The 72,089-nt window shown below is 39.7% G+C and overlaps 5 protein-coding genes across 5 annotated transcripts; 3 read left to right on the forward strand and 2 right to left on the reverse strand.

Annotated features, from left to right (window-relative positions):
- Positions 1-12,483: 12,483 nt before the first annotated feature.
- Positions 12,484-14,932, forward strand: LOC137293764 (uncharacterized). The gene is made up of 2 exons (XM_067824478.1): positions 12,484-13,105; positions 14,172-14,932. The coding sequence occupies exons 1-2, from the start codon at positions 12,868-12,870 to the stop codon at positions 14,720-14,722; spliced, it is 789 nt and encodes a 262-aa protein (XP_067680579.1). The 5' UTR covers positions 12,484-12,867; the 3' UTR covers positions 14,723-14,932.
- A 13,992-nt stretch (positions 14,933-28,924) lies between these two features.
- LOC137294390 (uncharacterized) lies at positions 28,925-30,654 on the forward strand. The gene is made up of 2 exons (XM_067825392.1): positions 28,925-29,279; positions 30,131-30,654. The coding sequence occupies exons 1-2, from the start codon at positions 28,925-28,927 to the stop codon at positions 30,652-30,654; spliced, it is 879 nt and encodes a 292-aa protein (XP_067681493.1).
- Positions 30,655-46,715: 16,061 nt separating this feature from the next.
- On the reverse strand, positions 46,716-48,205 carry LOC137294918 (uncharacterized). The gene is made up of 2 exons (XM_067826089.1): positions 47,824-48,205; positions 46,716-47,251 (listed from the first exon to the last, which is right to left on the reverse strand). Exons 1-2 carry the CDS (start codon positions 48,203-48,205, stop codon positions 46,785-46,787), a joined length of 849 nt encoding a protein of 282 aa, XP_067682190.1. The 3' UTR covers positions 46,716-46,784.
- Positions 48,206-52,692: 4,487 nt separating this feature from the next.
- On the reverse strand, positions 52,693-53,716 carry LOC137294355 (uncharacterized). Its single transcript, XM_067825362.1, has 2 exons — positions 53,359-53,716; positions 52,693-53,150 (listed from the first exon to the last, which is right to left on the reverse strand). The coding sequence occupies exons 1-2, from the start codon at positions 53,714-53,716 to the stop codon at positions 52,693-52,695; spliced, it is 816 nt and encodes a 271-aa protein (XP_067681463.1).
- Positions 53,717-66,697: 12,981 nt separating this feature from the next.
- LOC137293500 (uncharacterized) lies at positions 66,698-67,402 on the forward strand. The gene is made up of 2 exons (XM_067824074.1): positions 66,698-66,917; positions 67,059-67,402. Exons 1-2 carry the CDS (start codon positions 66,698-66,700, stop codon positions 67,400-67,402), a joined length of 564 nt encoding a protein of 187 aa, XP_067680175.1.
- Positions 67,403-72,089: the final 4,687 nt, after the last annotated feature.

Here is a 72,089-nt window from a genome sequence, read left to right on the forward strand (position 1 = left end):
TTCTGGGGTGGCTGTCCAACCGACCACGTCTATAAATACACAATGCCATCTTGAAAGTGGTCAAATGTAACACATGTTAAGTTTGGGATTACGCTTTATTAGTATAGTTCAAATCCGAGCACTTTTGAATCACATCCGGGATTTGAACTCACACCACCAGAGTCAGACACCTAATCGCCAGCACACAAAGTCAGCCGTCTAAGCCTAATCACCAGGACACATTCCGTTGTCAGTTATCTAACCCATCCAGCCACCGTGGCTTCCACAAATATGGAAGTCGGACAACCGTCGTCTTGACCGCAGACATCGTGTACCCCTCTGACATTGATTTGCTGAGAAAAAGATCATTGTAAACCCAAGTATACCATGTGGCATGGCCACATACACTTACGCTGAACCCACCTAGTTGACTGTGACTGTAGAGGATGGGAGGAACTCCATTACTTTTCTACGCGGCCAGTGTGACTAAAAGGGATAGGTATGCACCTGTGCTCGTCGTTTCCATAGTGATACACACGCTTGCGTCTGAGAGAGGTATGGGGTGTGTGCGAGAGGGACGGGCGTACGTCACTGTACTTACGTTTAACTGAATACAGTTAAAATGGTTCCATTCTTTCACTGGAGTTGGTTTTTAATAAGTTGTAACATCACTCTAAGTGAGAGAGTGAGTGACTGAGTGTCACCGGGTCTTCTGCGTGACGAGCGAACGCTTTGGTCTGTAGGCTACCCCAAAGCCCGACTCAACCTTACGTAAACTCACTTCACTGAATACATGAATACCGCTGCACGGTGGCCCAGTGCTATTTATTCACTACGGCAAACGCTCAGGTTGACTTACAGTTCAACCCAAATGGTATAGGAGGGCAGTACGTGATATTTAGGGTCAGAAGAGTAACTTCTGTCCACAACTAACAAATTAAGATGGCTGCCTATTGGAATCCTACAGAGGCGAACACAACCATAATGTAGACAAAAGACAGATTGTCATCGTTCGTCTTTAGTTTGAAGTGCATGGTCCGTCAACAATCGAGGCCGATATCATACATGACACTGTATCTATGTCTAGTATATTTTAAGTGTCCATGGAAAAACATTTTGTACACCTATACTTTCTATGTTTGCCACAAACAGTTTCCTAATTATATTTAATTGTTACAAGTCTATGATCAATATTCGCTTACAGTCTTTCCATAAATCAAAAGCGTTCGAGGTGGCGTTGATCGGTGCTCGTGATATCAATCACTGCATTATCGGGCCGAGCCTAAACCCCAAGATATGAGCACGAGTTCATATTGAGAGAGCGAGAGAGAGCGAGAGAGAGAGAGAGTGAGAGCGAGAGAGAGCGAGAGCGAGAGAGAGGGAGGGGGGAGTTAGTCACTTTCATCATGATCCCATGACCACTCTCGTAAAAACTCACAGACACAACTATAAACCTGAACACTTTCCGCCTTTCCGTTTGTTACTGCGTCATATTAACCACCTTACTATAAAACAGGCTTGCCCTTCGTTTCAGTGGCTTCCTTGAACCCCACACAGGTGAGTATGTCGGCTAAATATGTCACCGTGTGTATAGACAGCACAAACTGATGAATCATTGCCGAATGTATGCCTTGCATAAAACGTGATTGCAAACTCTGCATTAGTACTGGCTGCTATTGTTGTCATGAAATTCCAGAAACGTAGATAATTTACGGTGAACATTGGAAATCCCAGTCACGTGGCCATTTCAACAACTCGTGAGTATGAGTCATTACTACGTGGCGCACATTGCATCAGCCCATATAGATTAAACCTCCACTGCAGTTACCTCCCTTAGTGTATTAATTGCGTCTCGCTAACTCCCTTCAGTGCTGTGTTTATGTGGTATGTGACCACCTTTCTATATATATATCGTTGACCGACTTGTGACGTGGTGTTATTCAGACCTAACGACCAGGATGTTGTTTTGGTGACTTTTATATCAGGTATCCGGTCTGATAAACAGCGATAGGATTCCTCAGGATCAACCATGCATATAGTCGGGGCTTGGGTGAATTGTCTCTGGTTACCAGATGCGTGTACGGTCACACACGTGTGGTGCTCCGGAATATATACACCTACTTTAACACTCACGTGTTAGTGAAACCTTCACAGACGATTCACTTGTAATTCAAGTTGGTTACCTTTGATAAATGTTGATAAGTACACATGGTTTGGTAAAATAAAAATACAGAAGAGGACTGTCTTTTGTCTATTCTTGTTAAGAAATTATCATTTAATTATTAGATTTTAACGCAGAGATTTATGCAAGACTACGCTAAAGGGAATTCTACATTATTAACGTCGGTTAACGGATCAATGCGGGTTTGATATACATGTCTCATCTCCCTTGGGAGTATATACAGCATAATGAGTTGGTACAGACACCTCTTGGGATATCGCACGTCTTCGCAAAACTATTAACATTGCAAAAGTACATTTGGAATAAAATGCAGGTATGTTTCATTAAGGGACACGATAAGCCTCGATGCATTGTCTCGTGATTCCGCATTCCTTTGTTCGCCTTGTCAGATGGAGGCAAATCTCGCCTTGCTGATTGTGTATTTTTGTGCCCCTGGTATGGTCTGCTCATGATATCAACCACTGGCTAGAAGCAAGGGAGCTGATCAGCAAAGAACCTCTCTCCATGATGTATACGCTATCGTCCAACAGACTGAACTATAGGGCTATATTTTGTAGATATACACTCCATTATGTATACTTGTGCTAATAACTTGTGCTTGTGTCTAGAACTATCCTGATACTGTTGGAACACTATCCTATTGTCAACCACTTGCGTCTGCAAACTATCTTGGTACAGCTGGAACACCCTCCTATTGTCAACTACTTGCGTCTGCAAACTATCTTGGTACTGTTGGAACACTATCCTATATTGTCAACCACTTGCGTCTGCAAACTATCTTGGTACAGCTGGAACACTTTTCTATTGTCAACCGCTCGTGTCTAGAACTATCCTGATACTGTTGGAACACTACCCTATTTTCAACCACTTGCGTCTGCAAACTATCTTGGTACAGCTGGAAACTATCCTATTGTCAACCACTTGCGTCTGCAAACTATCTTGGTACAGCTGGAACACTTTCCTATTGTCAACCGCTTGTGTCTACAAACCATCTTGATACTGTTAGAACACTATCCTTTTGTCAACCACTTGCGTCTACAAACTATCTTGATACAGCTTGAACACTTTCCCATTGACAGCCGCTTGTGTCTGCAAACTATCTTGATACTATAGGAACTCTATCTTATTGTCAACCATTTGGTCTTCGAACCATCTTGATACAGCTGGCACACCTTCCTATTGTCAACCGTTTGTGTCTACAGACCATCTTGCTACTGTTGGAACACTATTCTATTGTCACCCATTAGTGTCTACGAATCATCTTGATATAGTTTGAACACTTTCCTATTTTCAACCGCTTGTGTCTACAAACCGTCTTGATACTGTTGGGACACTTTCCTATTGTAAACCACTTGCGTCTACAAACTATCGTGATACTGTTGGAACACTATCCTATGGTCAACCACTTGCGTCTGCAAGCTATCTTTTAATGCATCTTGAACACTTTTCTATTGTCAGCCACTTGTGTCTACAAACCATCTTAATACAGCTGCAACATTGTCATATTGTTAACTACTTGTGTCTACAAGCTGTCTGGATACAGCTACAACTCTGTCCTATTGTCGACAAATCGTCTACAAGACGCATCGACACAGCTACAACTCTGTCCTGTTCTCAACCGTCTACAAGACGCATCGATACAGCTGCAACTCTGCCCTGTTGGCAACCATTCGTCTACAAGACGCCTTGATACAGATACAACTCTGCTCTATAGTTGACCACTCGTCCAGAAGACGCCTTGGTGCAGCTGAATACTGTACGTTATTATCAACCACTTGGCCACAGGTCACCTTGATACAGTCGAACACTGTATTTTATTGTCAACCAGTGTTCACAGATTGCCTTGATATAGCTAGAATACTTCCAGCACCGAAACACGTGCCAACTGTCCCTGCTGGCTTTGGAAGAAAGCAGCATTCACTCGCACTATAATTTTAGGACGAAACGCTTTTGGAAACCTCTTTCCTTAGTCGTTGGTTCTCATGGTGTATTTATCAAAGGAATCATCGTTATCACATTAGATATTAAAATTAATATGATACAGGAGCTTGTGAACTGCGTTTATTCATGATCAGTCGCAGGATCCTGTATGGGACGCAGTGATATCGGTCCATAAACTGTGACCATAACCCGTGGTAGGTATGTTTTTTGTGTTTGCATCACGATACAATCTAGATAATCACCATTCTTTCCCTATATTTCGTCACAGTCTGATAGCTTCTCCGCCGACCCGTCCCCTCCCCACGCCCCACTCGCAAACGTTCTAGTCGTGTCACCTGGATTATCCCAACCTTTGCATACCCTCTCCTATTGATAAGGTTGGGAGTAACCGGGGTGGTATTCTTTGCCAGCTGTTATTATAGTCTGACTGTTGTGTTTCTGGTTTCGTTGAATTTGTGGGTCATGGGAAAGGTGTACTATGTAATCAGTTTCAGATGAGAACTGGGACCCTTTCCAGCGTTCTCATTGTTAAGTATAGGTGCATCGTTCGAAAACTCTCCTCAGCGTAGAAGTCATCCTGATCAGATGAAACTATACGTATTACACCTGAGTGTGTGGCGACTTTTCTGCCTGGGCACAGGCTAAAACCTGAAATTATGCGGGGTTTGTATATGTAAGACTACCCGCAATGGCACATTGAATTTCAGTGTTCAATGGACATGTTGGCATGGTATTCATAATATTCCACGACGCGATCGTAACGCAACTCTCATTAACCAAAACGTATGCGTAAGTCAAAATGTAATACAGGGTTTTTAACCTGGCCCTGATGCCTCATGGGTGTAATGTCGCTCCATTGATGTCCCGGTGTTTACCAAACTGATGCTCCCATTACCACACGTACCCACCCCTCCACCCCTCGATGTCCGCACGACCCTGCTATACTCTCATTACCCCCGATGTCCGTACCACCTCCCTACTATACTGTCATTACCCCCGATGTCCGTACCACCTCCCTACTATACTGTCATTACCCCCGATGTCCGTACCACCTCCCTACTATACTGTCATTACCCCCGATGTCCGTACCACCTCCCTACTATACTGTCATTACCCCCGATGTCCGTACCACCTCCCTACTATACTGTCATTACCTCCGATGTCCGCACCACCTCCCGATGCTCTCAATACCCCCGATGTCCGCACTACCTCGCGATGCTCTCGTTACCTGGGTATCCGCAAAACCTCGCGCTATATTCATTACTCCGACATTCGCACCACCTCTCGATGCTCTGAATATCGCCGATGTCCGCACCACCTCGCGCTGCTCTCAATATCGCCGATGTCCGCACCACCTCGCGCTGCTCTCAATATCGCCGATGTCCGCACCACCTCGCGCTGCTCTCAATATCGCCGATGCCCGCACCACCTCGCGCTGCTCTCAATATCGCCGATGTCCGCACCACCTCGCGCTGCTCTCAATATCGCCGATGTCCGCACCACCTCGCGCTGCTCTCAATATCGCCGATGCCCGCACCACCTCGCGAAGCTGTCAATATCGCCGATGTCCGCACCACCTCGCGCTCCTCTCAATATCGCCGATGTCCGCACCACCTCGCGCTGCTCTCAATATCGCCGATGTCCGCACCACCTCGCGCTCCTCTCAATATCGCCGATGTCCGCACCACCTCGCGCTGCTCTCAATACTGATGACGTCCGAATCATCTTTCGATCCTCCCATAGCCCATACTCTCTGCATAAAAAACATGAATCTTTAAAGCTTTCGTGATGTTTACATGTCAACGTCAGGTCCCTTACAGCCCTGACGAAAGCCTTAAGTGACAGTTTTACACAAAAAAAGTAATTTTGAAACACGAAGTCCAAAATTCACAGACACAAAGATCGTTACACTTGCACGCACACACAACTACTGTAGTTCTATGGGTATGGAGCCAATAGAGTATGATAGAGACGCGAGAGGGAAACAAAATTAGAAGGTATATATCTGAATGAATATGGTTTTGCGCCACCTTTACCAATACTCTAATAGTATCACGATGGATGGTAAGAAATGGGCCGTTTAAACACCCTAATATGAAGAGTACTCTGTGATACAAGTTCAAGGTCGGTTGTCCCAGTTCAATATGTTTTCGGACAATTCTGTTTTCGAAGAGCAGGTAAAAACACCATAGAGCTAAGTCAGAGTATGTATACAAGCATTTACTCCGTCAGCCAGAAAGCCGACGGTCCTATTCACATGCGACCGCATTTCACGTTCGCTTTGAGTGAGATCACGAATAGAGACACTGGATATTCAATAGTACAAACAGATATACTTCAGTAAACACATTAGTGCATAGAACTATCTCAAGGTTATTTGCTTCACCGTTTATCCTGACAAATGGTCATCAAAATCGTATGTCAGGTGGGACTGTCGACATAGTGGGCTTTGTTTGGAAATTGGTAAACACACAGAGCATTGGATATATCCCCCTGAGAAAAACACATAAAATTGCAACGCTGTTGTATAGTGCAAAGACTCTTTTTTCGTATTGTTCTTTGAGAAATCGATGCTGCATGAGAAATCATATAGACACTCGCAGCCTCACCAGGTGTCTAAAGTCAGTGAAAGGACTCCTCATTACGAATTTACATGTTCAGCTAAATTCGTATAACATCGAATGTGTTTCAGTGACAGCGTCATCGAATGTGTTTAGGTTGCATAGAATGTTTAATGAGGTGACACATTAAAACACCTCCCAAGATGTCCTTGGTTAGACTTGTTAAGTCATATTTAATTGATCAATATTGACTGTGCTGATGACAAACACATAAACTCAGGGTCAAAAGAAACGTTGGCTTCAAATGTTCTAATTCAATAAAACCATATGATAACGAATGTCAACAGATATTGTTTCACAAACAAAATTACCATCAGGATGACCGAGATCATCAACCGTATGATGATACTGTGGATAGTGAGCATGCTTGTAACAGGCGTTGGATTGTCCATAATTCGATCACATTCGATTGCAGTCATTACACAAATCACTTAAAAGTCACATTCCATTATCAACAGCAAGTGTGTCGACATGTATAGCTAGTATGTAATTCCTGACACGACGTCGTACAGACGTTACCAGTCTCCTGAAAATGGCTGGAGTGACGTGACGCCACACTTATTGCACTGCCTGCGTAAACGTCAATCTGTCACGTGGACGTTGCTGACGTTGGGGAGTATGTCTCCAAAGATGTTCCAAGGTATGTTCTGTCAGATCCATTTCAGGGAATCCGGTAGGTCAAGGAAGAACTTGTATCTTGTTGACACTGAAAAAGTATTTAGTAACACGAGCATTACTGTGGAGTGCCGTTATTCAATTGACACGGCACCCTTGGGTTATTTTCTGCAGGAATGGAAGAAATATTTGTGTCAAGCGTTTAGGGCGGCACCATTCAAAACCATCAGGTCGGTCTTCACCACAAATGTCGCCCCAGATTATAACACTTTCACCGCCATGAGGATATACTTCTTAGACGGACGATGGCGATATTTGTTTGTGTTCTGGCCAGGCTTTACATCCAATCAGAATTTTCTTATGCACTGTCTCAGAGAAGAATAAGAAGAAATCCCCCAAATACCCATATTGCACCTTAAAATCGTGATGCAGATTCAAAAAGAGGCCATTGTGTCTGAGAGAATGTTTTATGATGCCTCTAAGCATGGTTTTAGTTGTGAATTATAATTGTGTCAACGTTTATAAAAACAGCCACTGACTTTATACCATACAAAAGGCTAAGAACTGAAATCTTTCATATTATTAAAATAAATCTATCGGTCAGGTCTATCACAATATAAAAGATTCGAGTGGTCATTAATTTACATTGGGCAGTAAATGCACAGAATATTAGGTTTAGTTCATAATTTGATATGTTTATTAAGTGCATGTTCTTAGGGAATACTGAACAGCAAAGGAAGGGCAACTCTGGCTTTTTGTCAAGTATTCAAATAGAAGACATAAAATTTAACGATATGTGGAATGTCATTCACGTATCTTTAGTGAAAGAATGTAGACTAAAAACCAGAATATTTATCTGGATTGACACACCAATCTGGGGAGTAGTTCTAGGATGCGTTCATATTCTCAATTCAAGACTGTTTTCATAGTAGGCCTATATTTATTATCACACAATCTTGATAAGTTGAGAACAGTTTGGGCTCGCTTTCGGTATTGCTAACATCCAGCAGTATCGCGGGGCGGGTTGAGTATTCGACAGTAGCGAAAAGGAGTTACCTGACTGCCCCAGTTTGACGTAAAATTATGAATCTGAGGAAATCTGGACTTGCATCCTTTAAGGCTTTAGGGAGGGCTAAAGGAGTTAGGAAAATAGTGTGGTTCAGGTACTGTGAGACTGGCAAACACAAACACTTTGACCGCTTTAAAATACTAATTATCTTGGATTAGGATTTTCACCTCACCTTAGGTATTTCCTTGATATGACGCTAACATGTATAGTGAACAGGTTTTTCCAGACAAACAAATGGGTTTCCTCAAATTATGGTGATTATTCAGAGGCCCAAGGGCGCTGTAAGGTGAATAAATCGTCACATCTTGCCTCATTTCCTCGAGGGGTGATGTTTGTGTATGAAACGCACCCACTGTAGGTTTGATTGATGGTTATGTTGTTGTTTATGTCAATGGACACGTGCAAAAGATGTGAGCGGCGTCAAACATACCGCTCAGATAAACTTGGTCAGCATCTGGTCACTGGCCGAGATATAATTCTGTCAATGATAAAAAGTAGTGCGCATTTGGAATGGACGTGTTATACAGTATGTGAACATTTTATTCCACTATATTTTGTTTTAGCATAAACATTTCCATACTTCCGAAACTGAAAAATATTTTGTACAAGTATTTGAGTTGACAACTTCTGCTTTTCTAGCACAGAAATGTAATGTATAATAATACTGAAAAAATATCGATTTTGTAATTTCAGTAGATTAGCTATAAGTAAGCCCAAGGTTTTCTACTCGTGAAGGTCCCGGGGTAGAACAGGCCTTCAGCAACCCATGCTTGCCATAAAAGGCGACTATGCTTGTCGCAAGAGGCGACTAACGGGATCGGGTGGTCAGGCTTGCTGACTTGGTTGGCATATGTCATCGGTTTCTATTTGCGCAGATCGATGCTCATGTTGTTGATCACTGGATTGTCTGGTCCAGACTCGATTATTTACAGACCGCCGCCATATAGCTGTAATATTGCTTAGTGCAGCGTAAAACTAAACTCACTCACTCACCCAAGGTTTTCCTTCAGTACTTGCATGCTGAATAGCAAAACATACGCAAGTTAAGTTTTTCTGTCAAATTTTTGGAACAGAAGACAAACACATGAATACTTACTTTATGAGATTTCATTTTTTCGAAACTTGCGTTTCTATTGCTGTTCAGTATATATTATAAAATGTCTATCTGTTTCCGAAACTGTTTTATTCCTCTCTGGTGCATCGAGTTTAAGTACATTTTAATGTCATTATTAGACAGTATTTTGTGCTTATTGCAGGCACGTGTGTGGATGTTGCTTCTGGGATGCCAAGTCACATATTCCCATGTGTGGGAAAAATATGATAGATTAGCAATCATCTTGAAACTACTTCTCATTCTAACCATGGCGCTGTAAGATTTTAACCGAAAGACATGATATGATGAGAATCCGTGTACGTAAAAGACATGTGGAGTCCTTATCAGACTCCTTTAGGTAGATCCCTTTTAAAATACATACAGTACTTAAATGCTAACTGTTTGAAAATAACATTAGGGTGTTTTTAATATTGGAACAAGTGGACTTAAAGTACCTTCCTTAAAAATATACATGTACAAAATAAAGCGCTTATACTCAAAACGAAGCGTAGAACAATGCTTATTTTCATTTTGGCTGTCTCATAATGTCCCTGAACGATATTAGTTTCTCTACAGCCAAGCCTTTCCTGCACTGCTAAAGCCCTAATAGAAGCAAGTGTAGTTTGTCTCCCTGGGATTCTTTCTCAGTTTAAATGGGTTTATTTGTTACAATCAAAATCATATATATTCAGAGACTAATCGTTACTCTACGTAGGTCTGTGGGAGTCTACTTTGCCGTTAATACCAGGCCCCTTAGTTAGACCCCTTTTCTAATGTAGACCCTAGAGCCTCGGAGGTTACATTGTGCCAAGCCCATTCAGTCTGTCATTGCATTCATTGACAGGTCGCTATTGACAAAGTTGAAAAGCTGTTGTTCAGTTATCCCGTACTCCCTGCATTACAAAACACAGGAATAATGTTCGCCCGTTGTTACCGTCACCATGGCAATATTCACAAATACGACTATAGCATAAACAGCGTCTCTAAGACAGTACATATGAACGTCATGATCCCTTACTGAAAGGCCATACGTGTGAACGGGAAACCGTCGTATGTTATTATTATTCCGCCCCTTCATAGCAACAGGTGTATGAGTGAGTCATCGTTTGTCATCATGGCCATATTTGTCAATATTACTGCAATGACGTGTATAACACAACTGAGGTAATTGTACCAATAAATCGCACATGTTTTCATCTGTTACCTGGTAAAATTCACCGGGACTAGACCTGTCATACTCGATGCAGGAATATGTTCGCTCCGTTGTCCTCTTCGCCATGGCAATATTCACACATGCGACTGTAAACAACGTCTCTGAGACTTGTAAATATCAGCGGCATATACTTGTGTCTCACAGCACTAAGATAGTCATAAGTCAGTGTTAGTGTACGGCTCTTACGACTATCATAGCACTAAGAGAGCTTCGAAACTCTAGGCCCAGTAGTAGTAGGGAGTGAGTGAGTTTGGTTTTACGCCGCTTTTAGCAATATTCCAGCGATATCACGACGGGGGACACCAGAAAATGGGCCTCACACATTGTACCCATGTGGGGAATCGAACCCGGGTCTTCGGTGTGACGAGCGAACGCTTTAACCACTAGGCTGCCCCATCGCCCCTGTAGTAGTAGTAGTAGTAGTAGTAGTAGTAGTAGTAGTAGTAGTAGAAGCAGCAGCAGCAGTAGTAGTAGCAGTAATAGCAGCAGCAGCAGCACTAACAGTAATAGTAGTAGCAGCAGCAGTAGTAGCACTAGTAGTAGTAGTAGTAGTAGAAGCAGCAGCAGTAGTAGTAGTAGCAGTAATAGCAGCAGCAGCAGCACTAACAGTAATAGTAGTAGCAGCAGCAGTAGTAGCACTAGTAGTAGTAGTAGTAGTAGTAGTAGTAGAAGCAGCAGCAGTAGTAGTAGTAGCAGTAATAGCAGCAGCAGCAGCACTAACAGTAATAGTAGTAGCAGCAGCAGTAGTAGCACTAGTAGTAGTAGTAGTAGTAGCACTAGTAGTAGTAGTAGTAGTAGTAGTAGTAGTTGTTGTGTAGACGAATGCAATGCATATATGCCGATACACACATGTACGTACACATATAAAAGCACTGATACAAGCTTGTTCACAAAGTCATGACGACTGTGCCCAAGACTATGTTCAGGCAGTATCAGATAAAGATACTAACAATTACAGAAATGAGCACAAATAAAGGCTCATCACCACCTTGGGTGATAGGTAGCATGTCTTCTTTATCTGATATACCGTCACCAAGTTAAGCTGGAATATTTTCATAACAGACAGTTTAAAATCGAAATGGTCAAATGCCACACCAACATTTCTGCATTGTTTCCCTCGCCCTATCAGAAAGCAGTAGATAATTTTAAAAACGTGAGAAATAGGAAAATATTTGACAAAATACCTCTTTCATAACTCTGCACAAATCATTTCAAACGGCACATAATGTACACGTTTGCAAATGGAGTATTTATTGTACAGATCTTCATAGGTCACGATTCTTGAAGTTTTTTTAAACTCTGTGATTCAAATTAACCCACTTTGTGCAATCGAAATAATCACGTTCTTGTTGAAGGCGATTTCTGTTTCATGCAATTGTAAATGTTCTTCGCGTTAATGCTGTCTAATAACGGGTAGTCCATCCCAGAAGCCCCGTTATAGCACTTCTGGGTCTATAGGTAACAATACCAGAGAAAATCGAAATGCTTGGTAATGTACCGCCTCTACACACGTATACAACCTTTCGAAACTAACAGAATTATTTCGTACGCGCAGACAATCAAAGCCACAGATCTATTGCTATGTACGACTGATTGCGAAACACCTTGAAAAAGACCACAGAAGTAACCTTCAAATAATGCCATATGGGCGTTGATCGTTATAGCGTGTGGAATCAATAACTTAATCATACCTGTGATTAATATGTACAGGTTACATCACATTGATTTTATAACAAGTTCAACAGCACATGCGCAATACACACTGCGATTAGCATAACTAGTTGGTAAAATCCTAATATATCATATCCGTTTGTGGGTCGAGTTTCGTAAGGATAAACCTGTAAGGCGCTTGTAGATTAAACGGCTATTCCACGTCGGAAAATCTAAGTCGGGATCTGATATACCAGTGAGAAAACAGAGCCCCTCCCTCATGGACGCTCTCATTCGTTAAGGTGTTGGCCGGTCGAACAGGAATACGTTGAATGACAAGCCAGTGCGGCCACGTCGAGCGCAGAAATCACGTGCCTGCTAAGCGACCACGTGATCTGGTGTTTACAATGACGTGGAACAACGAGTATAAATAGCAGCCGGCAGACTACACATTTCATCTCGAAACACCGAGCTGAATAGCTGATACCACGATAACGTGGAACGATGTTGGATATGCCTGAACGGGCTTTTAGGCCTTCAAAGGGCGATCAAATGCTAGATTGTGACATGGACACAAGTGACATTGGGGTAGTTGATGAATTTGGTTTCCACACCTCGTCCTCTAAACTGAAGTCGTCTGACGCAAAGCAGCAACGTGCAAGAATGGACAACGTCTCCAAAGTGGACAACGCTTCACCACTTACGGGTCAAGAACTGTCTCAGGATCTATTTTCTCTGATCGGTATGTAAAACATTCATAAATTGTGTTGGCAAGTAGCTGTGTGTAATTATAGATTTGTGCACTGGCAGCCACACCCATGAACCATATGGTCTACCATATAGCATTCATACATGCATGCATGCATGAATATATCACGTTAACATATGAAAATGACTCATATGAACTGACGAGTTTTTCGTGTTATTTACATACTCTGAAATGTGTGTAACTATGCTTTAGTATTGCACGTTGCGAGGGAAGAGCCCAGTGGTTACAGGGTTGGGTGGTCACGCCGAAAGCTGGGTTCGATTCTCAGCATGGGTGCAATGCGTGTAATCCAATGCTGAGATATTGCTGGACTATAAGCGGCATAAAACCATTTTCCTCCACTACAATGCAATTCCCCCTAAAATTCGATAAGATCCCCTATCCCCCAGAAATGTTAACAAGAACAAAAATTAAATTTCTTGAAATGGCATTTCTAGAAGTTGGATATGCCCTTCCAGCACGTTCAGATACAATAAAAATTCGTGTGAAATCCAGGTTTTGACTAGAATGAAATTTTAGAGGCGATACCGGTGGTAGTCTTTCCGTATTTATCACTCAGATCTTGATAGATCGTCATACACTAGCTTTTTGTGACCCTGCAATTCAAATTCATCCAATTTGGTGTAAGTTGAGTGTTTTCTTTCCTGATCAAAGTGTTGATGTGTTAAAGAGCATAACATATGCCATATTCAGGAAACATGGTGGGCAAATTAAGCGATAGTGCTTGATGAAAGAACTCGGTAGTTCTATGATGAGTGAGTGATTTAGTTTAGCACCGCTTTGAGCAGTGTCAGCCAGATTTTAATGTAAAGTCAGATGGTTCCGATGATTGTTGTGGTGCTAACATTCCTTTTCATGAATGCAGAATGACATTTGATTTTGACAGGCAAATGAGATAGAAAAGACACGGTTAAAGCTAATGATATAAATGCAGATATGCGGAATGTGATTTTGTGTTGTGTGGGAGTTTGTCTTCTGTTAATATGTATCTTAGATTACATTTTTTTCACGACGGTTTAACATGCCAACTTTATTGCAGATTCTTTCAATCTCGAAGCCCCTGTTGAGAATTTCAACAACGGCGACACAAACGCATTCCAGTCTGTGATTGAAGACGTCATAGACGCCGCGCCCTCAGGTGATGAGTTCGACTTTCTGGATAATATTTGTGGTTTCACCAGTAGCGACATTCCCGTGAAAAACAATAGTTCATCAGTGACGGGCACCGCTTGTGTCTACACATGTGCCTCGGAGAAAGACAGGCGCGGCGACCAGTTAACATGCGCACGGACTGATTCGTCAACATGCATCAGTGGAGTGTACGACACGTGGAATGCACTCTCTCCCGCCGATCAGGAACTGCTTGAAAAATTACCTGTATTTTTAGAAAATGTTGACTCTGTGTTGATCTCAAATTCGACGAATGGGCGTGTCCGACCGAAGAAGCGAGAATGGGATTCGGAAATTCACGAGGTTGAACCTCGCAAACGATTACGATCAGACGATACGCTTGGTATCTTCAGTCATTCAAAAGACGACGAAAATACTGGCATTTTATCACGTGATAATATTTGCGCGAGGGGATCATGAAACTCTTTTATCGCCATATGCATATTGTTGCGCGTCATAATCGTTGTTATTCCATTGCATTGATTCCCATCAAAGTGTTCATCGAAGACTGACTGTTGTGATTTTTATGGACCTGAAAGGAAGTGCCAACTGTTGTTTGTTTTGTGTTGTTTACATATGTTACTGGAACGACAGATGCCGCCTTTTATAAAGTTATCTGTCAAAATAGAATATTTGTCTTGTTGTTTTTTTCTGGAAAATTGACGAAGAAAGTTGTGTAAAACCCAACTCCCGCACTCGTGTTATCATTGTGCTCAATACGTATGTAGTAATATGATAGAGATCTCACAACTGCCACGACCAGTGCTGTACGTTATGTGGGTCACCTAGTATATACACAAGTCGAACCTTGCGTTTATGGTCGAAACATGAAGTATTTTTAAGTTAGCACTGCGCTTAAGACGCTTCAAACAGAAAGGACTGTCGGGTAGCGTCGAACACTCGTCAACCCGAAGACTCACGTTCGATTCTCCACATGGGTACAATGTGTGAAGCCCATTTCTTGGGTCCCCCGTCGTGATATTGCTGGAATATTGCTAAAAACGGCGTAAAACCATACTCACTCTATCAGTTGATGATATACTCGGGCAGTGAAACGATATAAGATAGAACATCCTGTGAGGCGACCCACGTCAGTATGACAACATCCGACTGTTCTTCACCGCTCCTGCCAACCTATGTTAGGTTGCGTTTCAGCATTATCTCTGCGGGAACATCACCAATAGGCGTCGTATCTGGGTGCGAAGAGGTGATATTGTCGTATTTATAAACTAATCAATACATATTTGTTTGTGAATAGGGTGACTGCAAGGAGTCGTAAACAGTTATCGACGTCTGGGATAGGTGTCAGTCTAACCAGTGCATGGGTGCCATGGCGAACCTACTTGTTTGAAACCAAAAGAAATGCTCTTGAAAACGTTTCCACTGGGTTTGGATTTAGGCCCAAGAATCATATTATCGTCTCAACATCCTCAGGGAGTCACAATGTATAATCAGGTTGTTTCCTGACTGCCACGGGGGCGGTGGGGTAGCCTAATGGTTAAAGTTTCCGATGACCTGGGTTCGATTCCCCACATGGGTATAATGTGTAAAGCGACTGTTTTGTGTCCCCCTCCCACCCATTGTGATATTGCTGGAATATTGCTAAAAGCAGCGTAAAACCATCTTCACACACACCCTCTGCCCCGAAGATATGTGTCTTTGTTCATGGTTTTGACCATCGGTTTGTCATGGCAACTGGTATATCGCCCCTTGTATTTCTGCTACGTTACTGCGTAAAAGTATCCCCGCAATATAAAACAACTTCCTCTGTCTTCGTGGCGTTTCCGGCCCAGAAATGACCACTCTCACAGAGTCACATGAATCTGTCTTGAATGTGATGGACATCATGATAACATGTCCGCTACATCCTTCCGGCTACCGATAGCCTCCCACAACGCGACAGTGTAACCAACACTCCTTACCAGACAGATCTTTAGACCTGTGCAAAATGTATTCGGACACCAGACGCAATTTCCATAGACTTTCCATGTAATTTTAGTGAAGCATAAATATTTTTTCATGGAGTGAGTTTAGGATGGATCAGTGTAAAATCTGACAAAGCAAATTTAAAATCATCTTTGATGTGCGCACATAATTTCAGTTCAATATTCCAACCACTAATTAACTAATGACATGACATCACATCAACTTACATACTCGTATGGTTCCACAATGCACAGTCCCATAGGTCGCTATGTTAAAGGCATTGTACACATGTTGATTAAATTGTTGCCATTCGATAAACAGCCAACGGAAAAATATACAGAAATTATGTGATTGTAGGTAAGACGATTCCTCACAAATGAGGAAAATTTGTCTTGGATCTTACCACAATCAAATTCATGAAAACTATTTATCTACACTAAATTAACATGTAAGCCTATGGAAATTATGTCGAGTGTCCGAGTACTTTTGCTTGACCATGAAAAGCTAAATTCTCTGATGATTGGTGAGCGTGTGATATGTTGCGGGGGAACATATCCGTATCGTCCTTGAGTACTTGAGTATAGGTGACGTCGTTTGTGGCGCAGATTCATGGTACGTACATCACGTCTTCTTCGTGTGGTTTTATTGATTAGGAATCGTCCCACAGAAATAAGGATTGTCTTTAACAGCGCATTGTCAAGCCGGAAAGAATGGGATTGGGTCGTTTCTTTGTCATATCATACAGAGGTCGTAAAAACAGACAGCGGTTATTGATAATAAAGCACAAACCAGCATTGCTGTGATGCTGTTAAATGCTGTCACAGCGTAAGCCCGGCCAGTCAGACTAACACATGTAAAAGTGTAGTACAAGTAATTTGGCTAGAAGACCCATAGAGTGAAGCACAATAGTGGTAATGAATGGGTTTCACCTGGTTGTGTCATGATCTTTCGAACCCAGTTGAGGTCCTGTGCCATAATCCGGTTATGACATGTAAAAAACGGGAATTGATTCGAGGGACAATTTGAGTTCATACTGACGCACAAAATGAACCTGTATTCACGATTGTATCGTCGGCAGGACGGACGGACCGATTGACCGAATGAATAAGTGAGTGAGTGAGTTTAGTTTTACACCACTTTTAGTAATATTCAAGCAATATCAGGGTGAAAAGGGTTGGGTGTGTGTGTAGGGGGTGGGGAGAGATGTGTGTGTGTGTGTGTGTGTGTGTGTGTGTGTGTGTGTGTGTGTGTGTGTGTGTGTGTGTGTGTGTGTGTGTGTGTGTGTGTGTGTGTGTGTGAAGTGTAGTCTGGTGTAAATGGAGAACTGAGAAATCTTCGGTGTCAATGGGGAATTTCTAGCGAGGTGGGGAATTGTCTGGTGGGGCAGGGGATTTGTCTGATGGAGGTGGAGATTTATACGGTGTGGGTGATGAATAGTCTGGTGAAGAGGGGAATTGTATGGTGGCAGACCAGGCTGCAATTGTCCTGATTCGAAAGATCAGTGACACTGTATCGTATAATAATAGATGATTTGGATCAAGTCACGACACGGGCCGGCGCGAGGTTATACTGCAATACTGCTGACAACTTATCGAGCAATACATCGGTGTCCCGATAGCTCTGCCCTTGATTTATCTATGGAGTACACTTCACAAGCAGTCTTAACAAGGATACTGGTGATACTATCTCACAGACCACTCATCCTGTGCATCTTCGATACGCTTCCTCATCAGAGTGGATGCTTCACTTCAAGAGTCGCACACTCCCCGGCCGTACAGATCTGGAAATATTTCAAGTGGCAGGGCAATTTTGTTATTCCGGACCGGAAAGTCCTCGCATCACCCCATGCTCGTTGTTATTGTATGCGTCAGCAGATATGATTGTTTGTTGTTTTGTGCTGTCAGCTGGCGGCGGTCTGCACGCAATCGCATCACAGAAAGTCCAGTGATTAACATCATAAACATCGATCTTCACACCAGGGTTACAATGACATGCATCAACTAAATCAATGGGCCCGACCACCCGATCCCGTTAGTCACCCGTTAGAACCATGGGCTGATGTATGACGATTCTCCACGTGTACCTGTAGACCCCCCAATTCTAAAACGGGGCTTCTTGGATGGACTACCCGTTATCAGACAATATGAAATCAACGCTAAGAGCATTTACATTTGATTGTTCAACAGAAATCAGAAATCGCTTTCAACAAGAACGTTTAGCATAATGTAATTACCGTAATGGGCCAAAGTTGGTTAATTTGAATCACAAAAACGTACGGAAAAATTAAAAAACCCATACAAAAACAGTATCATGATCTGTGTAGATCTATGTGATAAATATTCCATTTGTAAGCATGTACATCATGTGCCGTTTTAAATGATTTGTGTAGATCTATGAAAGACATGGCGATAGTACAAACATTTTCCTATTTCTCACGTGTTTAAAATCATCTTCTGCTGGTAGGACGAGGGGAACAATAGAGAAATGCAGGTTTGGCATCATATACTTGGTGACGGTATATGAGATGAATAAAACATGCTACCTATCACTTAAGTGGTAATAAAGGAGCCTTTATTTGTGCTCATTTCTGTAATTGTTGGTATAGTCATCTGATACTGCCTGATGTGTTGTCGCATCTGCCAACGTCGTCCTGGGCACAGTCGTCATGGGGTGATCTAGGAATTTTTAAAGGAGCGGATTCTAAACACCCTTCCTTCCTTAATCCGACATGTGCTGCTACTACTCCTACTGCCAGTACTATCACTGCTGCTTCTACTGCTACAGGGGCGATGTCTTAACCCAGTAGTTAAAGCGTTCGCTCGTCACGCCGAAGACCCGGGTTCGATTCCCCACATTGCTACAGTGTGTGATTTTGTGTGTCCTCCAGCGTAAGATTGATGGATTTGTTAAAAGCGGCGTAAAATTAAATAACTCACTATTGCCATGGTGTCCAGGACAGAAGAACGATACAAATTATTGTATCGAGTATGACTGGTCCACTCCCTACGAACTTAACCAGGGCGATAGATCGCAACGATGTGCGATTTATTGGTACAAATTATTATTACCTCAGTTAAATACGTCATTGCAGTAATATTGACAAATATGGCCACGATGACAAAGGATGACTCACTCAAACACCTGTTGCTGTGAAGGGGACAGAATAAAAACAACCTACGAAGATTTCCCGTTCACACGTATGGCCTTTCAGTAAGGGAACACGACGTTCATATGTACAATCATAGAGACGCTGTTTATGCCATAGTCGTATTTGTGAATATTGCCATGGTGACGGTAACAACGGGACGAACCTATTTCTGTGTTGTGAAATACAAGACGTACCAGTCATACTCGATACAAGAATCTGTATCGTTCTTCTGTCCTGGACACCATGGCAATAGTGAGAATAGTGAGTTATTTAATTTTACGCCGCTTTTAACAATTCCATCAATCTTACGCCGGAGGACACACAAAAAGCGATAATTGAACAAGAGCTTCTCACTGACAAAGTGAATGGACTTGGTTTAAATGTAACCTTCGAGACTCTGGGGTCTACATTAGAAAAAGGGTCTAACTCAAGTCTGGAAGGGGGTGGGGTCGAACTTAGTCTAGTATGAGCGGCCAAGTAGATCCCTACATCTCTAGTTAGACTAAAGTGTAGTCTCTGAACATATATATTTTTTATTGTCGCAAGTAAACTCAATTAAATCCAAAAGGAGCCTTGGTGAGACCAACTAGACTTGCTTCTGGTAGACCTTTAGCACACCAGGGAGGGCTTGGTTGTTGCGAAAATGATATCGTTCAGGGACTATATGAGACAGATTGAATATAAAAAGACATTGTTTTACGCTTCGTTTTGAGTATATACCTCTTATTTTGTACATATATATTTTCAAGGAAGATACGTTGAGTGCACATGCCCCAATGTTAAACACACTCTAATGTTATTTTTCTAAAAAAATCATTTGAATAAATTCTTCAAAAAACTTCACATTTCCTGCAGTATACACAATGCTAACTCCAACTTGACTGAATGAAGTTGTGTGACGCCTAATCTAAACAGCTCCGTTATGTTAAGCATTGTGGGCTTGATGATGGTGGAAGTGCCAAAAGCTATTCGTGTCTTGAGCGTTTGCCACTATGAGCTTCCAACAGACCACGGATTCGAACCAACGATCAACAAGTTCCTCTGTTCTCCCTCAGGAACGAGTAGTTTACATATGCCCAAACTCCATCTACGAGCATGGTTGATATTTAACATTATTTTTTTCCAGTATTCTATATGTTTTGTTCTATTTTATTTCGAGATCCGATAGATTGCGTTGTGGATTGTACAGATTTGGGATACATTTGGAATGCTGAGTGAGTGAGCGAGTTTTTGCGCCGCTTTCGGCAATATTCCAGCTACACGGCGGCAGTTTGTAACCAGACAACCCAGTGGTCAGAAGCATGAGGAACCGATGACACGTGTCAACAAAGTCACAGAGTCTGACCTTCCGATCCAGTTAGTCTCTTACGAGAAACATAGTGGTCAGCTTATTAGAAACATTGTCAGCAAGCATGGGTTGCTGAAGACCTATAGTCCGGGTCTTCCCGGGCACAGGAACGTTTATGATGCGGCATGATGGTACACTCACTCAGTCAGTGTACTTCGTTATGGAGTCGTCGGACATAGTACGTAGGTGGGACAGCCTACATTCCAGGGCGAGCAACATATCAACACCGATGATGTTGTGTATGTGTTTCACTGTAACTGTATAAATAATGCGTCAGCAAGCACCGTTACCTGCTCAAGGTCATCTGATGGACCACATCTACAATAATCAGCTGAAACATATCACACTGTGGCTAAACATTGCATCTGCCTTCTAAACAAGCCCTGGTCTGATGCATGTTGAATATGTAACGTAACAACAACGTTCAGTACATAAAAAGTACTGCTATTCACACCTCCAATGCTAGGTTCCAGTGAAATCCATCTTCATGCTATACATACTGGCTTCGCACACACACACACACACAGAGAGAGAGAGAGAGAGTGAGTGAGTGAGTGAAGTTTTACGCCGCTTTTAGCAATATTCCAGCAATATCACGGCGGGGGACACCAGAAAATGGGCTTCACACATTGTACCCATGTGGGGAATCGAACCCGGGTCTTCGGCGTGACGAGAGAACGCCTTAACCACTGCTCTACCCCACCGCCCCAGAGACAGAGAGAGAGAGACAGACAGACAGACAGACAGACAGACAGAGAGAGAAAGAGAGATTCAGAGACTAAGCCTTAGTCTAAACCTGGGTCTTCAGTGTAATCTGCCAGTTCTTTAACCTAAAGAATACCCCACCGACCTGGGATATACCATCAACACTAGCATGACAGCCCAAGCTGTGACTGAGCCTACTTTCTGATAATTACTTTGGCATTAATTTAAAAGTGCTTTAGTGTTAGTACAAGCATACATATAGAGCTAATATCCAGCACTAAGAGTTGCCCAAAGGCGCTTTAAAGTACTTGAGATACAGGTTAGTTACAGTATCCGAGTCTGTAATAGTGTCTTTAGTGTTGACTTAGATATTAACGACTGATTATGTGATCTGATGTCAGATGGATAGTGTATGCGACTGTCGATAGTTAATCAATTGACTTCTGTTGATAAATATATATGGTTTTTTTTGTTGTATTTTTATGGTTTGGGTGCAGATGTGAAGCTTCCTCGAGTTAACTGTTTATTTAATCGGGGTTTCACGTTTACTGTCAGTTATTAAAAGACCGAAACTACATTAACTTGTTTTCACTTCATGTAAATTATAAATTCACTTGGGAAATGACTGAAATGAGACAATTCAAGGAGAAAAAACAAAATGTTTGTAATAGTTGGTCGCAATAGACTATCGCTATCGCAATAGTATCACCCCTGAATCATTCTCGAAAAAAACAAGGCGTTTTAATGCGTGGCTCTTAAAAAGAGTCTACTTTTTCTGTCTCGTGTGTCAAGAAACTGCTAACACTAGTAGTACTTCGATTGCGTTGATCGGTCCACAGGTAATCAATCATTGGTTAATCTGGCTCAGATACGTTATATATCGCAAAAGGATTGGCCGTGTCAAGAGGTGAATCATGCCTCGCGGAGTTACCTCCCCTGCGGAAACCACCGCGATAAGCCAAGTAGTATGTGAGTGAGCACGGCGTTATGCTGTTTTTGACAATATTCCAGCAAACATCACGGCTGGGGATTCCAGAAAAGGGCTTCACACACTGAACCCATGAAGGGAATCGAACCCGGGCCCTCGTCCTGACAAGCGAACGCTTTAACCACAAGGCTACCCAACAGCTCTAATAAGTCGAATAGGGGAATAAGGGCAGAAGATTGAGCGCAAATTATATTATCAAGAAATAAAATAATAAAATCACATCACCAAGGAATAAAGCAAAATTCTAAGGTATTTTCTTTTGAAAAGTAAAATTCATAAATGTGAACTTTCTCATTCTAAGAGACGCGACGCTTGGGAGTACATTCTTACACTTTCATCAGTTGAAGGAAGGTTAGTAAGCATGATACATGTACACGTGAGGACAATAAATGTGATAATATGATTCAAATGGACACATAACATGAGCCGTCAGTACGCAATGGAGGTATATAAGCCAGTGCTAAATTAGTTCTGAGACGTAAAAAGGGAAGACAGACTGGGTAGTTAGAAATGATTTGTGATACGATGAACCTTTTCTGCCAGTATCCATTAAACAGACGTCCGTGTGTCCATCACTGTCATCGGTCAGAATTTCACACAGCACACTTTCAATGTATGCAGTTGTGTCTAATTCACGTGTTCCATTGTCTAATTCTTCATACAAAGCTGTCTTTCGGATAACTACCCGGTGCACCTTACCGGGTTCACAGAAACCAAGGATTACCTGTGTCTTCTATTATCCCTGATTCTTCAATAACATGTTCAGTTGAGAGCTGTCAAGGTGACCTCGTTAATTTGTCCCTTTGAAATCACGTACAGTTCCACCTTACTGAATAAGTTCCACATTACGATTATCTTTTTGTCGGTACTCAGCTTTGTAACTGGTTTATCTATTTTTATCGTTTAATCTTACAGTTATTTGTGTTTTAACATCTAGTCTTTTAACCGGATTACCTAAACGCCATTACTTCATACGCGACACGAATTTCGTAACTTAGTCAATTTTACTCTGTTTTCATAGACCAGTACCGAGGTGTAGTAGTTAGACCGTCCGCCCGGAAAGCGGATCGGAAGGTGGCGGGTTCGATATCCGGCCTCGTCATTACCAAAAGACGTTAAATATGGTACTTGTTGGTACCTACGGTGTAGTATTTTGGTGAGCAAGCACAATGAAACCTGAAGTCTGGGCTAGTACAAACAGCCACACATACGTATGCATGCACACAGTAATATGAGTTGAATATCCTGAAGTACGACGTTCAATTCATCAGCGCTTCAGCATGGGAAGGTTTCATTTTTCAGGATTGTCGTCTTCTGCCCCGCTTCACCGACTCAGGAGACTGGATAATTTCATTTATCAGACTCAAATACCACCAAAGAGGCTTGTGTGAATAGTAATGACCCGAGTGTTCATGCGTAATTACATATTAATGACGACATCGTATACTATAAAAGATGAACGATGGAGAAATCCTACAGCTATATAAAGCACACATAATCCGCAACAAACACAATACTTACGCTGAATCTATGTTTGGTGTTACAGTTGCTATGCAACTAGTGGACGACTGCGCCAGAACCAAATAAGGATTTCACGTGTAGCTAATTATAGATATTAGCACACGTTTTCCGCTCATTTCAACTCAGGGACGACTGGGAGCAGACGAACTGTGTACCCTTGGGTGATTATCACATGACATGTACCTAAGTTACCCTGATGTGAACGCCCACGTGTTTCAATTTGTTTAATTTGAAGTTAACATTACTTTTCTCAGCAATACACTAAATTGATGGAGATAATTTCAGGACGTCAATGTCTTCAGTGTGAGCAACAAAACATTGACCGAAACTCCCCCCAGCCCCCTCCCCCCCCATCTTTAAGATACGTCGACATCCGTATCACTCCTAAATGCCATTCAAAACACCATTTAGTCCGGGGATTCTTTTTTTAATTTTATTAAGATCGTTTCCGCGAACCGATTGCGGTAGGATATAGAATTCCGGACAGTCTTGAATTTATCTGTGAACACAGAGCGGACGAGCTACCGATGTTTGACGGTCGCTTGATGTGAGCTCTCACGTGGCAAGGGCGAAACTTGCTTCTCTCCACCATTATCACAGAATGTGAGTTTCTGAAGAGGAAGGAGCAGAATTATCATCTTCATGTGTAAGAACATTGAGCACTTGCTTCTTGTTACACCGAATATCCAAAATGTTTCAATGTAAAATTAATGCTCAAAAGCAATTTAATAACTACCCCATGCTCATTGGAAGTTGAAATTTTCGTTAGGAAAGTGATAAGTTACTACCTTGTGCATGGAATGTATACCAAAAACTACCCACCGTGGAAGTGAGCAATAAAGATTCCTTACAACGTCGCACATGTATTTGCAACATTAAACTTCTTGACTGATTATGAAAGTTAGATTCCGTCCTGTCTGACGATATTTACCTAGGTGTGTCATGTCTGATTTAGGACGTACAATCAATTCACGTATATTACTGACCGTAGAACACAAATTTCGTTTCTTTCTGAAAGTGGAATATATTTTTAAACGAGACATAAATACACGAGCGTTTAGTGACGTAAAATAAATCAGTTTGTATTTATGAACGGCTCTTACACTCACATGTATTTATGAACGTGCAGACCGGTGAGGGTCAGAGTTAAAGGTGATCTGGAGTATTTACAGACAGTCGCCATGTAGCCGGAATATGGCGCGGAGTAAAACTAAACTCACTCACTATGAAGGTGCGATATACTGATGTGTATTTAGGAACGTCACTTGCATTCACGTGTTCCTGAACATGAGGTAAATTCGCTTATATTTTAGAACTTGTGATAAATTCATACATATTCATGAAAGTGTGATACATCCACGTATATTTCTAAACTAAAAATAGATTCACTTGTATTTCGCAACGTGAAATAAATCCACGTGTATTTCCGAACATGCAATGATGTAGTTGAGTTTCGTCGTGATTGTAGACTGCAGTTTGCACCGGAAACACCGAGGTGTTGAAGTCACGCAACGAGTGTTTCCATAGTAACAACAGCATCATCCAACAACGCACCTTAGACATGACAAATCACATGAGTAATAGCTGTTACATAAATGAACTCGTTTATATGGTTATACATGTTCTCAACAACGGATTCCATCATGTTAGATCATTTAATGATATTTGCCTGCATTTTACCTGGAAATATCCAATCAGTGTTAATAATCATAAGAATAAAATACGTCATTGAATCCATCACCTGAGTTAATCACTTCATCACAAGTGCTGCGCGTTATGTATATATATCAAATGGGTGGCCATATATCAATGGGTGGCCATCGCGTATGTCATATCAGTTTTGAAAAGAGCTTCTACAGTTCGTTATTTAGAGCTTTTTAGGAGACCCGAAATGAATACAAACATACACCAATCTTTTTTTCGATTCTGTTCTTTACAAGGCATTTTTCGAATCAACTGTTTTATCGAATGAGGAAATTCAGGAGACAAAACAATTAAGATCAAATTTATTTTATTGAAGAAACTGATAATGAAATTGCTACTAAATTTGTCGAGTACTGATTTGTCAGTGGGGACAAACCAAAAGAGAAAAAGTGACGAGGGAGGAACACATTTTCATTTTTTCTCACTCAGGAATGTACAGCTTGGGAAGTTTAGCATGTGTTAATGAGTAGTAGATTCAGTCACACTCGTTCTTACAGACAGACAGACCCCCATTCTTATAGTAGACAAGCGGATGATCGGGACGGGGCCAAGTCAAATTTATTTTTTTACATGGCAATAAAAAATTGCTACACGCACAAATAAAGTGACGCGCCGATGCCCGAGAATCTTTTCACTCTTTTTTATTCAGCCTTAAAATTAGATCGCCCTCGCATTATCTATCAAGAACATTTTGAAAGTTTTAGCTGCATGTTGCTTTCACGATCTGAGCATGAATCGTTTGACGCATATCGGGAAAAGGGCCATGTTTTCTGGATCCAGTAAAGACTACTATAGGCATTACGTCGAATGTTCAAGCAGTTCATAATCCACTGTTTCATAACTGTCTAACTAAGCCATTCAGACTTTCTCGGTATTTATTACCAGTCATCATATGATGGTCCCTACCCTGAAGATTACATGAACTGATGAGTAGCTGGGTGGTTGAGTTGAGTTGGTAACGGGAACGATGGGATCTAACAGCGTTTGAAATACGTGTAACTACCTGCTCGACCCACAGGCCCTCGTGTCATTGCGAGGATTAAAGATATTTTTTAAAAATATAAAAAAAATTGAGATGACCCCTGACTTGAAACGCTTCACAGGACAATAAATCTAGATATATTGTACTGTGAAGCGTTTCAAGTCATGTATCTAGATATATTGTACTGTGAAGCGTTTCAAGTCATGTATCTTGATATATTGTACTGTGAAGCGTTTCAAGTCATGTATCTAGATATATTGTACTGTGAAGCGTTTCAAGTCGGGGGTCACCTCAAAAGTTTTATTTTGAAAAAAACCCCTCAATTCTCGCAATGACACATGGTCCTGTATCTCCATCGTACGCAACGGGTTATTTTCATCACAGACTGGCAGATTCTCAAATTAACCTACCCAACGGTCGGGTTAAAATTTAGACACATATATGAAAATATTTACCATATTTCAGGATCATAAATCGTTATTAAGTCACTCACAAACCTGAAAAAAACAGTGAATCCTTTTCTTGCGTTGGTACGAGTTTCTTTCAATGTTCTTACAAGTCCTAATTTAATTATTAGTATTTTTTGCGTGCAGGTACGTTTTGGTCAAAGTTGGCAACATTTATGTCTAACTAGCCTTGTGGTCTGGCTAAATATTTTGGGAATTTCATACCCTGCTTCTATTACCAACAGTGAATACCACTTGTGAATTTAATTACTGTCATCACTTGCGGTTTAATTGTTGGACTTTTGCTTAATGATGCTAGAAACTTTCAGTCACCTAAACAAAATACCAGTGATTTTGTTAAACAATGAATGGATCAAGTGCAATTTAACCAGGTAGCCAGTACTTAAGTCTTCGAGAAAAGAGGAAATTTTATCACATATAGTAAAGTCCAGTTCTATGGACTACTGGGGTCTCTAGACACCACTAAACTTATTTCGTACGAACCGGAGTTCCTTATCTGCATTTTGTCTCAAATATATAGCATTTGCCCAGAGCCATGAAAACACTTCTTTACTTTCATAGGTTCATGTTTTTACATCAGTATTACCGGGGGTGACTGGTTTAATGCGTTTTTGGTGGCGAATATGTATGTATGTGTGCGTGTGTGCGTGTGTGCGTGTGTGCGTGCGTACTAGTATATTTATGGTAGTGTGCATGCAAACATGTTGGTACAAAATTAAGCAGTAAGTGTGAGATATGTCCTTTTCGTCAACTGAAACAGACAGACAGAGCTAGTAATATTTTAAGCGTGTTGCGAATTACACATATACACAGATAAGGTATGATAACTGTGAATCATGTCTAAGTACCACTCACATTTCAGCTCACGAGCTATGCTAAAATATGTACATATTTAGAATCTATAAAATGTAAGACAAGTGATCTAAGGTTACCATGGTTAACAATTGCTGTTAAAACTACATTTCAAAGTATATGCCTCTCTGTCTTAAACTAAAAGTGCTTTATAGTTCAACTTCTTTATTATACAAGGTCACAACGTTTCGAGACAGATTCTAGTCTCTTCTTCAGGTGAGGTGAGGATAAAACTAAAGGGTTGTGGTATATATATAAAGAAGAGACTAGAATCTGTCTCGAAACGTTGTGACCTTGTATAATAAAGAAGTTGAACCATAAAGCACTTTTAGTTTGATTCCTCCAACTTCTAAATGCCTTTGAAACAACCTCTCTGTGTTATTTGTTAAGTGAGTAACGAAACGATTGACCGTGTCTTTAGCTGTTATCTATCGATAAACGTACTATTGGTAATTGCACATTCAGTCTTTTATCTTCCCATAAATCACGTCTTTTGTGTCGTGATTGTCCCTCGGAGCTTATTAGATGCTCATTCAAACCCTATTATGTCACGATATAATTATCCGGATTACTTCCCCAGCCTAGGCAAGCCCGTGTGACGTGTCGCTTATCTTCTTAGACACAAACAGTTTTATCCAGACTTAAATCTGAACGTACTTTGCATCGTACACCTATGTGCATTATGTGATTTGTAGAAGACAATGCTCATAATTAATGATAATCGCTTTTAAAAGAACTTTGCTGGATAAAGGCTCTTGATCTTGGATTTTTCAATAGACCCTTCTTCCAGACCTGGCATTGAAACGTTCGTGGTCAACTGCCCGTTAAATCACGTGATGAAGGTTCATATATATATACATAAGATATAGCTACTGGGGTAATATCGTTACATCGACAGATGATACCTGCACTGTTGGTTCCAAGTGGAACTTATTTCTGATCGGCAGTGTTTTCGTTTGGTGTGTTGAAAACGTGATGAGAATGAAAGAAGGAGTAGCTGAAACACTTGGAGGTTTAACCGTGGACATTGATATTCACTATGAATTGGATATGACGAAGTTCCCTGGTATCGACGAGCCTGGGAGTACCCAGGAACCAGCGCTACTGTTACCGTCCCAGAAGATGAATGAAGCCTGGTTTGATGCCATTACACAGTATGACTACGATTATGACGACGTTGACACTGACGTTGATGACAATGACACCGAGTCTGGCGAAGATGGGTGTGTCTTCTGTGACGCGTTGGTGTCTGGAGAAGACAACGACAACGATCCTATTACAACGAAGCCATGTTACTCAAATTCTAATTCGCCACATATGCTATACTTCTTCAACGGTAAGAATGTTCTTTTGGTTGTTTCTCAATAATAATATCAGAACTTGCTTGTTTATGTAATCAGAAATTGTACAACAATAACAGGAAACCAGAATTGTTGTAAGTAAATAAATGTAAGCCGTGAGTGCAACACAACAGCATGTCTGATTGGTAAGGCGTATCATTTGTGTGCGTGTGATCGCAGAAACGTATAAGATATTTATAGATGTTATTTCAAAGGGTTGTATACTGAAGTAAAGAACCTATCCGTTGGTATTCGGCGACGAAGTGTTTGATACGAGTATCGTGTGTTTTCAACATAAATATGCCATGTTTCGGTAATCACAGTAAACCTGGTAACGTTTTGATTACCTATCTACAAAAATGTTATTTTGTTGCCAAATTTATTTTCACATGTGCAGGTTTATACTTCTGATAACTGATGCAGATTTTGGTGATATCACATTTTTCTAGGACATATGTTTTCATGAGAGTCGTGAACATTGAAAGGAGATATATATGTATATACTAGTATATGTTTATTTCTAGCAATTAGTACAGCATCCGTTCTATTTGTTCCATTCGTTTCAAAGAATTTTCTCATTCTGACAGATGTCGATCCTAGTGAATGCGCTATGTATTGTTAGAGTAGCAGGTACTCCCGGTTTATAAGCCATGCTTACCCAAATTTTCACTGAACAAGTCTTTTATATTTTCACTGCTGATATACCGGTTACGTTCCAAGGAAACTGTTTCTGTTAATAATAGATCCTGGATATTCTCTGTGGTACACGGAGAATATTTTTCTACATCGATCTTGTTCATGCATGCTTCATCTTGAGGATTCATTGACATCATATTGTCCCTTGCAGATTCGCACATGATCGAATATGAGACTGTGGAGATCATTGAAGAGGATCCGATAGACACAATGCATCTGGGACATGAAGAGCAAGGTCATGGATTCGAGTGTACATCTGACGAAAAGACGTATTGGCTAAACACTTCAAACCAGGACAACTGTATGCAGGTGTCAGAAGAACATACAACCGAGTGCCTTATTCCGGAGTTTCAGGACACTATCTACACACAGCTTACCCCCTGTCAGTATGTTTCGGATGTACATTCGCCGCATCTATCGCATCATATGGACACATGCATAACGGAACAACTTCCTCTCTTCATTGACTTAGTCGATGAATTATCTCCCTTCCTCTCCCCCAGCGGCCATGTTAGATCACGGAAGGGAGATAATTCCATCGACCAGGCGGGCAGCGACGATGAGTTTAGACACTTTCTTGCATCCGATGAAGGCTTAATAACAATAGACACTTCTAATACATCAGTTAGTCACAAAACATGTACAAACCCCACTATTTTCCCAAGGGGATCATAATGGAGTGTAAGATACTCAATAATTACATTGGAGGACATCGGACGCAAATTTGTATTCACCACATCTGCCCTACATCATGGGTGTGCACAGAAGTCTTTGTCATTTCCCATGATGCTGCAGTCAGTATGGATTCCTGTGCAGAGACACCTTTCGGGATACCATTGTGATGTACGAGCCGATGTTCCGAGGTCAGGACACAAACTTTATTGTCTGTCCGAATGGCTGGCATCGCACCTCATTGCTGTTTGTCTGAACTAGAATCGATCATACGTTTATCTAATCGTCGCCGTTACAAGTCGGTGCTTGCGGCGTAAAACACAATATTCCCTCACCCTTACAAAGGCGTACTACAATACATTCCAGTAAATTGCTAAAGTAATTATCTGAAAGTAGGCTCAATTATGGGCTTGGGCTGTGATGCTAGTATTGATGGTATTTCTCAGGACCCGGGTTTGATACCCCTGATGGATACTGTCTCACTTTTTCATGTATGCATGTATGTATGTATGTATGTGTGCGTGTGTGTGTGTGTGTGTGTGTGTGTGTGTGTGTGTGTGTGCGTGCGTTCATGTATGTGTATTATAAAGTAATTCACATTTCTATTTGTCAGTTCTGCATTCGTCTGAATATTCTCATTTTCATACATTTTTCTATGTTTATATTTATGAGCATCAGTTACATGTATTCTACAGGGATCATATTTATTTAGCAAACGTTATTTTGATTTTTTTTGAAAAAAACCCACCAAACTATTTATTGAAATTAAAATTTTGTTATCGTTACAATCACGTCTCGCCTCGAAGTATTCTTTCACAGAAATATTCCTCTCAGTTCAATAATCATCTTATACATTGACGTGGATCGGTATAAGTAACGGTCGGGTAACCTGATGGCCATAGCGTTTGCCCGTCACGCCGAAGACCCTGGTTCGATGTCCCAAATGGGTACAATGCATAGTTCCCCCTGTCGTGATATTGCTGGAAGAATGCGAAAAGCTGCGTAAGACTAAATCCACTCACTCATATTGCAAAACGTTGCGTCAAAATAACTCACACACCCATTCTAATGATATGATGGATACAGCTAATATATCGTGGGTGAAGTCAAATAATCCCACAATTCTCAAATATCCATGGTAACATATTTCCCCCGTAATAACATACCGGTATACCCTCCACCGCCTGAGTTTCAGTTTGAGGCCATTGTAACTATACAATGGAAGCTGCCAAAACCGGCATCTGTCCAACCCGCCAAGTTGTCAACATCAGCATATAATCTCAGTCCCATCTTTGGCTTGTACGTTATCATCAGGTCCATAATCCCGCACATTGCCTAAACTGGATTATTTCTTTAGTCCCAGTGAGTGCCGGTTTAGGCAGCTTCCACTGTGTAACTCATTTATTTCAGTTATGTGGCGTGAATTCTTTTGTGTAGTATAAAGATTTGTGGCGTCTCCTGCACCTCCCAGACCGCTGGGAGCAACGTGAAGATAACGGTGTGCGGCTTTGATAGCAGGAGACAAAACACCTAATTATTTGCAGCATCTTTCGTTATAAGGGTGCTGGGGGCACTTCCTTCCCGATTTGCCCGATGGGGGCCTGAAAGGGTACTTGAAATTGATGTATGTGTCATAATACACACCCCAATAAACAAGGCTAACTCATTTCGTCTTGCATAAAGAAATGTCTCTATGTTTTAAAGATTCAATTTTGTGGTGGAGTAGCCTGGTAGTTAAAGCGTCTGCTCGTCAAGCCGAAGACACGGGTTCGATTCCCCACATGGGTACATTGTGTGAAGCCCACCTATGGTGTCCCTCGCCGTGATGTTGCTGGAATATTGCTAAAAGCGGGGTAAGCTTACTCACTCACTCACTCACTCACTCAATTTTAACAATAAATAATAAGGATATGCTTTAGGGTTACTGAGCAGGTTATGATGTAAGGGTTAGTATGAAATGACAGAGACTTCAACTCAGATCTTTTGAAGTTATCAGCTTCAATCAAAACCAAAGTTACAGTAACCTGTGACAGTAAAAATGCTTGCTCTACCAAGCTTCGTTCGAAAGTAGCGTGAATGATATATCGCTTGTTTGTTCCGTGATCTTTTGTCTTTTAATTTAGCAACGCGCCTCTCTGCGTTAGCGTTGTTTAATCACGATGATTGGAGCAGACACGCACACCAAGGAGGTTTTCACTGAGGTAAGCATACGTTCCACTGCTCAATGAACACGATGGTTTCTTGGATGGTCAGAGAGGATATATCTATCCATTGGTCCAGGTAGTCAATATCGCCGTCGTCAAAATGATGTCCATTTCGTCGCAGCTACATCAGCCCCTCTTTGTCCACATCAACATCACCTACGACTTCGACATGTCCACGTTTCCAGGTCTTGACGATCAACACCATATGTACCAGCCAGGTCTGTTGGTCGAATCGCCTGAGTCGCGTATCACATGGATGTCCGAACTGTGGCGGCGTGACGGCGTAGTTGAAGACACAAGGGTGATGTCGCTTGACGACGACATCGACGACGATATCAGCGTCACAAATTCCAGATACAGCCAGAGTACTGACGAGGATTTGTACACTTTGATCGGTAAATATGAGATAAGACTGGATATGTCTGTAGCACCTGAACCCATTTTAACTAAATAAAATACATTTCTAGTTAATCCCAAACCTATTGAAAACATAGCCTCGTTGAATAATGACACGTATACAACTTTACTTGACTTTTCAATATTTAAATACGTTTACAGGGTAGAAACAGGGTCATTTTTCAAACAGGATAATCTTTTCAGTGCGTGGTTAAGTTTCAACAGCAGCCGGGTGATTATTCATTGTTGAAAAAGTTTCCTGGCGTTGAACATTGAGTATTAATTCAATGTCTGAAAAGTACCCGTCGGGTACCTTTTCAACGCGGCTATGTTTTCAATTTTACACAGGCCAACCGGCAGCAGTGAAGTGTTTCCACAGAAGTGACAAGGGGGCACATAATATTCCTGCCTATCCATGGACCAGTGGATAGAGCTTCTGCCCAGTCAGCAGACGTCGGTGGTTCGATCCAAACACTATTTCAGACGGCACTGCCTATATTGGCAATATGGTGACTTAATGTAGTTTTACGCCGTTTTTAGCAATATTCCGGCAATGTTGTATTCTATCCCGTCGGGGTACCACTGTGCTTCACACACTGTACCCATGTACGAAATATGGTGGAGACAAAACAATTACCGGTTGGCTTTGCGAGGAGGTTGAATGAGGGCTAGTGTCACGTTAAAATGATTGCACTTTTGTGGTGACGTTTATGTGGCTGCACAGCTAATCCGGGATATACAGTTTTCTCTTTCAACAGGCAAGATTTGAGAGACAACTCTAACCCGGATTTCCGAGTATCTATCCATGTGTCCATCCGTGCATGTTGTGAACTTTTATTGAGTTGGTTTAATGATAGTGACGAGACATGAACATTGATAGTTTTAAATGACCCGTGGGGATCCGGGTTAGAATTGGTTCAGCAACTCATGTTAGTCATAGGAGTCTCTAGGGTCAGATTCACTGACTTCGTTGACGCATATCATCGTATCCCATTGCTCATGATGTTAATCATAGGTTTACCTTGACTAGACTCGATTATTTACAGACCGCTGTATGCTTGGATATTGCGAAATGCGGAGGTGAACAAACCAAAGGAACTAATAACAAAAACCAAATTTTCATTAAGATGTTTCATTTCCCTCTGCAAACGAGGAACAGTTCTTTTAAACGCATTTGTGTGAAAAGTTTCATTTTAATCTTTCAGATTCATGTCATTTGTCCCCTCCTCGTGCGGTCACAGAAGGTCCCCCAAGTAAAGGCGACGATGCATTGCCATCTGATTACGAACAGGACTTGCTTGAGAGGGTATGTGCTTCTCTCAGTACGGATGGCAATACATGCCAGAGGGCGAGGTGTGTCGACAGCGAATATCGCGACAATTCCTACCCAGACAACTTTTGTCTGGGAGAGCTGATGCCTCTAACAGAGTCGTTTTGTGACGATGCTGCAGAGTGGTTCCGGGAACAGTGTTCCACATTGTCTTCTTGTAATGAAGAGTGGTTCCGAGAACAGCGTTCAACAGTACCTTGTCGCAATGCCGCAGAGTGGTTCGGAGAACCGTGTTCTACTAAGTCTTCTTGTAACGATGCTACAGTATGGTTCCGGGAACAGTGTTCTACAGAAGACATGGAGCAGTCTTGCAGCATGACAGCTTCCCCGTTACATTTCGTGTGTCTTGATGATGGAATCGGAAATCCAAGCATGTCAATGGACGTATACAGAACACGGAGTCTCAGAGAGTCGTAGTGAGTGCTCATAGTGAATGTAACTGTTGTCTGTCATTTGAGCGGCGAGATGAAGCTGTATTGCTCGAACAATAATGGAATGCCGTGAAACAGTATATACAGTTTATATATCGTTTTGCTCATGTGCTTTTGAGTTGCTGTGTAGACATATAAGCAGTTGCATCTGTTATTTTTTATGCTAAAATATGTTGAAAAAAATTAAGTAAAAATTTACTTATGCTTGTTTTGCATTTTTACATTACTTACTTTTTGTAGATCGCGCACTTCGACGTGACCCAAATCAGGCGTGTCACACCTTGTAGCCACCCACTCACAAGTCACTGCTGGCCAGTGTATATATCTCTATAGTACTTTACTCTGCACATTGGTCATAATATTTTTTCAGAAATATGAACTTAAAGAATAAAGGTCAAACAACTTCTCACGAGACGGTTCTTCGACAACGCATGGCTTCACTTATTTTAAGTGAAACTTTTCCTGCTGCCTTGCTTTTTATGCCCAGTGCCTCGGGTGATAATCGAAACTGGTTCTTTCTTTCTTGTTTATTCTGCATTTAACGTGACATCTAAACAACGTATATAACAAACGTGCTTTACGAAATGTTTGGGTCTCGTCATGCTGTGTAATATTATCAGCAATGCGTGTATCCAATTAATATTATAGCTCATAATTTTCAGCCGTTTTTACGTTGTTTTCTGTTGTGCCACAAGCACATATTTCATTAAAGCACGTTTCAATAGCCCCAGGCTTTCAACTGTCTTTTTGGGAGTGTGCGTGAAGACGTGATATATGTGAACACACTGACTTGATATATTGTGATCACACTGACTTGATATATTGTGAACACACTGACTTAGTATGTGTTGCTACACTTTTGTGATATCTGTGAGCACGTGAACTGGACATGTGCAGACACACTGACTGAAACTGGACTTACCTAATCAGATCAGTCAAATATGGAACAGTACCTGGGGTTGCATAACGGGACTTCGCAAGTTATCAGCAAGTTATATCATACATCTCTGTCTTTTTGTAGACGGCTTGTGTTAATTAAATACCATGCTCAACTGAAATCTCCAATCAGTTTTACGATTTGCTTGTAAGTGCAAATATTTTTGCGCAAAGATACAAGTTAATTGGACACTTCAAATGTGTGGCTGCCAATGCCGAGAAACCAGTGAAAAACTACCTTAGTAAACCAGTGCTATATTATGTTCTGTAAGAGATTTGCTAAATAAAGTCAAGATCCATGAATAGATTCGGTGTGATCAGGGGGAGGATTTGAACTTTCCAGCAGTTAAATGCCCCTTTTTATCCAGCAAACTTCCAACAGTTCCAGTGTGTGTTGTTTACATATTATGTAACAAGTTCGTTTTGTATAAAAATATCAACGACCGTTATACGAGGTTTATCAACGTTACACCACACAAAATCTCAATAAATGTTTCAAACGGTTTCATTATGAACATGCAGAGTGAGTGAATGAAATTGGGTGGGAGTCGCTTTTAGCAATATTCCAGCAAATAAATAAATAAATAAATAAATAAATAAATAAATAAATAAATAAATAAATAAATAAATAAATTACAACGTTAAATCATACATACCGAAAGACGAGTCTGACTAGTTATTCAGACACTGTCTTAGTTTTCAACCGATCCGAATTTTCTCTTGTGAAAGTGAACATAGACATCACATACAGCTCTGTTTACACTGAATTCCAATTCCTTGTTTCATACGAAAATGGTGTTTACAAATTAATTTTAGTTTGAAACTTTAATAACAACGTATTTCTATATTTTATTGCTATTTGTTGGCAGATTAACCTCAGCTGAGACGTCACTGACTGTAACTGTTTGATGAAGTCGTAAAATGATTCACAAAGCATCTGGCTCAGTCGTTACACCTGGTATTTGTTTTTGCGCTTATTCAGTGTACAGCCCGTTTGAGTCAGAAACGGACCGATGAGTTACAATTCTTATCACTGTACAAAATTGCCACATAAATATAAATAGATCACGTGTTTATCATTTACTAATACCCAACATCTTTGTTATATTTGAACATTTTCCGCACTCCACCAAAAAAGAAGCTATCATCACTGAAAACGCAAAAGTTGTTATCTGTCGCGGCGGGGTGAAAATTCATAAAGGCAGGAGGGTATCGTTTCTTTTTGCGTTCAGTGTATGTAAATACAACAAAAAAATATTGCAGCTATTTTTGAAAAGTGCCTACTTCCAGAAACTGCAGCAAAGTTAAACTATCAATGGGTCAAATCATACCAAATCCATCGTCCAGAATACCAGCCTCCTTCACTAAGTCAAAGCTGTATTTCACTTTAAAAAAATTGCAGGGCACATGACTCGTCAGATATGGATTATATAACATCATTAAAGTAAACAATGAATCACAGGTGAGCAGGTGTCTGTAATTGTCAGGTCGTGAAACAAATGATGTCAACCAGGACGCCATGTGGAGAAAGCGTTCCATCGGACATGTGAACAAAGTGGGTCAGACAAGAACACTTTAAAAAATTACTACCAACAACAGAAAAAAAACAGACAAAAACATTAGGATGAAATCCTCTGAGGTCCTTATGTTTCCAGTCATGACCGAATCCGTGTACTTCCAACACATAAATCGTCAAGTCAATTAAATACGTTTTCATAGCAACGAAACGCATTATAATTAATCGAAGTGCAGACGAACATAAGGCTGTATTCTTTATACCGCACTGGATGGTACATCGAGAACAACGCTCTGGTTATCAAACAGACGACCGCACGTGCTGCAAGTGAACTTTGTTTTGCAGTATCGCGTCAGGTGGCATGTCACAAGATGGAAGGTGCGGACAACGGTTGGGAGCTGTTTATTACAAAGTTACAAGCAGTTGAAAAGAGTGGTTAAGAAGAGAGTGAAGACGAATTCTTCTTTTGTTTCTAAGAGCAGTTGAGCGAGAAAGAGCTAAATGTCAAAATTGAACTAAATGTCATTGCAAAGAGTGCTGCTGGGTTGAACGCCAGTTAGAAGTATTGTTTATTTGAAGCGGCCAGATCCAGGTTAGAACTGATCTTCAGCAACCCATGCTTGTCGTTAGAGGCGACTAGTATGATCGGGAGGTCAGGCTCGTTGACTTGCTTGACACGTGTCATCGGTTCCCAGTGGCGTAGATCGATGTTCATGCTCACTGAATTGTCTGTTCCAGAGTCAATTATTTACATACCGCCGCTATATAGCTGGAGCATTGCTTATTGCAGTGTAATAACACTAACTACCTAAACCCACCAACTGACGCAGTGCTTGAAATGTTCTTCAAGGCGGCGTATAATCCTCACGAGCGAGCGCGCCTACTTGGATGATGGTTACACAGCTTGTCAAAACAACTTAATCTATATCCTGTTGGTGCAAATGCAATAGTATCCACCATTACTTTCAATGTCAAATTAACTTTCCATCGAGTTAAGTTTTAATCCAATAACTTGTTCCCTAATAACGTATCTGTCATACTGGTTGTGAAATCTTCCTGAGAACGATCAAAGTGATTGAAGTGGACATACAATATTCACAAGACAGTTATTTCGTCAATCATCAGCCACAGCCAACGCCAGTGACCATTAGCATAGTCTGTTTCACAGCCACTGTACCACATTATTTTGTCCTTCTGCCAGTTCCCTTCAATGGTGCTATACCACCATAGCATCAGCAAGGAAATGCTGTGTTAACTATATTCTGAGTTTCGTGGTCCATTTCATTTATAGGTGTCGTGCATGTACGAAAACAGCAAATATTTATACTTTTCGGAATACTTCACACCGTACCCTGCCATGGAATACAACATTATCTCGAACCAAGCTCAAATGCTGACTTCAAGCATGGTTGGCTGTCTTTGTCCTTAAGAGTCCTTAGGTAGGTGACCGTGAGTTCATAAATCGTGTCTGTTCACCCAGCAATGAATGGGTACCCGGTGGGATAGGCCGTTTGACTGTTAACCGTCTAGCGCCTCACAGGTAGCTTAGCTTAGCATAAGTATGCACCTGTATGTAACAGTAATAATAACAATGGCTCTTTGTAGTGAGTTTGCGTGTGCATACAATTCACAAAATCTATCTGCTGTTCGACTCATGACCAGAAGTTGATTGTTTGACGTTTACACGTGAAGATTCTGTTTAGAATTGATCTTCAGTAACTCATGCTTGTCGTAAGAGGACCGGGTGGTCAGTGGCACCGACTTGCCATTGTATCCCAATTGTGCAGAACGATCCTCATGCTGTTGATCACTGGATTGTCTGGTCCAGACCCTAGCAGTTACAGACCGCCGTCATATGGTTGGAACATTATCAGTGCGGTGATAAACAACAATCAGTCAATGTTTTTTGTTCAAGATCATAAACAACAATCAGTCAATGTTTTTTGTTCAAGGTCACAAACACTGACGGCTCACTAAAGTTTTTTATGGAAGACATGTTAAAGATATATCTAAATCTGGTGCATAGATGACCAAAATCACGTACCATGACTGATCATTCAGGTGATTAACTGACCTGCTTTTCATGTGCCACCGGTGAGGCAGGATACTCTCAACACTTCGCAAATAGTTTGTGTATTCACTATTTTGATATTTCTTCATAAACACTTTCTCAAAATATAGTCGGAACTGTACAGTCGACCGACTTTAACAGAGATTTACTCTCTCTCTCTCTCTCTCTCTCTCTCTCTGCGTGTGTGTGTGTGTGTGTGTGTTGGAAAGGATAGGCGCTCTTGTTTTAAATCGTCAACAATCCAGAATGTAAGATTAGGATTCACTCCCCAAGGCTGTTTATTTGACAAAGCGATGAAACCATCCCATATAAACATTCAGTTTCCGGCTCTGTAATTACCTACGTCAATGTTATTTCGTCATTTACACAACACAGATGGATGTCTTTCAGCAGACCAAGCGCAATGATGTCATACTTCGGATATGTCTTACCGCAGACAAAGACGCAATGATACACCCATGGTGCTACCAGTCACAACAACACAACACCAGGTAACAATGTCATCACAAAGCCGTGATGCTAAACACGCTGTGGTGCTCATCATGCGGTCATCACATTGCGTCATTATCCTTTCTGAAGCCTGCGATGGCGTCTTGTCCGATAACCTGAGGGTAAGCTTGTGTACATATGGTGATTAGACACTGACTGACCAGTGGTCTCCCACCAAGTCACAGAGGAACGTTGTAACTGTCTTGCTCTTAAGAAAACGTCCCGCTCCCTACGTACCCCATAATGGTAAACTGAAGTAAATTGTGCTGTTATCTGGTTGAGCTGGGTTTTTTTTTTCAAACTTAGAAAGAGCCTATGGGCGTTCACACATCTATGAATGTGATTTAATTACAAGCCTACCAAATGTAATTTCTTCCAGGAATTAGGACCGATTCAGCTGGGAGGAAATGTTGAACAAAGGCATTATGATTACAACAGACACTGGGTGAACTTCGGACAATGTTAAGAAAACCTATGCGAAACTGGTATATTGATATAAATGCATGTGTGTGTGTTGTTGGGGGTGGGGGTGGGGGGAGAGTGGTGGGTGTTGTTTGTTAGAGTGTGTTTGTTTGTGTGTGTGTGTGTGTGTGTGTGTGTCTGTGTGTGTTACTCGTCGTTTATAAAATATATTGGACATATTTTCGCCTCTGTAATTACTTTGTATGGGATAAATGTCTACAGGAAAAAAGTGTTTGTCAGTTAGGCTATTGTATATAAGTTGTCTATCATTAATAGACAGTCAGAGACATATCTAATGGTATTCAAGCGGTCATTGTGTGAATAAAAACCTACACACCTTGTTATTTGTTCCCACAACTGTTAAATCGACAGTAATTACTAAGCCAACCATCACTAGACGTACAATACCATACACAATTAGTACATAACATTCATTCACAAAGAAAACATGCCTTGCCTTTCCAAAGTAACACTTGGTAACTGTCTGGCGTTATGACTTTGGTAACTGTCTGGCGTTATGACTTTGCAAGCAGCACTGTTTTGACAATGGTAAGCTTAATCTCCAACTTTCACATTTAACAGATAAAAAAACTGTCACGCGAAAAGCATAGTGTGCTAGATAAGCAGTGATTTGATTTATAAACATGAGGGTAACGCATTGTTTACGTTAACCCACTTCTATATCTAGCACACGCTAAAATGTATGTATGTGTATAGCATTCGTTGGTTTCACATTAATTTCAGGCCTAAGCGGAAGTTAGCCAGTAGATATTTTTACACGCTCTGCACATGAACACATCGGGTCTTAAATTACTGTGAAACCAACGAATTGTTTATGTATCAATGTATAAACATGTTTTGTGATTTGTAAAATAGTTTCTACGTTGGGATAATTCACATTTTGAGCATGAGATATACCTGGATAGAAGACACACCATCTTTTCATTATTTTCTTCGGTGATAATGCTAGTAGGATGTAAGTAAGCAATAGCATTGTGTAACAAGAACATTGTTGCTATTTCCACTCACCACGGGTTCATAAAGATTTGGATAACTTAACTGTGGTCAAATTGTGCATTATTGGTGGTATTGTCTGGCGATGCCATTCAGAACGCTAGTAAGCTAGTCATTACTGTTCTGGTGATTTGGACGTTTAACGCACACGTAATACGTATTTCGGGCTCGCGAGGTCACTTAGCGTTCGATCTAGTCTGTCAGATCCTGAAGCGAATATATCCAAGAAAGCCCACGCAAGTCTAGAAAATGTGGCCAGTTCAGATTTCCTTAGCTTCTGAAAATGAAAAAAGTCTCAGGGCTCCATTTCATTATATTATTTTTTTTCACTATGACCTTTTTTCAGTAAAGTGTGTTCATTTCAGAAACTAGTTGTTAGTCTACGTTCGATCGAAAGATAGGCGATTTGAGCGAAAATGTGGCAACGTGTTGGGACAGGTAGGGTTCCATATTTAAATTAATATCCGTGAATTTTATATTTAATTTTTTTTTCAGGAGCGGTAATGGGTATAAACGATGGGATGATTTGGTTTCGACTTGACTGCGTGTTGTTTTTAATGTGTTTTCATGTTTGCACTAGGATTATATAATTACTGAGCTTAGTGGTGTTTGTAGCGTCAGGTGTGTTTCCGTGCCGTGTGAACACGATTCTTTGTCTTTGGTAGTTAATACTTGACGTAGTATATGCTGATGCAACGATTGATTTTAAGTTAACACGCCATTATGACGTCAGGTGACGTGATTGCAACACTTTTCATTCATTACCGGTAGTTTCTGGAATGAGACCCAATTTGTAACGTCTTTGGCAACACATTTTGTTTCATATATAGCTCTTCAATATATTTCTGTTTTAATGCTTTAAAATGACCTGGTTTTCGATTTTTACTTTGTATCTTCTTTGATGTCTTTATGTACAGCTCAATCGCATATTGGCACACTGACAGCATCGACATGATCAGAAAAAAATGATGATATATGAAGCATACCCGATGGTTGGAAAAAGGCAGATCTCTAAACGGATCCATCACGAAATTGTAATGAAATGATGCTTTTTATGAAGGCGGCAACTGACACATTACTATTTCTCATTATTCAGTACGAAGACATGATGGTTTAATCAACGGAAGGATGTGACGGACAGACATACAGACAGTTTATTAAAGTCTCACTTTGTGTATACAATAAAATACAATATATAAAAGCATATATTCACGTAAGATATGAAATGAAATATAGACAAACCACTATTATTGGAGTTAAGAGAGACTATGATTGCATTAAAAGGACTTAAAACGGTATAAATTATAAATGCTAATGATAAAGTATATATTTTCTTTTTAAAACGCTATTGCAGGTTTTGGCACATAAAACTGATACACTTTCTTCTTGGAGGAGTACCGCACATGTATCCATGTCACACAATGTATTAAAATCCTTAACACTAACCCAGGCTTCCTTTACTAAATTATAACTTAGGTCGTCGTATACAGGACAGTTTAAAATAACATGTACTTCATCTTGAACGACTTGATTATGACATAGGTTGCTGGTTCTACCTTCTGTTGCGGTGCCATGGCAAGAATGCAGCCAAACTTTGTTGAATAAACATTCTATGTAAATTATGGATTGACACTTTCAAGTGCCGTCCATAGTATCAACGATTTGACGAAACAAATGATGGTGATAACCAACAGACACAAACATTTTCTATAATACATGTATAAATGAACGGGAAAAGAGCAGTGAAGTGTACTCACACCATAATGCTAGTGGTTGAACAATTCTTGCCTGGTATCATTCTGTCTAGATATGCTCTAAAATACAAATTTAAAGCTACCCCTGGAGTATTTATTCAAACCCAAATCATATACTGTAAGCCATAAGAATTATGCTGTACGAACGCAGCTGACATCATTGCCTTTTTGGGGGGTTAGGGAGATGTGGTGGGTTGTGTATTTGTACAAATATTCTTCTTGACTTCTCGTGTGCCTGTCTCGACTATGTTATTGAATTATAACCAGGTATGTACAATTATCTGTAATGACATCTACACATAATCAATTAATCAATCTTTAAAAGTCTCCCATTTGTGAGCAAATTCTGGTCAACCAGTCATATTATTGCTATGGACCTCAAGCATTGTAAGCGAAAAGCACATCGAAATGTTGTTTCAGCTTGAGTAACATACGATGACATATTACAGTTTATAACTTAAATAATAATAATAACTATATGTAATAACACTTTTGATGTATTTTACACTTAGATATAAGATGAGACCATGTCGGCCTTGACACGTGCATTGACACAGCTGTGGGTACAATTATCTTTTATGTACATAACAAATACGTTTTTCTTGCAATGTGATTCTGAATTAACATATTTATTAGGTGTGAAGATGTGTTGCAAATTCTTTCCATTATCAAACTTTCTGTAACAGACATGTGTATCGCCAATAGACATTTTACACATACAGCGACCTTTTCAAGAGTGAATGAGACTTTTTCAAAACTCAGGCGAAGGATAGCCATCACTGTAAATTATATAAATAAAGAATAAGCGTGTGCTGTGGCGATATAGCAAGCATTCTGGACTTGGGCTTCATTCTCGGGGGTGTAGGGGGAAGACTTCTTCCGGTCTCCGATTTGCGCTTCAAAACAATCCAGTCCTCCTCCAAGGTGAGCAAAACTCATTTTACCATCCACATCAAATCTTACAGAGTTTCAGGAGAACAATTTTGTTCATTAAATTTTCTTTGTCGGTCATTTATTCAAAATATCAAATCGTACCACATGCTCTCAAGATTGGCAGATGGTAGTTCTAAATTTGAATGATCCTGCTGCTATTGAAGAACAATGACAAACAGAGAATGATACAGCAATTTTGCAATACATCATTCAATGTAAATGATATTGCATTTTTCAAAATGTAGTAGAAACAGACATTTTCCAACTGTAATGGAAACAATTGGTTCTGAATTCTATGAAGCTTGGATCCAGTTATGGTGCATCTTCCAACCGACTGCATTTGCATGATGTATACAATATGTACGTCGCTGGTTATGTTGCACATAATTAATGTGAATTATGTCATTATTCATATAGTAACAATATGAAACATCCATCTGTCACATATCTGCATTACGTCACACATAAATCGTTAACGGGATCTGCAGATATCCTACTGAATTGCCAATGATCTATATTCAAACCAGAAATACGCCGCACGATTGTACTTTGAGTTCACATTCAATACTTTACAACAGTTGACTTTTTTAACAGTACATATTTAATCTCATTAACCCAATATATTCATGAGAACAATAAAGCCTATGTCTAGATGTGTAAGACGAACCTGCTTTTAAATGATATGGAATGTGTTCCCACTTCATTTTATGGATGTCCCAGAGTTGACAAAAGAATATGATTAATCAACAGGTTATTCCGAAACATGGTATTCTTTGTACGGTGTAGCGTATCACTATATTTTCAATTGTAGTGTTGACACAGGTACATAATGTTTAGCGTAGTTCATGTCCGTGTTGTGATATTACATTATATATTGTTAGCCTTACATCTATATGACATTGTATATTTGCTGTTATGGTGTCAAATTATTGAAATCTTTATACTCTGTACTGAGTACGTGTTTCGGTTCTCCATCCATTTTGGCCATTTATCTGCCTGCTTCCTTATCGTTTTCAAACAATCAATGTATTATGCAATTCGATTCACTTACTACCCTAGGGGCGTACAACAAGATTAAGCATTGTGCTGTCTGGTTAATAAGGAAGTGAGTGCTTGTATACCAGTTTGATGGTTTTCCCGGTTATAATTGATACTATGTCTATTGAAATTAACAGCCAGGGGTTGTGTTTCATTTCAATGTCACGGTTTGGCAGGTTTTGGTATGCCTGAATTGACACGACCCAGTAACTGACCACTTGCTAACAGCACGATAAGATGATGGACAGACACGCTCCTCTACATTACGTAACAAACCGTTGCGTAATGCAGTTTGGACCAAGGTGAAAATAAGAACAATTATCATAAACGTCAGTCATATACCAGTATAATCAGCAGTCAATCAACGTGTATGTCTACAGATCAAACGGACGTTGAAAGAGTTTCTTTGTTGTTAATGATGGATTGTGGGAAGCTTAGTTGGGGGCATTCTGGGAAATTACCAGACTTCAGCTAATCCCTATTCATAAAAGATAACGAACCGGTGATTTAATGTTGAACATTATACCCCTAGGGCAATGGGACAAGGCAGTGTTACAGACAATTAAATAAACACTTAGTGACTATATAAATAGGACATTTACCTCTTTAACAAAGGTGGTAACATGTATAATTGTACATTTCGGTAAAATGATAAATGTACCGTTTATAAAGACAGTAAACATCGCCAAACAAGGTGGTCCGAAAACAGGAATTTACTTCAAAGTTTGAAAATACGTTTGAACACAATTTCCTGAGTCTTAAAACGCCATTTTCTCTGATTACCTAAACTAGTTAGCAATCTTCTATCATGGTGTCAGGCATGTCATTATCATACCTTACCCGGAATCATCGGTGATGTTTAACGTAGGCGTGACGTCACTCGAAAGACATACCTTCACCCTTAAATCTAAGCGGACATAACTCAATGCCCCGCAGCTTTCAGGGCACCACTACTCAACTTGAAATCTCGTACAGTACCTGTCCAGCATCATCAATAGCTATGCATGGAATATAAGAATTATAATTCAACTCCGCAAATTAATAGGGGATGTCTGGTATTATCTGATTCCTGTTTAAGCGTGTCTGTCTGGGTTACGTTACGCTTCTTTCAACATTGAGCTAAGTGTTTTTGTGAAGCCATAATACTGGTAAACTGCATTAATCCAAATTGAAACTTTCATGACGGTATAGATATTTGATATTTTTCAGTCCTATGCTTCGTCAGGTAATCAGAAGCAAAAGAGGACGTGTTATATTCATCATGTTTGCAGCTGTAATCGCGCACGAAGGTGGAAAAAATAACAAATACGTGACACCTAACACTAAAGACAGATAGCCACATTATGAATTTGTGACAAACATCGGTTTCACTGTATACGCCAAGATTGTAACGACACCAAATATGCTGTACATTTTAATTGACAAAATGAGCCATTGACATATATTAGCATATCATGACAGACACATTCGATCATGTTGGTTTGGGACTATAGTGAAAGACACTTAGTGAGGAATGTTCATAGCACCGTTCATGACAATAAATACAGCTCAATACATCATCACGTCATGATGCTCCTGCCGAACATTGTCTCACTGAATGGTTGATATTGTCCTGTATAAGATACATTGTAACCATGGTGATACACCACACCCATCGACTGCAGAGCTTTACAACGTCGCTTCCCATAATCAGATCCATCTTCATCACTGCTACGCTTTCGTTTGACACAAGCGTTAGTTTTGACACATGACAAGGCAGAGAGATTACGAACATAATCCGGGATGTGAGTTAATCCGGCATCTCTTGAAGGAAACACGCGAGTATTGTACGTCCAATACCTGGTGCAGTCCGTGACATTGTGGGAGTACAAAGGTTGTGTATTGTCTGGGTACATGGATGGACGACACGGTTCATTTGCCAGATAAGACGGACAATGAGGTATCCGGCTGGCTGTATAGTCGAAGGAACTGGTTGAACTCACATTAGTGACCACAAACTTGTCAAGTAATCCTTCAGGACAAGAATCTGCAAGGCAATCAGTTGCATTAAAAGGAAGAAAAACTATTGGAATATAGAATCACAAAAAGTATAAGAATTTCAAGTTGTAAAGCCACATTCATTGTCAGGAGCTTTTAGTGAGGAAACACTATATGTACTGGCTCAGGAATGTGCTCTTTAGATGGAGTTATATTCTAAAGTGGGATATATCATGACTGTGAACATATTTAGCAACTTAATGCATCTGGGACATTACCCCAAACGAGAACGTCTTAGTAAGTAAGGACATTAAAGCAATTAGTAAGGAACATTAAGGCAATTAGTAAGGAACATTAAGGCAATTAATAAGGACATTAAGGGAATTAGTAAGGAAAATTAAGCTACACAGTCTGGACAAACATGTACTATAAAGTAAAGAAACAAGAACATGCGTATAAAAGCATTTCACAGATGTAGTGGTAATCACTATTTGGGTCTTCAACAGAGGATGCTATTGAAAGAAACGTATGTTACCTATCACACTGAGTATCACACAGATCTACTGGTAATCACTATTTGGGTCTTCAACAGAGGATGCTATTGAAAGAACCGTATGTTACCTATCACACTGAGTACGTCTTCCAGGATCTTTGATGATTCATCTTTCGCTTGAAGCATCATTTGGCTTGTGGGATTATTCAGGGTGGATTGGGTGTTATTCATTGCCACATATCGGCCTTGGTCGTGTGTCATATAGTTGTTTCTGTGGGAGTGACAATCATATCGGAAGTCGCTTGGCGCTTGTACAGTTCCTGTTTCGTCTGGACAGCTCCAAGGGTTGGTTGCAATTAGGAGGGCCGGCTCATACATTTGACGTGGGTCGTCTAGACCCGGGAACTTGGACATATCCAGATTATACGTGATGTCGGTCTCGATGAACAGAGGTTGTTGCAGATGCAGAGGCACGGTAACACCAACGTCCATTTCATTTAGTCTCCTCATACTTCTGAAAGTCGACGGGCAATGTTATCATAATAAGTTCTGGCTGTTCATACTATTCGCTCGACCAATCACGATACTCGGCTTTCCCTTCGCTATCACGACTCAGCCAATCAGAACAGATGTCTCATGGATTAGCGAGATGGAGCGAGTTATGATAACAATTACCTCAGCTAGGCGCACGCTAATGCTGCCAGTTACGACTCAGTGGTAACATGTGGTTGGGATTAGTCACGGATGGATTGAGTATAGATAGACTGCAGTGGGCAAGCCTCCTTTTCCACCTGCAATTTACCCTCATCGGCCTAATCGCCATGTCTATGCAACCCCCGGAGGCACTCTGTGGCCCATTACACAAATGTTATTGTTCGATAGGAAAGAACTGCAGTCCATGATGTAATTTCATGGGTCGTCCATACCACTTAAGGAAACAACAAATGGATACACATTGTTATTTTGAGTAATACTCCCTCCTTGTCCGAATAGTGCCCCACGAATGTATTTGTAGTATAACACCATAACATATTATTCATATCCAATGTACCAAACATATTTTCATCTCAGCTGAGTTGATGTTTAGCACTAATTCGACATACGTTTTGATATTTTACATCAAGTAAAAATTGTATTACCAAAGCTTTAAAAAGTGGCCAATCATTCTTTGAAACTCTGAATAATATCATCGTAAGCCCGAACTGTACCTTAGCACACTGGTTCTCAGTTTCTGGAGCGCTGCATGAGCGGTGTTTCCCAAGGACGCAATATTATCGCCTAATATCAGACACATATCTTGTACTGATGTTTGGTGAGTTTGCCAATATAACTGCCACGGTAAAAATAACACAACGTGTTACAAGACATATACGTATTTGCGCTATAAGAAAATTAGTGTCAGGTTTCCAGGCAAATATACGAAGTTATGAAACTAATATCATAACAATTGCAATGGATACGTTTATTGTAAAATGGACATGAAATTGGTTTCATGCCACAATGCACCCTCACATTCCAAAAAATAGAGAATGTTATTAAAAACAGGTTGTCTACTGTCATTAGACAGTGACAAGTGACAGATAACACCAATCATTAATACACTGTGGGAATTTGTAAAAAGGGCTTCAGTTTACAATATGCAAACCAGAATTGTAAGGTCTCCAGAATCACAAATGAGCTGTTTTATTTCAATATTCCATTGTCAAAACGCTGTTGATGCAAGCACTGGAAGTCGCAGAAATGTAAATAATAATATGAATAATAATAGCGTCAGATTGTCTGGAATGAATTTTGGGTATGAATGTGTTTGCTCTTTCTTTTACCAGAGAGCATAGTGATTATTTTGTGTGTTCTATATTTGTGCAAACACATTACAATATTAATTGTAGAAACATTTCAATGACAATGTATTCCTCATCATAACTGGGAAAACAGCAATATGTATCTGCCCATGAAACAAATTAACTTATGAATTAATATGTAGTGCCACAGAGATAAGTGACATGTGTATGATATCATATGTCATTGTTACTGTTACATCCCACTGTCCCAACACATGCAAAATATTATCATTCATACATCGAGTTCAATGTCCGGTTTGACTGCCGTGGACGGTGCAGACAGCGAGTCAATCGAGCTGAGAGAAATTGAAATGGAAATGCATCATAAAATTGATCCTTCACACGAAGTGTCGCGACAATTAGTTAACCAAGATTACCTAATGTCTGCTGATAGTTATACCGTAAAATTCATTTCGGCGATAAGAGCTATTACAATAATTACGATGTAATGCAAAGCGTGTTTTTAAAAAATGTCATTCAGGTCCAACATCGGGCTCCTTTTCAATTAAAATGGGTTTGTTACTATCAAAATTATATATTTTCAGAGACTAAACCTTAGCCTATACAGGATAGTACTTTTGAGGGCTGGGTCCAATCTAAAAAAAGGCATTTGATCACAACATACCAAATTTGCGATCTAGCCCACACAGTCAGTGCATTTGCCAGTCAGATATCGGGTAGTGTAGGATAGGGTATACAGTGTAGTTTGTGTACCACTCTGCCAAATGTGTGTTCGCTGGTTTTAGCCATGATTATGTAATGTTTAAAACGCTATTAAACAAGACCTTTGCTAAATATAATCACCCACAGTCATCTGAAGGTCTATTTTTGACTCACTGTAGCCACGTGCTCAACGATGGAGTATATTTCTAGCAAAATGGGTGTTCCTTGAATAGTGCCTTAGATGGAGATTTGCATCGGGCATCAATTTTGTCACTGACGTGCTCAATGTGGTTTAAACGTATTTATTTCATGAAAAATACAACGACAGAATTTTCATGAACTGGTTTGGTCAACAAGCTAAACAGAAAGTATGTGAAGATCGCTCCAGTGTACATATATATACATTGTATAAGGAACAGTATCATGATGAGAAAAAAAATGTGTTCAATATGTATACTTTAAGCCTTTTGACGGCTTTAATGGAGATATCCTGATCAAACTACCAAACTACTCTTGGATAGTAAGAGTCACACGAAGCACTTTGAAATATTCGTACAAAGCATATTCTGGTTTGTACTCCAAATGCTGAAGAGGAACACCTTTTCATGGACATGCAGCTTCTTTCTTGAAGTGGATGTGAAGTTTCGGTGTAGCAGTCATCAAGCAAACGATCACTGTACCAGCTTCAGAATGCCACTTGACCTCAAAGATTGTGAAAGATAAACACCAAAATGCAGAGTTGCTGGAATTTTTCACGACATACCATTAACTTATACTATTTGAAGTCTGAAATCATTCGAAAAGTGGAGAAGTGATCCCTATTGTCATACGGTCTTCTGAAGAATAGTTGTCCGATTAATTCATTTGGGGTGCAAACGTGTAGCGGACGAGGCGATTTCACTGGTCTCGTGTAGTTTATGACCAGACGAAGGGGTTGTGTGACCGTTGTTGAAGAAGGTCAAGTTTTATCATCCAATATTGTGTTCCACTGGAGATATTGCTTGTGTGAAATTAAGCGATGTCTCCTTGGAAATCGTTTGGACAGTAGATTTTGCACAATGCCCTGACGCCATCAATTCCATAGCTCACCATGCTGTGACGTCAAAAACCTGATGACAGCATAATAGTATGACGTCATAAACTTCATCGCATCACAATGATATGACATTGCTGCTCTGCAAATCTAACGGCAGTGTCGTGTTCAGAGATATACATTTTTATTGAAAACTAATGAACAGTGATTTTTATGATAAATAGAATCTCGTCTCGTGTTTTCTAATAGGAAATATAGCAATACCCGCTGGTATAAGTAAAACTATCCTCAACATCCTAGAATATGTGTACCTTTATCAACTCGTGTATATGTCAGTAGACACTTGGGTGAGATGTTTGACAAAAGCTTCTGTAAAACGTCTTGGACAAAAGCTTATGCAGAACGTCTACATATGACATTCCCAGAGGGCGTATTCAATCCCTCGCCCTTAGAACCCCTGAAATGAAATATGTGAGTTGTCATAGATCATAAAAATTTCTAAATTACTTGTCCGATATAATCCGGACTTGAGTACACAATATCCCCAAGGATATGCCTTCTCACCCAAGTAATCACTCTCTGTCTACACGTAGCTACAAAGTAAATACTTTTTGTAAATATATGATCCTTCTATGAATTCATTATGCAACATCATACGACCTTTCCACTTCAATTTATCATAGGGGTTACTCTGATAAGGATTCTAGGGGAGGTCGTCCAATAAATAAAATGCTCATTCTGGGGAACGGGCACAGCTACAGGGATCAGCCACAACATTTAATTGTATCCAGCCACCGGTTGTAATTCAGGTTTATGTCACGATTTGACAGATTGCCTGATAACTGATTTGACAGGGGATAATAATTAGTGACTTCCTAAGACCATGATTAGCAGATATTTAGTAGTACTGGTAAACATTGCATCATGCATTGTAAAACGGTCTCAGCTTAGACGTGGGAAACTTGCTGATGTCTCCGACAAAGGTGAGAACTTCCTGTTATCACAAGTGTCAGGGCAGATTGGATCTTTTCTGATACTCTCAGGTAATGCATCCTGATACCTATTGTCACGATGCATGGAAAATCAGTAGGATGAATGTTTTACTCGGGCATATTGCCTACACTGCAAAACATAAGTAATGCCATTTCATAAAAGACCCTCACAAATCCGAATAGTTGTTTTCACTTGGATTTTATTGCTTGCACCTTAAAAACGTTTTACAGCTCCATTTCCTTTCCTTGGTGGATCGAAACACGACACGTGGTAAAAGTTACAGAAATTTATATCTGTCTCTTGTTATGCTATACGTACAATGTACAAGATCCACAACGCATAAATAGAATTAGCTTTTCAGAAAGCGATACACTGAAGGTCTTTTGGCATCCGGGAATGTTCATAACACGTTTCATAATATTATTTCTTTGGAATATAAATTAAACGTAAATGGTAATACAATTCAGTTACGTCACAATACCTGTAAAAGTTGGCAAATGGTGATAACCAAAATAAGATCCGGCGTAACCATAGTAACGGCCAGCATCCAAAGTATCCATTCCAGTACAATGTCTCTTTCGTATGTCAGACTCGAACTCGTCTTGTGTTCGCTTGCGTTTGTGACGGCTTTCACATCTGAGAGTTGACAAGGACTGGAGATTGGGCACACAATCAGAGATCCTATGTTGTCCATTAATTCCTGTACGACATGCTGGTGTGTTTGTTATCTGGACATATCTCGCACCATGGAAGTGACTATGAGGCAATTTCCCTTTCTGATGGTAATTCGGTAATAACACAGGTCCGTGCGACAGTTCTGAGTGACATTCACCCACTGTATTCCTGTTTGCTGCCATTATACTGTTTGATGCTGCTTCCTCTGGGATGGAAATTAATCGTTCCAGTAACCCATTCGTGTAGGTATCTGAGGACAAATAAACATTAATCCGGTTTAGTGACAAAGTACAACCCATACAAAATAAACCTACGTTTGTCCATTCTTTCTTGCGGGGTTTGTTATTTCTTATGCTGATCAAATGTATCTCTGTGTCACTATTGTGTATCAGAGAATGAGTATCAGAGAAAATGGAGGGAGGGATTGACTAAAATTCAACAATAAACGAAATATTCACCTATGGCAGTGAGAAGATCCTCCAAGATATGTCTACATGAAGTGTCAGGAATATAGCCGGTGTTGTCGGGAAACTTGGAAGTTGCATCCCATTTGACGCCCATATTCCTTGAATAGTGCACGGAACATACTGAACCCTCATTGTCAGTATCTCTTACTTGACCAGATGGAAGAGTATCTTCGCAGTGATAGAAATAGTTTGAGATCGTATCCGGTGTGGCGATCAGCAGTGCTGGCTGGTGGACGTGGCAAGGGTTATCCAGGCCAGGGAACTTGGACATGTCCAGGCTGTAATTAATGTCCGTGTCGATGTGCAGTGGTTGTTGCAGTTTCAGACACGCTGTAGATGGATGAAGCATAGTGAAAGAGATCAACAATGATGTTCACTGCTCAAAGGCTCAGTTACTTTTAACGGACGGTGCTTTTGAGGTGTCATATGTGCCCGGTCAATCAAACTCTGATTAGGCTTTTCTCCGGTGTGTTACCTGTTTATTGACCTAAGCTGCTTTAAGTATGTAATTTAAATTGGACCTGGCAACATGTGCTTCCTATTAGTCACGGGTCGTTTGTCAGGGTGACCGCAGTCTAAGGAAAGACGCGCTCTGTGATGCTAACAGTGGTCTCTCATCAGTGACGAGCCAATTGCTCTGTCTACACATTCTCACTAGGGGTCAAGCGAAGACAGGTCATTACACAAATGTTGTTACAGGCAGTGAAATGAAATCACCTCCGTGACGTAATGTAATAGCCGGGTTGTACTACTTAACAGAAATTGTAATTGGCAATCTGGGCTTAATGATACACCACCTATGTTTACAGAGTGTCAGACATTTTCTGTAGTTGATTTTACAAAGGCAAAAATGTGTGAAAATCGAATTGTCACATCGAATGGTTTATCCGGGTACATCGAAACAAAAATTCCTGGTTCTTCCAGATCGTATGTTACTTCCGTAATATATGTTATGATAATATATGTGTTTCATCTTCTGGTTCGACACATGACCATCAAAACAAAGATATGTTCCTCGTATAACTTTTCATTCACCACAGAAACTATATTATTAAGTTATAGTATGATATATACTATACCTAAACATGTATGAGGTATGACATATTTCTATATCGATTTAAATGCAGATACTGTTTGTCACCTGTTTGGTTTGAGTACGTGAGTGAAAAGAAACATAAAAATTAAATGTACATGCGGGAATTCATTAAAACATCACTAAAACTCCAGAAGCCAATAAGAACATTCCTATGATCATGAGAGTGTACGGGTCCCACAATATTCTTAGTATTGATCACAATCAAATATAGTGACGATTAGCTGTGATTGTGGAATGGGTGATCGCCTATCTGCGTCACAAAAGCATGCAAAGGCAATTCAGTTGCTGACTTTAATGGACATGGGAAAATCAGATATAATAGGAACAATCAGAAAATTGTCACTGGCGCCACTTTTTGTAATGAGTTTGAACGAACCCTCAACACGCAAGTCTACATTTTGGAGGTTTGGGTTTCTGACTACCGATACCTTTCAATCATTGTTCCTTGAATAATTTGATACTTGTATCACAAACTACCCTTTTCATTTAAACTGTCCACATATAACACTTCCGGTGATATCACCACATTGTAAATAATTTACAGTTTTAATTTCTAAGGTAGGGTTTGGAGTAAAGTATTAATCTTCATAGCGATTGAAACAATACTCGAAGTCTCTCTGTTGCACTGTATGTTCCTTCACGTATGACACGCTTTTGGAGCAGAGAATGAGTGTAAAGAGTGACGGGTGTTAACACCGTTTCCACTGTAAACGCATATATTGTCTTCCTTAAAACCCGCTAATGGCTTGTGGAATCTGTTCCGTCTTGTCACTACAAGTGGTGGATAAACAAACAGCGAGATGGTTTTAATGTTACTCATAAACACACAGTGTCATTTAGAAAATGATCACATCTATGCTATTTTTTTAATTACACTTCTCAGTACTTTTATTCGGTTGAGTCTCAAGCGGGATTCTAACCCAAGTCGAGCACCCAATCGTCTGCACACAAAGTCCGACTTCCAACTCACTCTGCCACCCAACAAAAGTACAAGATCAGTATTTACAGAGAAAGTACAATCCAAAATATAGCACATGTTATAATGCTTCTCATGTGCATATAACGAATGCCAAACAAACGGATTATATGAATGAATGCAACTTCTTCACATGACTGTTATCATACCATAATGGGCATTCAAACCGAACACAAAATAATATTCGTAAATATCACCTAAGCATAAACTGTAACACATTTATATTTACAATTCGACAGATATGTACAAAATGAACCCGTTCTAAATGTTAAACTATCATTTGCATAATATCCATGAGGTACAGAAGTTCACACTTCACATCACAGAAATTGTTGTGGTTCATGCTTGATCAAACTGCTCTGAAAGCGACACATTATACTGACAATTTCTCGGGGCACCTGCCTGGACAAAGGAATAAATTATTCATAAATACGAAATTAAAGAACAACATTTACATATACGTGCATATGTTTGTAGGTTTGATGTTTTAGCCGGCAAACTATTGATTTTGCTAAACTGACTAATTTAGTAAAATAACGAAACCTAAGTCCATTTTTCTGATATCAAAACATGGTTTTAATTGTGTTTTAAAAGGAGAAACATATTGTATAATTTGCATGTTCACGAAGGGATTACGTGCATTCATGCGCGAAATGTTCAGTGTAGTGGATCACGTTTCTGTATCATCTAATATGAGTGTGGACGACATTGTGAACTGGGTTAATTAATAACCCTCTCCATAATGATGAAAATCTCAGATGTTTTGCTGTTTAAACAATACTTTATTTCCATTAATGTTCACGTTTTACATGTTACATGACATAACAAAAATCACAAAATGTAAACAGGGTAAGCAAACAGGCCCAAATGTCTATATAGATGCTTCTCCGCATATTGTACATCATAATCAATGCTATGAATGGGATATTAACGAAAGACTAAACATCCAAATAAGCTAATATGAAAAGGAAGACACCAAATGCATGTTATTTTCATGAGCTTTACTTAAATTCCGTAAGGCAGTTTGTTTCAATTATGTTATTTTGAACTGTTTTCATTGTCTGAAGGAGCTGTTTCTGCATTGCCGTGGATTACAACAAATCATTCAGAAATTCTGAAATGGTCATGGCGGGAAAAGACCCGTGAAGGCCCGCTGACACTTCGGTTTCCATATTGCGTAAGACTCATTCATTCCCTCATTGCGGGAAAAGAATATGTTCACATATTCCATCCAATGATGGTATTGGGGCTCGCGGGTAAAAAACCCGAAGCACATTCAACAATTGTTTTAAATTACTAGTAGAGTTGCTAATATGGGGCGTTCATTGTGCCAAGCAGACACAGACTTAACAGAGTCCTCCAACATTTTACGTAAACTTTTATCATCTGGACAGCATTATCCCCTTCCCAAACTAAAATCAAATTGGGCTTTAAGATACTTATTACGCCAAGTACAGAATTTTTAAAAGTAATTAGGCAGAATGGTTCTCCTCTTTTAATCGTAGAATATGTGGGCTTTTAATTTCTGGCTAGATTTGTCTTCACCTATGAAGGGATGGTGTAAATCCAGTTGGGGTCCATGCAGGTATCCAAGGCACTGTAAGTCCCCATGGTCCCTGGTATGGTGATCTCTCTTTAGTTATTGGTGATGTTGAAACATGAAGTACATGCTGGAGTAAATATAGATTTAGATACACATCTGATGTTTACGTGTTAAAATTAAACCAAAATCCATTAGTTTTGGAGACATGGGCGGCGTACTGGATATGTCGATATCGTACAACATATGGTTCCTTCAGGGAGGCAGGAGCCACCAATATCCAACATGTTGGTGCAACAGATTGCTCTCTTTGTAGTAGCTAATAGCTGATACATGCTAGGGTGGCTCCTCGGGCACGTTTGTTTGTGGGTTTAGTCTTCAGTGTTATAGTTTGTCCTTTGGTTTTCACCAAACTGGTTCCTGGTGGAAGGGGACCACAGTCCCTAGCCAGGATGACGAAGTAGAGCTCACGTGTTCTGACACCTTCGCTTCCTAAGATATATTCAACAGCTTTGGCCAAAGTCCTGTTTGGCATGGAAGGCAGACCAACTGTATATGAGCAGACGTTATATGAGTGTATCATTCAATCCCCTTCTCTTTATTTTCATATTCAGAAACTGTCTTTTCTAGATTTAAAGGGTGTATGTGGCATAAATAGTTTCAAAACAGCATTGCAAACATAGAATCTAATCTATGTCGTTGGCGCGTCCATTCTCCTGGCATCTACATCAACGCTGGCTTTGTCAGCCGTTGGATTTCCTTTAACAAAAGACTGTGTCAATTTTGCGGATCTTCCAAATCCAAGTTGTATTACTTGGCCCTCGTTCTTGAGACACCGGAAACGTACGCTGTAAATTGACGTTGACATTGGTTCGAAAGATTGGTAACGTAAGAAATTGTATAGAATCATTGTGCAGAATGAAAGAAAAATCATTTGCTCAAACAAAATAAATTTATATTGACGTGACAAACACATGGATGCCCATTACTGTTTGGTGGCCCGGTGGTTGGGGGATGGGGGAACGGGGGATATGCTGACCGTGCCATACTGAGACGCGATAAAGGTTCAACTGCATTAAGTAAAAATCAGTTGCTCCCTGGGCGTGTATCGAAAGTAAGCCCCAGTTTTGATGGTGACACGTGAAAACTGGGATTGGAGGATATTGTGAATGCTGAATGTGTACAGACATTTTCAGTTAGGTGATATTTTGTGAGGAACTGGGCTTCGTGCCTTCCGCTTCGAAATGGGATATTTTGGGGAGTTCTCGATCTCGAACAACAATGTTTACACAATGCCATTTAGGAATTTGTCAAATGTAACATATGTTACGTTTGTGATTACATTTTCTTAGTAAAGTTCTAAGAAATTCTAGTACCTTTCTGAGTCGAGTCCCATGCGGGAAAAATAAAACAATCTGTGGTGCTGAACCACAACATCCTCGTGACGCTGGCACAGGTCATGTGATGATGGCGGATCATATGGTAAAGTACACAAAAGCTTTTATAACTAGTCGTAGTGTGATAGACGTACATGTATAATATTTGTGGTCAAATATTATACAGTTACAGAAGTACCATAAGATTCGAAAAGATTTACCTCCATATGCGACAGAAATGAAAATAATAATATGTCCCGAATAGAAACTAGACTATATGAATAGAAATAGATTGGTCTACTTCTGTGTTTGTGACCAATACAAATTAACAGCTTGAGGTAACAACATAATGACTCACAATGGTGACGGAGTCGTATAATTAAGGAAACAATAGCCTTGCTGACATGTAAGTCAGTATAAATACAACAGCATTGTCTTTGTACAAGTCACGTGATCGTCACGAGATCATATAATTAAGAATACAAAACCTTTGTTGTCACATTATTGAATACAACCAAATAATGCCAAACCTGCATATGCGGTCTCAGTGATCAACGTTTGAACAGCTCGAGTTACAGCATCATAGTAACTCATATAATCAGGGATACTCTACAACAGGGATAGGTCACTCGCTTGCTTTCCTTACCATTTGTACTAATTAACGTGTGCCTCGTCATGCTCCAACGCACACAGTGACTTGGCTCGTTCCCAGCGCAACTTCAGTTGTGTTTAACAGAACTTCAGCATTTCCAGTTTTGTCAATTTACAAGATCAACAAAAAAGAGGTTATGGAACTATAACCCTCAAACATCAATGGCGAATCAGATCAGATCGGCGATGCGTAATATTTTCCACACACCTCAAATACGCCCTAACACTTTGTTTTAGATTATGAAACTATCACTATTACTTGCAAACACATTTTACCAGAAAGTATATTCCCCTCATAAGAATTAAAGGTGTATGTGAAATATATTTTTGAAATAATAGCTGGAAACACTCAAACAACGGCGTGTAGTATTTCAATGAAGGATCAGAGCAGATCGGCGATATGTAACATTGTTCACTCACCTCAAATACACCCTAACATTCTTTTTAGATTATGAAACTATCACTATTACTTGCAAACACATTTCACCTGATAGTATATTCCCATCATAAGAATTAAAGGTCTGTGTGAAAGATGTTTTTGAGGAAGTAACTAGAAACACTAAAACAGCGGCGTGTAGCATTTGAATGACGGATCAGAAAAGATCGGCGAAATGTCATATTTTTCACACACCTCAATTACACCCTAACAATGTTTTAAGTCATAAAACTGTCACTACTACTTACAAATATCCTTCAACAAAAGGTATGTTTTCCTCCTCAAAATTAAACGAATGTGTGAAGGAAGTTTTAATTGGCACAATTTAGTCTATCTTCGCGGTGAATCGAGAATAGAAGACAGTGAGCTATAACATACCGACTTGAAATTTTACAACAAATCTACTGTCCTAATACGGACACAAATACCAGTTATTTGACTTAAACTGAAGTGACAAAATAGTTAACTCTCCTACATGTAGGATTTCAGTTGTTACAACACTCAGCGAACTTAATCAGCTGTTGAAACTAAACCAAATAAATCAATCTTAAATACTACGCTGCCACCATATTGGCTACACTGGTTACGTAACGACCCGAGACATACGTTCAGCGGCTTTTTGAGGACTTTCTTGTCCCCGTCTATATAGGCACCCTGGTATAATCAAGGAAACGGTATATTTGGTGACATATAAGTCAGTACAATCACAACATGCCGAAGGTGTACATGTACATGTTATCACAAACTGTGACCAATACAAATGAGCAGCTCCAGTCCAGCAATTGGGAGACTCATAATAGTCACGGAGTCATAGAAATCAAGGAAACGACAATTTTACTGATATTAATAACGTGCCGAACGTACACATGTTGCCTTCGTGGTCGAAATTTGAACAGATCTCGAAGTACCCAGAATACCGTGATTGTCACGGGGTTTATCTTGTTTATGGCTAGTACAAATATATGGAAAGAAGGGAAAATCTGTAAAGCTGAATTACAACGACATCGTAACTCCTGTACAAGTCATGTCATGTGATGGTCACAAGGTCACATAATCAAGGATACGATAATTTGGATGACGTGTAAATCAATGAGATCATATCGTGCCAAACGTACATATGTGGTGGTCTCGGTGATCGTATCATAAGTATGGATTGCCCAAAATAATCCTCCCATCGTTCTCCGCCTGACTGAACTTGTCGTTTTAAGAAAGTTAAGAAACCGGGGGTAAACCGGATTTTTTATTGTGATATTTGTTTTTTGTATTGATTCTCGAAGACTATAGAATGCATTTATGTACACTGACATTGTTTGCTGATGTTTTAAGAACATATAACGTTACTTTTGAAGTCTGGGGGAAAACATCTGGTTTGTGTAAACTTTACAATATCCATGTTTAATCTCTACATTAGTAATACATGTATGTGTTAAACTGTACGAAAAAAAATGAGACATGTTTTCGCAACAGCCCTTGTTCAGTGGCCGCAGCGTATGTACAATGAAAATAAAGTAGTTATTTCTTAATGTTAGTTCTGTTAACACTAACATTATTATGAAGTATTCTATCTGTTCCAACTTGCTTGACAACGATACAAGAATCTGCATCAAAACGTCACATCACCTGAATAAAAAAGGTATTCATCCAAATCGCTTGTCCTCATCTGCAGCAACCTGATACAACATGATTCTCGTTCTAAAATTTTTAATAGATATTAAATCTTAATCTTAAAATTTGTTTACTTCTGCACCACCGCTTCTTGTACCAGGTATGGTTGAGGAATAGTTAGTTTTAAAATGCATATCGTTTGTTTATAATGAAATTGCTATTGATATTATTAATCACCTGACATTACATTGACCCCGCGGTTTATCTTGCATGATATTTGGGTATATAAACGTTTGTAAATTGTATTGGAACGACATTAATATAAGCTCGCAGCTAATTTACCAAGCCATTCGTTTCACGAAACCATATGTAATGTTTGAGAGCATGTTTTGTTAATAGGATACCTGTTCCATTGTTAGGCCCCGTTATGGGGTCTATGTGTAGATGTCTATGTGATTGATCAGAGTCAACTTTATGACATTAAAACACATGTTTGAAAACTGGCTATTGTCACGGTTGCCCTGTGGCACCTGATAACGAGGCCTGACTCAACGGTGGCGTTCCGGGAGACTCTTGGGCTTAATTGAATTGCTCTGGTTGACACATTATATCAATAAATCCTCTGCTATAACGCAGTGAGCGTTATCAGTAATAGCTCGAGTTAGGTAAAATGATACAAAGAGCCCCTCAAGCTTATTGTTATATTGCGTGGTTTATTACCCACTTACCAGGTGATGGCGTCTCGTGTATATAACATATACGTAAAGGTAGCCTGTGAATTGAAAGATTTGGATGCAAGGATATTATTCATTGTCTAATGACAGCTGAACCCAGTTCAACCGTACAAGCCGATTATATCACCTACCTGTAGAACTTTAATAATACGCTATAAAAGTTAACTGGGTCAGAACGTGCGGCAGAATTCTATGGCGTTCGGCGACATTGCAAAATATAGTATATGCAATGTGATTGGAAAGCTGTATAGCCCGCACAACCAGAATAATGGAAATATAGCTACAAATATACAATGTTAAAACGATGTGAAATATCAGTTGTGAACTAAAGCTGTTTTAATGTGTGATACGGCTAGACAAAATCTATACACATGCCAATGAAAGGTAAAATTGCGTGTTATTTATTATTATTTTTTGGGGGGTGGGGGGTGGGGTGGGGGGGGGGACACATTCTTTTGGTCCCACTCTGTAGCTCATTGTTATCTCTAATGGAAGATGGTGGTCTGGTTGTTTTATTAACAGAGGGACAACTAAAACTACATGTATAAGTATTTCTTATTGTTACGATTCATTTTCCAATCAAACAAATGCTAATTTAGCTCTTTGAGCAATACAGTGGTTATTTTCTATATTTGAAAATATTCTACAACTCCAAACCTCTTTAAATGTAAAGAACGCGACAATGCACGTGAGTTACACCTACAATGGGTACCTTACATTCTTATCTTTGACAGTAATTGGTTTGCAGGAAATTCATTGGCAAAAGAATTAATTATAATGTCATGGTATACGCCATGACTGCGCAATGCCATTTAGAAAGTGGTCAAATGTAACATTTGTTATATATGGGACTACACATTCTTAGTAAAGTATACATTCGAGTACTTTTGGTTGGGTTGAATCCACCCTAGTGGAAGCCACGGTGGCTGAGCGCGTTAGGCGGGTGACTTTGTGTACTTTGGGAGTAGGGGTTCGAATCCCGGATGGGAACCAACCCAACCAAAAATTACCAGAATTTACTGTGAACGATTCATCCCGAATATAACATAAGTTACATTTGACAACTTAGTAAATGGTATTGTGCAATCATTGGTCTATGGTCCCCAAAGCTGGGAGATCCTATTTCGAAGTTGAAGACACCCATCCCAGTTCCTCATAAAATATCACCTAAATGAAAATGTGGTTTAAACATATTTTTATTTAAAATTTGATGAAATCTGGATCGGCGAACAAGCTAAGAAGCTTATATTAACGCCGCTCCAGTACATTGAAGTGTTCCAGTAGGTGGACATATGAATTAAGTACTTCGACGACAAAGATCAATAGTAAGACCAAATAGCATACAACTGTTGGTAGGTGATGGTTATGCCTAGCATCCAAGTCAGTTGCTGCAGAAGATCGTGTTACATCTAGCTTCTCTGACGTTCAATATATATGCATAGATCATAATCACTGAAAACGGTTAAGCGTTGAAATGAAGTGATGCAATGTGTTGAGAATATCACTATCTATTACGTTATTCAATGCACCATTGCCGTATAAAGTTGTTTTAACATCATATCCTTGAGTATGAAAATACATAGTTGACCTTAGATTCGTATAGTTCTGACAATTAAAGAGATAGTGGAGAACGTCTTCGGTATCATGACCGCATGAACACTTGTTTCCGATATGTGCCGCTTATATCTGGCCGCGTGTAGGTCACTACAGCCGAGCTTGAGGCGACAGTGGATGATTTGACAAAATCTCGTTCCAGCATTCAAATCAAAGTAGTTATGAGTTTCTGTTGGGTTTATCATTATTCTAAACTGACTGAGGTAAACAGCATTAACAAATCCACCAGGCAATGAAATCCACGACATAATCGCACTTGGTAAAAATGATTGTGAATATCTTTGTGTTCTACAGTTAATATTTTGAATAGAAGTACTATTCCTAAGAAACTAGTTGCTTCGTTCAAATACCCTTCCTGGTACAAGGTCGTTCAAATACCCTTCCTGGTACAAGGTCGTTCAAATACCCTTCCTGGTACAAGGTCGTTCAAATACCCTTCCTGGTACAAGGTCGTTCAAATAATCTGGAGTCAGACAATAATACATTTTATAAAACATTATGAGCTTAGAGCGTTGTCGTCTTTCTTTCAGTGTACTATAACTGGTTTCCCTGTATAGTTTATCATGACTTGTGCCACGAAGCGAGCGGCACATGGACCGTAAAGCGTCTAAATGCAAGTTCTCCAGTAAGTTTGCCCGTACAATCGTACAGTTATCCCAGACATGACTGCAGTAGTCAAAAAGTGGTAAGATAAAGGAATTATATAAGGTGTTTAGAGTTTTCCGAGATAAACGGTATTTCAAACTTCTCAGACAATTGATCATTGGACTAATTATCTTTACCCTGTCGCCTATATGAACTTTCCAAGAACAATCGCCTTGAAGTGAAAATACCTAGATGTTTATGGTTGTCAACTTCTTTAATAAGTTCGCCATTCATTAATAAGTGGGGCCTGACATAATTTTGCGTTTTTCGAGGGAATGTTATACTCAACAATCTTACTAGGATAATAACTACGTTGCCACTTTTTGGCTCAATCTCAATTGTTTGCCAAATCTCACTTTAAAGTTGCGACTGCTGTGACTTGGTGATCTGTTATCGTATATATCGATGTATCATCTGCAAAGAGGCGAATGTTGAGTCAACCGTCAACATTGTCATTAATAGAGATGATAAACAGAAGCGGACCTAAAACGGAACCTTGGGGAACACCAGCTTCCACTGTTTTGATATCTGAACTGTAACCATTTATTACCACTCTCTGCATTCTGCTATCTAGATAACTTTCGAACCATTCTAAGAGAGTACCCCTTATACCGTAAGCATGAAGTTTATGAATAATGCCCCGGTGCCAAATTCTGTCTGTTTATGTCACAAAATACGGCTCTAATTTCCTTTCCTTGCCTACTGCACCAGCGATAAAGTTATAAAGATTTACTGTAAAATCGCCAGGCATAAAACCAGATTGTAAGCTTGACAGAGTATTTTTATCTCTGAAGAAGTTGAAGACATATTTAAAAACGCATTTTGAAAATGTATGAATAAAACACATGGTACATGGTATACGTCACGTGGTTGCACATTCAATTATTATCTCTTGGTTTAGTCTTGAATAGCCCAAAATATTGTTTTGTCCAATCTATGCATCAACAAATTACATTATATGAAGTGATAAAGGAATTACTCATGGTAAAATAGATACATTCAAATATAACAACGCTTCATTTTTTCAGATAAATAAAAAAGATCTTTTGCTTTTTAACGTTAGTAGTGTAGGGAATGGGGGTCCCATATACTACCACTACCACTACCAGAAGTCAATTTCAACCGTCAAGGTCACTTTTCTAAACTACAATAAATATATTGCGAGCTAGATACCACGATGTTGTGAAACTGTGATCGAATCGTAAATGATCGATCCCTCTTTGTCATTAGTGAATTCAGGGACCGTGAAATCACAAAGGGCTGCCATATATGTAACACAAACATATACAGCATCCTGTGTTATGGCAATTTCCGCTATCAACCAGCAAGTATGTATCAACATATCAACACCCAATAGAGTTTCTATAGCATCTTTGCTTAATTGGACATGCCATGTTGACAGATATGAATACGCTGACGTAATCCGCCAATGCTAATTGCCTGTGATGTCAATTAATTTCTGACTGATCACTGAGAGAGCAAGAGTCATTAATCATCTCATTGGCACGTAAGTTACGTCACATATGTTTGTATTCGTTAACGTGTGTATGTATTGTGTTTATAAAGGTTATTGTTTTAAAAAAAAATAAAAATGCCTGGACTGACAATAATACTAAAAGGCTCTAACACATAATCTGAACTTTCAAAAAATAATACTAGGCAAAATACTGTTAAATTTCCAAATTATCATAATAGGCAAAGTGAAAACAAATAATTTTAACATGATGTATATACAGTAAGTAGATGTATCCTGTCCAGACAAAATCTGACCCAGACAAACCCCCAAAAGACAAAATTTATGTACGTTGTAGACAAAATCCCAACAATGAGAAAAAAAGATATTTTAATTCGAAGTAGATACTTTCATTTTACTCATAAATAAGCATTACTGGCCATAAGCACTAAACAGATGATTCAGCGTTATTTCGTCACATGATGCATCACGCTTGTATATCGTCCTGTACCTTAAATCAACGCTAAAGTGATGGTGAATGTCAGTTTGGAATGTCAACCTTTCCCTCGTTTTGCTAGTAACACATAAAAATTTAACAAGTGCATATAGTTTTAGTTTAACGTTCTTTGGCTACTCACATGCCGCCATTGGATGACATAAAAACATAAACCTAATTATATTCCTACACATAATGTTCTCTCTGACTGGAGACGTGACAACCAAATAAAAAAGACAATGTGTGCTCTGTTTTCCCATGAACTAAAAATCCATGGTTGAAGCTGGCTATTTACTCCGATTACACAGCGGTGAATTGAAAGAATTTCAAAGTGTGAATAATTACGATCATCTCAGCTGAATTGCCAGCCAAAAACAACATCAAAGCTGATTTGTAATCCGCGAGTATTTCACATATATTGTCAAACAAATACCCCGGGGCCGACACCTGGGGTGAGGGGGCGGGTGGGGAAGGCAATGCTTCGTGTCAGTTGTGTTAATCACCAGTCACACAAAGGGCACCACTTTGGGTGATTCTAACTGACGCGACACGGTTGATTAATTCCTTCAGTGATTGGATGAGCACAGTCGATCCAGTTTGTTTTGATTGGACGCTGCCACGTGAGTCTCAAAGACCTGAATGACACGAGGGGTTTAAATAGAAGTGATGTAATCGGCAATGGCATCATTCATTTCCAATGCATTAAACATGATGGACGTATCTTTTCACCTTCTGCAGCCTCTCAGTATCGACACCAACATCACCTACGACCTGGATATGTCAAAGTTCCCAGGTTTGGATGACCCACAACAGATGTACCAACCAGCTCTGTTGATAGCCACTGACTGGAGTGATTACGTCTACCATGACGACCAGTGTGCCACGAATGACGATGACGTTTTTGAGGATGACTTATACTCTCTCATAGGTATGTATTTGTTATGTGAAACAGATGTAAACCCCAAACATTTCATCTATTACACAGTTTCATAAACCTGTGGCTGTATATGTACGAGAAAATCACAATGGAATTATTTGTTTTACTTATGTTTACTTATCTTTGTTTCAGAATCCAGTGCAGTCATGTTCACAGACTTTACAGATTCAAACAAAAGTGACTTCGAAGCTCTCCTTGATGAAGTGATCACAGACACAACGACAGACTGTTGCAATCTTTTGGATTTGTCAGATTTCACGGATTTGGATTTAACATCTTCAACAGACAGTCAGCAATCGGAGTTATCGCCCCTATGTGGAAGGGGTCAAAAGCGACGTCACTCGATTGATAATGAACATTTAAAAACTAAGAAGAAATACAAAATGGCAGAGGTTGAGATGCATTCATCGCTCCTCCCATCACTTGTATCTGTGTGTCCTACTTCCAAAAACTGCATGTTTGGAAGAGATTCATAAACAGTCATACAGTTGCAGGAATGTGTGGATGTGCTATACTAGTAAAAGAGAAAATATACATAAAATTTACATGGTGCAACATATATATGGTGCAAAGGAATATTTTAATCATTCCCATAAACACAGTGCCAAATCTGTTATATTTTTTACACATGGGTTGCTTGTTTTATTGTTATGTGATTAAAATGGATACATTCAATTTTGTTTTCTGTTATACATTGAGTGAACACGTGACCACAATGCACACAAGTTGATTATCATCCCTTGATTCCCTGAATAGACATTACCCAGGAGATCTGTTTGGCATCACAGTGACACATCCTTCTGAATACGTGGCGCCAAGTGAGACCTGACAAAACTCCGGGGCTACGTATATTACCAGAAGGGTTAAAATCTTCTTTCAAACGCCCCATTACTGAATCTAATCAACATTACATGGTACACAATGGCCAAACGAAACATCCACAACTCTGTTTAAGAGACCAAATATAGACAACTTACGATATAATGATACACTTAAATATATCCAAACAGTACACAAATATCAAATAACGAAATTATGTTTTTTTCTGATTTCGTATCGAGGTATCTTAGAGAAGGATTGCTTCATGAATATTGAATGTGCATTCGTTGTGGTATAGAGGGTCATTCAAGCAACTGTGAACAATGAAGTAGAAATGCAATGTGACGCGATTTCATTATCGGGTATAATTGTCACCTTCTCTTTGAAATTGACGGTTACATAAAATCGACGTCGGCGGTCAGTTTTCTGTATACATGTAAACATTCTACTCTGACATCAAAGATGACCCGCAGGTTACATTGCAATTTGCAGCAGCCTATTCTATTGTTTAGTCAACACTGACTGCAGTTGCTGCCAAGTCACCCAAACCACAGCAAACTTCATAAGCATTATACGTTATAGAAAGATTACAACAAGCAGTATATTGAATTCCTTTGTGTTAAATAATCATATCAATGTACCACTTTTGAGACATGTGTTTTAGTCATGCATAGGAAATCTTATGTATAAACTTACTATATGAATGTGTTCATATCCAATATAGGTTTTAAGGTTTTATAATGTATAAAATGTTGTAAACATGGAGGAAGAAAAAAACTCTATTGTATTGTACTATATCACTGAAATATACAACCTGTGGTTGTACAAGTTGTATTTAGTTGCTGTAGTAATGTAAATACATGTATGAATGTCGCAAACGCTGTTGAAGAAAGTTTGAATCTCTTTCCCGAAGTGTCAGATGAACGTGTAATTGCTGCATTGCTGTTCCATCCAATATCACTTTAATGGCGCCTATCACAAGAGTGTATAAAACTACTTTATCTAATCAAATTGTCAAGGCTATACATTGCATATATTTAAACCAACTCCGTTTGAATAGGATATTTGCCACCCAAATCAGGCCTGTTTTACTCTATGGGTGTGAGGTTTGAGGGCTGGATAGTGCAACAAACATACAAACCCTTGATATGTTTGCGTGTAAACTCTCCCTTGACACCAACGTACTCAGCACTGGGTAATATAGCAGATGTCCTATGTAAACTGACCAGCAAAAGAAAGTATACCAAGACTGACCATTTTTCAAATTTTAAAGAAATATTTTTGGAGGTACATTGTACACTGAAACATGTCACCCCAAAGTAGCAATTTGATATTCGCAGTGAAATGCACGTGCACGTCGTGAGTAAACGACGAAGTGGTCAATTGTATAAATAATTATCATGGGCCTCTGTCAGATGTTTCACATGTATAAAGGGTATAAAAGTTAGCATGCGGACAGGCTACACATGCAGTTTGAAAATGATCACCTCAGATATGCTAATTATCAGCAGACGTTGACAGTGGTCGACAGACGTTGCAAGAACCTGCTGCAGCATTGTAGCCAGGCGAGCCAGACACAGTTCAGATCAAGAAGTGGGAGATTTCGAGGATCATCTGAAGACAGACATTCGGGGACGTTAGGCGTGAGAAACCGTTAACGTCATCAGCGGCGAATCCCCTTGATCATAGCCTCACTCGATAAACTGGGGGTAAACGTCTTCGGGCGTCGGGTACAGCGAGCCTGTACGACCCTTCAAAGGACAGGTGTTGACCCACAGACGTCACAGATTACGTTAGGCTGGGCCCGAGTTGTTCGTAGGAAGGGACGATGGGAACGCTCTACAGTGACCAACACGCTCTCCAGACATGTCCACGGTCGGGCACATGTGGGATGAACTAGGCAGATGAGTTAGGAAACGCTGTAACCCACCACAGAACAGACAGCAACCGGCACAAGCCATGCAGATGACCTTGACGAACATCTGATGTCATCGGCTAGAAGGAGGCTGCGTGCCTATGTGCATGGGTCTGGCATACAAGATACTAAAGGGAGGGTTGTGAGCCTTTATTTTATGTAACTCAGTCCTTGCTGTTACTCTGTGTGATTGGAAAACTGTTTTTCAGGAACCCGGTCAGCTTGCGCATGTCTGACGCCAAGTATGTGTGTAGTATGCGTGTTTTTTTGTAATAAACGTCTGTGTTATATTTGTGTGTCTTGGATCTCTGGGTCAGTGACTTCTTGAAAACCTCCTATACTTTTGTTGTGTCGGTCAGTTTATGGTCTTTGCATTTAAACGTTCCATAACATTTTGGAATAGATTTATATACATGTACATGTATATGGCTAATGTAAGCTATCCACATAAGTGTTATAACATGCATTACAAGCAGCTAATAATAGTAAAAATAATCGGTCTATTTGAAGTACAAATTGCTTTGACTTGAATTTTGCTATCTATGAGTAAAGAATCCTTTATTGCGGAAGTTATAACAAGATCTCAATGTTCGTTTGAACAGGAGTGCCACCTTTCTAAACTAGAAATTATACTTTCTTTACAGATACCTTTGGAACGGAGTTATACCTTAAAGGATTAACATTTGCCGAAGTCCAAAACAAAATCAGGCAGATATGTAAATACTCATGTAGACACATTTAACATGCTTTTGTTGATGTCGTTAGAAACTGGACGTATCAATTATCCACACTGTTAACACTGTTACAGAATAACTTGTTGATATTAGATTTCATGTACCATGGCGTAACTGTGTGAACCACGACATGATGAGTGAAATTTAAAATGTATTTATAACAACCCTCAGGATCTGTACTTCAGCCATTGAACGTCTTTCTAACATTTTCATCGCTGCACATCAACGTGTCCCCACATGTTGTATCACCTATTTAAGCACCGCGCTTCATCCTTAATACTTTACTGTGTTACTTTACCTTGACAGGAAGAAAGTAACAGGACAAAAAAAAAGAAACTGAAAAAAGTAACAGATTTTGATAGGAAAAAAGTAACTGGCAAAAAAACAAACATTTTCAGTAGTTTGTTTTTTCTTTATAAACAAAGTACAACAAAGCACATTTTTTACATTCTGGTAAACACATTTTCAGTTGTTTGTTTCTTTTCCTTTATTAACAATGTATAAGAAAGCACATTTACCCTTTTCAGTTACTTTTTTCATGTTATTTTTCCTGTTACGTTTTCTTCCCACATTTGTTTACTGACCCTCATCTCCACCGCATGTCCTGGCAGAAACATAGCTTACCGATGTGTGAAAAAAGTTACCCCGTATATTCGTTTTTCATGGTAGGGTTTTTCGATTATTGTTTGGTTAGATACATGTGAAATAAAATGCTTTTTATGCATTATCTATGTTTAACACTTTAACGAAAGAGAAAAATGCTATGCACCTGATATCGCATTAATATGATACTCAATCGAATACCAAAATACAAGAACGGAAGACTAAAATGAGTTGTCATGGCCTTCTACCCAGCGGCCAATTGTTGTTTACATTGTTTTAAAACAAACACGTAGGCTTTGAAATATTGGCATTAATGTAATCTCGCATAATGTTGTGAATGACGTAATTTTATCTTAAGGTGTTTAGAAACCTGCCTTGTTATGTCTCCGAGCAACATTTATCACACGGTTTGTTCTTTTTGGTCCCTAACTTGCCATCTGTTTGCAACACCATTAGACGGTCTGGGGTATTTGTGTTATCGTAAAGCGGTAACGGATCATTATCTGGGTGTGGCGTTATACAATGCACATCCCAAGGTATTTGTCTCACTCGGCGGTAATTTACATTGATCTTTGATCTTTCATCGAGTGCAGAGAATTGAATAACAGTCTAATTCATTGCACACCATTTTGTAATGCGATGGCAAGAGAGACTGTTTATTTTATCAAGATCAATCAGATATCTAGGTACTTACAGTAAACAAGAACGTCACATGTCATTGAATGATTACTAAATCTATCGATCACTACAGGATACTTGATTACCATCAAATATTCTAGCAACACAAACAACGCTAACGTTCACATTTTAGCTTTGCAATGAGTAACATACTGTTGTCAAAACCAATATATTTTTCGAAATTCGATTGTATTTTTCATTGCGTTACTCATTGTGAATCTGAGATGAATTTTAATATGCATTAATTTAAACTAGATAATTCAATATTCCTTGAAGTATATGTTTTCAATCAATAAATATCTTGATACTAGAACATAGAAGTAGTTTTCCCAATTCGATCCCTCTGCTATTTGACACATTGCTTTCCAGTCCCTGTACTATTTGTCATGGGGCTGTGTTAAGTGTATCGTAAGA

The sequence above is a fragment of the Haliotis asinina genome, chromosome 8 (assembly GCF_037392515.1).
Source record: "Haliotis asinina isolate JCU_RB_2024 chromosome 8, JCU_Hal_asi_v2, whole genome shotgun sequence".
Taxonomy (NCBI): domain Eukaryota; kingdom Metazoa; phylum Mollusca; class Gastropoda; order Lepetellida; family Haliotidae; genus Haliotis; species Haliotis asinina.

Bases quoted from the DNA above. Each gene is read 5' to 3' on its own strand.
- LOC137293764 (XM_067824478.1), top strand. From the start codon at position 12,868: ATGTTGGATATGCCTGAACGGGCTTTTAGGCCTTCAAAGGGCGATCAA. The intron at 13,106-14,171 runs GTATGTAAAACA...ACTTTATTGCAG, and splicing joins GGATCTATTTTCTCTGATCG to ATTCTTTCAATCTCGAAGCC.
- LOC137294390 (XM_067825392.1), top strand. From the start codon at position 28,925: ATGAAAGAAGGAGTAGCTGAAACACTTGGAGGTTTAACCGTGGACATT. The intron at 29,280-30,130 runs GTAAGAATGTTC...TGTCCCTTGCAG, and splicing joins TATGCTATACTTCTTCAACG to ATTCGCACATGATCGAATAT.
- LOC137294918 (XM_067826089.1), bottom strand. From the start codon at position 48,205: ATGAGGAGACTAAATGAAATGGACGTTGGTGTTACCGTGCCTCTGCAT. The intron at 47,252-47,823 runs GTAACATACGGT...ATTGCCTTGCAG, and splicing joins AGACGTACTCAGTGTGATAG to ATTCTTGTCCTGAAGGATTA.
- LOC137294355 (XM_067825362.1), bottom strand. From the start codon at position 53,716: ATGCTTCATCCATCTACAGCGTGTCTGAAACTGCAACAACCACTGCAC. The intron at 53,151-53,358 runs GTGAATATTTCG...ATTTGTCCTCAG, and splicing joins GGATCTTCTCACTGCCATAG to ATACCTACACGAATGGGTTA.
- LOC137293500 (XM_067824074.1), top strand. From the start codon at position 66,698: ATGATGGACGTATCTTTTCACCTTCTGCAGCCTCTCAGTATCGACACC. The intron at 66,918-67,058 runs GTATGTATTTGT...TCTTTGTTTCAG, and splicing joins TGACTTATACTCTCTCATAG to AATCCAGTGCAGTCATGTTC.